The 72,089-nt window shown below is 37.2% G+C and overlaps 1 protein-coding gene across 32 annotated transcripts; it reads left to right on the forward strand.

The window, feature by feature from the left end:
- The first annotated feature begins 5,371 nt into the window (after positions 1-5,371).
- Positions 5,372-42,801, forward strand: ptprc (protein tyrosine phosphatase receptor type C). Of its 32 annotated transcripts, none has more exons than XM_060876452.1 (43): positions 5,372-5,528; positions 5,649-5,745; positions 15,612-15,647; positions 15,850-15,882; positions 17,204-17,284; positions 17,423-17,506; positions 17,638-17,721; positions 17,853-17,936; positions 22,482-22,514; positions 23,826-23,906; positions 25,564-25,647; positions 28,343-28,375; positions 29,687-29,767; positions 29,924-29,989; positions 30,883-30,954; positions 31,270-31,356; positions 31,604-31,615; positions 31,704-31,973; positions 32,122-32,304; positions 32,598-32,696; positions 32,817-32,933; positions 33,843-33,974; positions 34,069-34,206; positions 34,898-35,097; positions 35,206-35,269; positions 35,381-35,489; positions 35,630-35,667; positions 35,741-35,841; positions 37,222-37,312; positions 37,437-37,504; positions 37,604-37,640; positions 37,732-37,829; positions 38,039-38,164; positions 38,331-38,488; positions 38,574-38,709; positions 38,995-39,141; positions 39,294-39,381; positions 39,989-40,122; positions 40,212-40,346; positions 40,434-40,556; positions 40,700-40,860; positions 41,072-41,207; positions 41,467-42,801. In XM_060876452.1, exons 2-43 carry the CDS (start codon positions 5,688-5,690, stop codon positions 41,752-41,754), a joined length of 4,386 nt encoding a protein of 1,461 aa, XP_060732435.1. In that variant the 5' UTR covers positions 5,372-5,528; positions 5,649-5,687; the 3' UTR covers positions 41,755-42,801. The 32 variants fall into 32 exon arrangements, with proteins under 32 accessions (XP_060732435.1, XP_060732443.1, XP_060732454.1 ...); XM_060876460.1 differs by having other exon boundaries at positions 35,633-35,667; XM_060876471.1 differs by lacking the exon at positions 29,924-29,989.
- Positions 42,802-72,089: the final 29,288 nt, after the last annotated feature.

A 72,089-nucleotide genomic window follows, 5' to 3' on the forward strand; every position in this document is an offset into this window, starting at 1 on the left:
AGTGTGCTTGCAGTTTGTTTGCAGATCTCTTTTAGCATGCTAATGATGTACATGAACAAAAAAAAATCTCGATTTTGGTTTCATCAGCCCACAAAGCACGATGCCATTTATAGTTTTAATGACACAGTTCATGTTGCATTGTGTGAAGCGCTCAGGAAGGGTGTATTACTTTCTGCACAAGCAACATGTTCTTACATTTACAAGATTTTTTCTTTGTACTTCTTCCCTGTGTGGGTAAAAACATGCACACACAAGTCAAATACAGTACCTAGCAAGTGTTTTTATAATAGTTTATATTATAAATTTGTTCATACATTCTGCATAAGTGTCATGCAATGTCTAAGAAAGTGTTCTTTCTTCTCCACTGTTCAGATTAATCTGATGGTTATGACAAAGATTTATTAATGTGATATTTTATCTAGTACATTTAGAAGGAGGGTGGTATGAAATGATTGTATAGCTGATATACAGTACAGGCTAACAGGAAGCAACTGGTTGCACTATTATAGTAAACATACAAAATATGCACTCTGTTGTTCATTAATAATAAAAAATATGTTATCTGATGGCTCAGGACATGCAGTTATTGGGAAATAATCAATGTTGGCCACATCATGGTTATTTTCCTGTAATGGTGCGACCTGCTGTGTTTTATTCTCACTAAGTTCCTTCTTCTGCAGATGTCCACTCATGCTATTTTTAGCTCATATTTCTAACAGCAAATTTTATTTTAAAAAAAAGTTCATATTAATCTCAGCAGATGTTCATCACTGTTATATCTTGCGTGAGAGATTTTAGGTAATAAAAGAACAGGAAATGTTTCACAACCTGGAGCCTGTTTAAAACCATGAGCTCATATGTCACCTTGTTCTACACGTAACTGCTAAATCTGAGACATCTGTAACTTGTTAAAAAACTAAAATAAAACCTACTAATCAGTGTAGTTTATGGAAGTGTAAGAGACCGATTTTCAAAAGTTGCATCTCGAAGCTAAGATGTTGTAGTAGTGAGTTCTCATATGAATCTGCTTCATTTTGTGACTTCCTCAAACAAGGCGGGAAACCAGAAAGAGAGGAGAGAAAAAAAATGAGTGAGGAAGTGGTAGCTTGCAGCAAGCTCTACAAGGGACAAGATAATGAGTTGTGTTCATGGGACTTGTGTAGAGTCCATCAACCAGGACCGAAATCCTGCTGTAGTGATACCAGAAGAAGTGACTGAGATGTTTGGTTCACTGAGAAAAAGATGAATAATCTAAATTGTACAGAGTGTAGTATATATATATATATATATATATATATATATATATATATATAGAGAGAGAGAGAGAGAGAGAGAGAGAGAGAGAGATTTAAGTGATTGAAATAGATGACTGAACTAAATAGAAATTATTTAAACCTCACGTGCATCAGCATTGAATAATATACAGGGTTAGAGGTCACCAGACTGGAGTCATCTCACGTTCCTCTGCATAAAACCCAACACAATCCTCCATTATTATGTCTGTTCATTATGACCTGATCACTCATTTTTTGTTTTTATTCGCTTATATCTAGGCTGTTCCTCTCAATATCAGGTCATTCTCTGTTTGTTGATGTAAATAAAATCACTGTAATAAATTTGCATATTTCACTACAGTTCCCCTGTTAAGTGAACGGTGGGTCAGAGCTAATCCAGGTATAACCAAAAACATTTTAATTTACAATAATAAAGTTTCTAAAGTTATAATAAGTTATAAACGCATTACACTAAACCAAGTCCTGTTGATGTTTATATACTGTATATACTGTATTATATATGTATATAGTTAAATAAATAAATGAAAACCTCGTTTCTCTGAAGGTCCTGATGAGGATCGTCTACAGTTCATTGATGATGACAAATCCCCGCAGTGTTAGTATGCCAGGTTTGGTGGATGTTGTTCCTTCATAACTCTATTCACACACAGTCCTCACAAGCAGCCTCTGAGTCATTCTACGAAACGGGTGCCATTTGGGTCCGCAACATTTGATGAGATGCATAAGGCACAAAAATGTCCAAATATGTGCTTACAAAGCTTAAAGTTATTTATTGAAGTGTTCTTGTTAACATGATATATAATAAAAACACTATTCTTAAAGAATAACATACTATTTTTAATAATTTTGCATTAGTACATAGCCATTTTCACATGTTCATGTTGACCAACATGACATTTGCATCTAAAATATCACCAAATAAGTTATGTATTTTTAAAAAAAGATATTATTTTCAGAATTATATTTGTGTCCCTTTTCACATAAGATATATTTTATTCAAAATAAACCTTATTTTTTTGTAAATATTTTATGATTTGTGTGCGTCCTTCAATTTGATTTACCACCCCATCACACTAACTTGTTTTATCAATAAATAATGTACTGTTGCTTCAAATGACATCACAAAGCGGAAGTGACATCATTGGAGCCTTGTTGCCGCCAAGAACAAAAACAGGCAAGTACTGACATTCCTCTACATTCTTTATTTGTTGATTTTTCATGTTAGGCAGCTTCCGTCAAGCTCAAACCAACCACCCCGTCACGCAAGATAGAGAGGGAAAACTAATTTATATAGATTTTTTAACATTATTAATGCAAATAAAATTATATTTCAGATAGAATGCATGTATGCTAGGTGAGGAACTTGACCACATGGGAGACATGCGGCCATTTTGGGATGATATTTACCACCCCGTCACATACCACCCCGTCACGTTTTATTGTGACGAGGTGGTTCTGCTTCCCATTTGAATGTGAAGATGTGTGAAATCAAGGATTCTGATATAGGTTAATATTTTTTATCTGTTAACTTAACCCTGTTTTGTTTATTCATTCACTCACTATGTCACACAATCACTATGTCACTCAATCACTCTCTCTTTCACTCACTCTCTCTTTCACTCACTCTCTCTTTCACTCACTATGTCACTCACTCACTATGTCACTCACTCACTATGTCACCCATAAAGAGCCCATCTGTTTTAGCACAGTGTCACCCTCCAAACACAAAAGCCCCCCAGCTATATGGGAACACATGAAACCGGTGCTGAATTATCTGCAAGCCACATACCCAGATGTATCTGTTCTACACTTTCTGAGTGATGGACCTTGTACCCAATACAGACAGAAAGGAAATTTCTTCCTTTTCAGCACAGAGCTTGCAAGACGAGGTCTAAAAGGTGGAACGTGGAACTTTTTTGAGGCAAGCCATGGCAAGGGGGCCCCTGACGGTGTTGGGGGAACCTTGAAAAGAACAGCAGACAAGCTGGTGACCAACGGCCGCGACATACCCGATGCCCATGAGCTATATAAGGCCCTAACTGAAACATCTACAACTGTTAAGTTGTTTTATGTATCATCTGAAGCTGTTGAGCAGGCAATGGAAAAGATGCCAGGCAAGATTCCACCAGTGCCATCCACAATGAAAACCCACCAAGTGGTCACATCCACTCCAGGAGAAATCCTTTACCGGGAAATAAGTTGCATGTGCTCCACGCAAAAGCAGCTGAGATGTCAATGCTTCACAACACATCATTTTACTTTTAACATGACAGCCCAAAATGTGCCAACAGAAGCAATTGCTTGGGAAAGTGGAGATCTCATTGGGAAGTGGTGCATGCTTAAATATGACAATGATCTTTATCCTGGGATCATCATGGAGACAGATGAAACGCATGCCCTGGTAAAATGTATGCACCGTGTAGGTGTCAACAGGTTCTTCTAAGATGGCTTGCTGTGGTATCTCATCGATGATGTGCTCGAAATCATTCAAGCACCACAGCCTGTGACATCCCGCCACATGGAAATCCAAAGGGATGTGTGGATGCGACTCTCCCAGTCACTGTAATGATGCTCTTTTTTTTAGTTTTTCAGAGCATGACCAAAGTTTTCCATTAAATTTCCAATGTTAATGTTTCCCCTCCCCAGTTTTATAAAGTTTAAAATAAGCCAGTTACCACCCCGTCACGGGGTCATTTTGTTAAAAATGTATGTAAAAGAAAATAAATTTTACATAAATTAATGTTGAATGATGTTCTTGTTGTGTGGACTAATCAAATAAATGTAAATTTATTTGTATTTTTTAAGTGTATTAGTTTTTTAAGTACAAACAATGAGGCCATTGAAATGTCAAATTCATATTTCAAGATTAAAAAAACTAAGAATAATTATTTAAATTAAATTACAGACTTTCTATTGATGGTTTCCAAAAAAGGGACATTTTACTATTAGGAAAACATTAGATTTTAAAAATAGATTTCTTGTTTTACTACTCTTATTGCATACATATTGTCCGTGATGGGGTGGTAAAAGAAAATACTCCCTTGCCAAAATAAAGTTGATAATATTATTAAGGATTTTGTGCCTGAGGTGGGAAATTATGTTTTTTTTTGGAGGATTAACATAATATTTAAAGTTGTAAGTAAAAAAAAAAGTTTGTTCTTAATGAAAATGTGGACAATTGCAAAGTGGAAATGGCACCCGTTTCGTAGAATGACTCCTCTAATGTCCTGACTCAAGGAATTATTTTAAAGTTTGCATCATGTTTGTCTTTTATATAAATCATCTTGTATGAAATACTGGGTGCTTGTTTAGCATGTTTGCGTTTTTGTTCCTTTAGTCTGACCGCTAAAAGTAACTAACCTTGCCTCAGTAATTAGTAAGCTACTGCTATATTTTGTGGTGCTGGACATACTTATTTGTATGCCAGTTAACATTACACAGCTAAAAAAGTGGTAATAGAAGGGTTTCTGAATCTCAAAGTTGCCAATTTTAATTAAATAACAGTGTTTGTGATTGTTTACAGTGTAGGCTTCTTGCTAGTGCTAATTGTTAGCTAGTAAAGATAAAATGTATATCAATATGACTAGTTCAGCAGCTAAGGTGAGTAATAAGTGATATCGCTAGCTCTCTGTGCTAGTATAAGCAGACAGAGAACAAGTAAACTGACTAACTAACCAGTTTATTAGAAAATAGAATAACTTTAGCTAGCTGATGGTGTTAGCTAAACTTAGCCATTCGGTCTCTCAACGGCTTGTGCTGTCATCTTATTCCAAGCATGAGCAGCTCTTGTAATTCATCACACACCCCAAATGCTTTAATAATCATATAAATTGTCGTTTTTTTCCCACTTTAACGGTAAAACTGCACCACTGACCTCTGAATACAAAGTTCTCATCATTTTCATTATATTCAAAATTTTGATGATAGTTTTCAGAATTTCTGTAGGATAATACAAGGCAGTTCACTGTGGATAAAGGACATGAAGATGTATAGAGTAGAAACATGATGTTCTTACAGCTTTGTTACTTAGCCTTTAACAAATGAGGGCAAAGTGAGAGAGATTGTGGCGTAGCTGAAAATGCAACTTCCTGTTAAGACGCCTTTAGTGCATAGCTGAAGGTGAGATTGTTCCTGTCATCGCTCTGTCTGTCAAGCCAAGCGCAAGCTTGAGGACGCCAGGGCAGAAAACACACAGGAAACTGTGACGACTGATTAGATAAAACAAAAGAAAGAGTAAGTAGAAGAATAATCATTAAAACAAAATTTTTTTGAAATTTTTTAGAACAAAAATATCCACGTTTTTAAACTCAAATCAGTTATTGGATGTTTTAACTGAATGTTTGTTTCCAACAGGACTTATGGTGTCTTAGAAGAGGCCTTTTACACTCTGTTATGGCAAACGTCCCTGGACTAATGTTCTTACTGCTGGTCCTGGCAGGATTAGTGTTATGTGAGTAGAAAAGTTTTCCATAGTAGCATGTTTTTATTCAGGAAGTTATTTTCAGGCTAGATTGTTACACGGTGATCTTTTACTACATAAATTTCACTTTATATTATGTACCTAAATATATTAGGTTTTGTTGAAGGTTGGTTACTGTATGACTTTAAAATAATGAATGGTTTCATCATCTTCTTCTTCTTCTTCTTCTTCTTGCGATCTGTCTGTCTGTAAAATGGATGGAAATGATTTCTTGAGAAGTGTAATTGAACAAGGTCTTTATTTTTCAAATACATGACACTCTTTGGACCGGATAAATGTCTGGATAAATCTGCGTAATTATAGTAAAAAATAATGAGTAGTGGAAAATGAAATGATATAGTATGGTGATAAATATGGGGATGATGGACGATGTTGGACTGAGACGCTCTTCCTTGATGTCTCGCTCGGTTTATATCGTTAGATCATAAAACATTTTATAGTAAGTGTCCTGATGAAGATTTGCCTTTGATGAATGAGTGTGTGTGATTGTGTATGAGTGTGTATGAGAGATCTGTGTATGTTACTGAGAACTGATGTGTGAATTTTTTTGGGTGTGTCCACCGAGGCTCTGGTTGAAACAATGTGATTGATGCTTAATGGCTTCTTGATTGGTGTGTAAGTGTGTGTGGATTCAGCGTCTCGGCCTGATCTTACATGCTCCCTCTGAATAACAGCCTTTTCTGATTTAAAGCTCCTTTGAGTACCGATATGTTTTTGGTCTTGAACATGTCCTAGTCTAGGTTTGAGCACAGCTATGCTTCCTTTTTGGTGTATTTTTCACAATACGGTCTGCTTCTGTAATGTGGCGTCTCTTTGCAGGCCCGAGGCCACTTCCTCATTCTCACTCAGTGTCTCGTCTTATGAATCTCAAGCTCAGTAGTTTAAATAAAAAATTCAGTGAAACAAAAAAGCAATTTGTAACCCTTTAAACCATTCGCCTGTAAGTTGTGCAGCAAATATATGTAGCAGTGAACCTGTTGTCTGTGATGTATGTGTAGTGTTTAGGAAGTGGAGACTTAAAGCCACATGCCGGAATGATCATTAGAGCTGAACAGTGCATCGTGTGTACAAACCTGATAAGACTTATACAGCTAGAGCACATTTCACACACACCGAAATGTCTCTACTACTAATATGCTTTATTATATGATTCTATCAGCTTAATATGTAGTGTATGATGAATTAGAAACTCTGTTATTATTATTATTATTATTATTATTATTATTATTATTATTATTATTATTATTATTATTATTATTAATATTAATAAATGATTAATTTTTAATAGATAAAATTTAGTTACTTCCTCGACTCTGTATACATTAAACAGTCCAGGAAAGGAAAGGAGATATTTTGAAGTGTTTTGATGACACAAGAATTTATCAGATTTATTTTTCAGATATTAAATGTTAAATGTAGAACACAATTCTTCCCAAGCAGCAGTTAATTATCCACACTTTAACCAGCTCTAATCGTACCCAGTATTAGACGCCTGTAATTGTGTTTATAAACAGCTCTCCTACTGAACACAAGTGTGTGTTAAAATAAGTGTTATATTAAATATCAGATATTGCTCTTTATACAGAAAGATAAAAATAGACAATGTACACTATAACCACAGTGATATCACCATATAATAATAATAATAATAATAATAATATAATAATAATAATAATAATAATAATAATATATTTATTTTACATAAATAAAATAATAATAATAATCATAACAATAATAATAATAATAATAATAATAATAATAATAATAAAGCTGAAAATATTATTGATTTATTTATTCATTTCTTTATTTATTGTAATGTTATTTACTGTATTTACTGCAGCCAGGAAAAGTCCTTAATAGCTGTAACGTGAACTGCAGTGTTGTGGTGTAACACGCATTTTCTTTCTTTCTTTCTTTCTTTCTTTCTTTCTTTCTTTCTTTCTTTCTTTCTTTCTTTCTTTTCTTCTTTAAATAATACGATAATTGCGATCATCAGCTAATAATTAATCAGCTAACCAGTTAAACCAGTTTTACAATAATAAACCCCAATCGAGTAACTGAGCCCTATGTGGACACACTGAATAATGTTTGTGCAATGTTGTTATGTGCAATAATGTTATTTCAGAATATTCTGATCGTTAGTCTAATATGATGGGATTTTAAGAATTTAATCCTTTACCACTTAAAGAACGCATTCAGTATTTTATTTATTTATTTCTATTTATTTGATTAGTGACATTAAAGCAGATTGTGTTTAATCGTTTTGCCCATGTTTCCTATCAAACACATCAATAAGCTCTGTTCATGTGATTTTTCTCTGTATAATTATGAAATGATTTATTTATGCGGTTCTTAAAGTTAAGTAAATAAATCTGTAAGCCACAAGCTTGTGAGTGACCTTTTTCAACATGGCTGAACTTTTTTAAAATGGCTGAAACTCCTTCCTTTAAGCAAATCTTTGATAAACAATATTACTATCAGATTAAAAAAGCCCAAAACATTATTGCTATTATTATATTATTATAATATTGTTATGAGGACATTATTGTGGATGTCACTTTTACTGCAGACTCTTCCATGATTTGTTATTGTTCTGTGGTTGAGAAAGGAATATTTCTATAATATATGGCAGCATTTATTTACTTATTTATGATCCTAAAGCAAGATGAAGTGTGTGAGTTGAAGTAAGAACATAATAATGTTCCATTGAGTAGGTGGAACATTAGAAAAATGTGTTGGCAGTGTCTGTGTGCAGTTTAAGCTGTGAAGTGAGTTGAGCAAAGCCACATCCGGAAAAGAGAAAGACTGTCAAAAGGCGTTCTTGCAAATCTTAGTTCTGCTTTATTATTTCTGTGCACTATACTACTCTATACTCTATACTCTATACTCTAGACTCTAGACTCTATACTCTGTACTCTGTACTCTACACTCTGTACTCTACACACTATACTCTGTACGCTATACTCTGTACTCTACACTCTGTACTCTACACTCTGTACTCTACACTCTGTACTCTACACACTATACTCTGTACGCTATACTCTATACTCTACACTCTGTACTCTATACTCTACACACTGTACTCTGTACGCTATACTCTACACTCTGTACTCTATACTCTACACACTGTACTCTGTACGCTATACTCTACACTCTGTACTCTATACTCTACACACTGTACTCTGTACGCTATACTCTACACTCTGTACTCTATACTCTACACACTGTACTCTGTACGCTATACTCTACACTCTGTACTCTATACTCTACACACTGTACTCTGTACGCTATACTCTACACTCTGTACTCTATACTCTACACACTGTACTCTACACACTATACTCTGTACGCTATACTCTATACTCTACACTCTGTACTCTATACTCTACACACTGTACTCTGTACGCTATACTCTACACTCTGTACTCTATACTCTACACACTGTACTCTGTACGCTATACTCTACACTCTGTACTCTATACTCTACACACTGTACTCTGTACGCTATACTCTACACTCTGTACTCTATACTCTACACACTGTACTCTGTACGCTATACTCTACACTCTGTACTCTATACTCTACACACTGTACTCTGTACGCTATACTCTACACTCTGTACTCTATACTCTACACACTGTACTCTGTACGCTATACTCTACACTCTGTACTCTATAATCTACACTTTATACTCTATACTCTATACTCTACACTCTGTACTCTATACTCTACACACTGTACTCTGTACGCTATACTCTACACTCTGTACTCTATACTCTACACTTTATACTCTATACTCTACACTCTGTACTCTATACTCTACACACTGTACTCTGTACGCTATACTCTACACTCTGTACTCTATACTCTACACACTGTACTCTGTACGCTATATTCTACACTCTGTACTCTATACTCTACACTTTATACTCTACACTCTATACTCTACACTCTGTACTTTACACTATATACTCTATACTTTACACTCTGTACTCTATACTCTACACTCTGTACTTTATACTCTGTACTCTACACTATATACTCTATACTTTACACTCTGTACTCTACACTCTGTAATCTACACTCTATACTCTACACACTGTACTCTATACTCTGTAAGCTATACTCTATACTCTGTACTCTACACTCTGTACTCTATACTCTACACACTGTACTCTGTAAGCTATACTCTATACTCTACACTCTGTACTCTATACTCTACACTCTGTACTCTACACTCTGTACTCTATACTCTACACTCTGTACTCTATACTCTACACTCTATACTCTACACTCTACACTCTGTACTCTATACTCTACACTCTATACTTTACACTCTGTACTCTACACTCTGTACTCTATACTCTACACTCTGTACTTTATACTCTGTACTCTACACTATATACTCTATACTTTACACTCTGTACTCTACACTCTGTACTCTATACTCTGTACTCTATACTCTGTACGCTACACTCTGTACTCTACACTATACACTCTGTACTCTATACTCTGTGCTTTACCACTCTGTACTCTATACTCTGTACTCTATACTCTGTAATCTATACTCTGTACTCTGTACGCTATACTGTATACTCTACACTCTGTACTCTATAATCTATACTCTGTACTCTATAATCTACACTCTGTACTCTATACTTTGTACTTTATACTCTGTACTCTATACTCTGTACTCTATACTCTACAAACTGTACTCTGTACTCTATACTCTGTACTTTATACTCTGTACTCTACACTATATACTCTGTACTCTATACTCTGTACGCTACACTCTGTACTCTACACTATACACTCTGTACTCTATACTCTGTGCTTTACCACTCTGTACTCTATACTCTGTACGCTATACTCTATACTCTGTACTCTATACTCTGTAATCTATACTCTGTACTCTGTACGCTATACTGTATACTCTACACTCTGTACTCTATAATCTATACTCTGTACTCTATAATCTATACTCTGTACTCTATAATCTACACTCTGTACTCTATACTTTGTACTTTATACTCTGTACTCTATACTCTGTACTCTATACTCTACAAACTGTACTCTGTACTCTATACTCTGTACTTTATACTCTGTACTCTACACTATATACTCTATACTTTACACTCTGTACTCTACACTCTGTACTCTATACTCTGTACTCTATACTCTGTACGCTACACTCTGTACTCTACACTATACACTCTGTACTCTATACTCTGTGCTTTACCACTCTGTACTCTATACTCTGTACGCTATACTCTATACTCTGTACTCTATACTCTGTAATCTATACTCTGTACTCTGTACGCTATACTGTATACTCTACACTCTGTACTCTATAATCTATACTCTGTACTCTATAATCTACACTCTGTACTCTATACTTTGTACTTTATACTCTGTACTCTATACTCTGTACTCTATACTCTACAAACTGTACTCTGTACTCTATACTCTGTACTCTATACTCTACACTCTGTACTCTATAATCTACACTCTGTACTCTATACTTTGTACTTTATACTCTGTACTCTGTACTCTATACTTTACATTCTGTATTCTATACTATACACTCTGTACTTTATACTCTGTACTATATACTCTATACCCTGTACTCTGTACTCTATACTCTGTACTCTACACTCTGTACACTGTACTCTATACTCTGTACTCTATACTTTGTACCCTATACTCTGTTATATATACTCTGTACTCTATACACTATACTCTGTTCTCTATACTCTATACTCTCCACTCTGTACTCTCCACTCTGTACTCTATACTCTCCACTTTGTACCATATACTCTACAATCTGTACTCTATACTCTGTACTTTATATCTTTAATCTGTACTCTACACTCTATAATCTGTACTCTCTACTCTATACTTTATAACCTGTACTTTGTACTCTGTACTCATACTCTATACATTATAACCTGTACTCTGTACTCTATACTTCATACTCTGTACTGTATACTCTGTACTCTACACTCTATACCCTGTACTCTGTACTCTGCACTCTACACTCTGTACTCTATACTTTATACTCTGTACTCTATACTTTATACTCTGTACTCTATACTGTGTACTCTATACTTTATACTCTGTACTCTGCACTCTATACTCTATACTGTGTACTCTATACTTTATACTCTGTACTCTATACTTCACCAGTTACTTTATAAACACATTGTGGATTTGATCCGAGACAGTGACAATAGATTTTGTATATCCAGAACACAACATTTGTGTTTTTCCTGAGTATTACTTGAACCACTAAAACTATTATTAATAAAGATACTAATTTCTGAAAACATATTACACACATTCTAAACTTCATGAAGCAGATGAAGCAGAAGAAAATAGAAGAAAGCAAAATGTTCTTGTCTGGGGAAAGAGGGGTAAGGTTTTACAGCTCACAGGAAGCTGTGGTTAAAAAACTGAAATAGCTTTTGTGCACTCTGCGTTGCTATAGCAACCCGGCCGTGCTATTCAAAAGCTACTGTCAATGATGGGCCTCCATTTGATAACTTTTGATAAAGAACTGGACAGGAATATTCTTAGAAGATGTATACATCAGATATAACACACACTTACACATACATGTACACTTACACATACATACATACATACATACATACATACATACATACACCTTTACACATACATACACACACACACATATGTGCATACAGAGGCACACAGACACCTTTAGGCTAATACACACATGTGCAAACACACACAGAGACACACACACACACACACACATGCACACACACACAATCACACAATGCACATAAACACACATACAAACACACCCGCACACCCACACACACACATAGGCACAGGCTCATGCACACACACGTGCACACACAGGCACACAATTACTTTTTTCCCTGACATCATTTTTCTTCTATATTACATCCTATGACTGAAAATGTCAAAACTTTGAATATAAAATGCTATGATATGTAACTGTGTGAAATATTTTTGTTCACAGATTTTTAAAATAGTGCTGAAATGTTTCTGAGATGTGAACTTGTCTCTTTCAGCATTGCTTTGTGTTGTAACTGTAAAGAGAAACACAATTCTCCTGCTTATGTGGGTAATGAAATGATTTTGTCATACTCTGTCCCTAATCCCACTCAACCTTCAGTCGCACCTCAGGAAACTAAAACAAATCAGACTTCAGGTAACAAAGGGTCCTCTCATCATCGTCATCATCATCCTCATCATCATCATTATCGTCATCATCAGCACACACACACTCTGATCAGTCCTGCACTCAACAAAAGCTCTCACAAACTCACAAACTCTCACTTTCAGCCAATATCCCACCTGCACCTTTAATCTCAATGACCCAGACTCTGGTGACTGGGTTATTACCAGTTTCTCCTAAATTTTATCACCTGCCTGTTCCGGAGTGACACATGTTTCCTCTAAGAAACCGCACCTTTTTTGAACTGCTGCTAATGCTCTTCATTTGTAGTAAAGTGCTATCCACCATCTTCCGCATACATCAGCTCACAGACACACACGATTGGCCAGTGTCTCTGTGATTGACAGGACAATGATAAGCCATCACTCCTTTCCTTACCAAGTGCATGGTCAATTTTGGCTCTTGGCTGTGTTGCATGTCTGAGGCAGGATTCCAACTTATGATGATCATAGTTAGCGGCAGCAGCTACCATAATGAATCCTGAAGGATGACGCAGAATAGAAACGATACATTGCTTATTCCTTGTGTGTGGATTTCAGCTATTCACTCTTCCACTTCTCTCTTATTACAGCTACAAATCTGTCAGAATATGAATTTGGATTCTGATTAAATACCAAATGGAATACAAATTAAAAATATAGCTGCAAGCAGCGATGACGGGCCTTCACACGATTTTTTATCGCTATACGGTGCCTTCCAGAAAACAATGCACGGTGGGCAAGTGCCTCAAGTGGGTAAATATCAGTGGACTATTTTATGTTGTTACTGACCCATTTGGGGACTGTAGGTAAATGAAACCCCACATTTTAGACAAATGGGGGCGCTAGTGAGCCACTTAAGAGACACACCTTTGTCTGACCTTTTTGTCCACACTTAACAGCCGACAAATGTGATGTATGTGTCAAATTTCAAGTTAATCTAAGCATGCCAAAAGCCTTAAATATGCCTGAAATAAAAGTAAACTTTGACACGATGCCATGGCAACAGTGTTTGAGATATAAAAAATCTGCAATATCTCTGCGTCATGGTGGCCAAGTCTGGTCTCAATTGCATGAATCCCCTAGGAGGAGTATTTAAAAGTTTACCGCATGCAGCTGACAAAAAATCCACCTTTGTGACTGACACACTTCCTGGGGCCTGTTGGTGGCGCTATACCCGGGACTCACAATAAGCAGATCGATGCGATCGGAATCCTTGGCCGAACATACACACCACGTGTCATCACAAAAAGACATTTTTTGCTTTAGATATTAGACACTTTCTTTTTCTCTGAATTCACCATAACTTTGTCGCCTCGCCATGGCAGCACCGTTCGAGATATCAAAAATCCCTTCGCAATTTAGCAAGTGCAATGTCTCGGCATCATGTTCACCACGTTTGATGTCAATCGCATGAATTCCCTAGGAGGAGTATTTAAAAGTTCACCACATGCAACTGTTGTGACTGACACACTTCCTGGCGCCTGTTGGTGGCGCTATGTCCAAGATTCACAATAGGCACATCGATGCGATCGGAATCCTTGGCCGAACATACACACCGCGTGTCATCACAATAAGACATTTTTTGCTTTAGATATTAGACACTTCCTGTTTCTCTGAATTCGCCATAACTTTGTCGCCTCGCCATGGCAGCAGCGTTCGAGATATCAAAAATCCCTTCGCAATTTAGCAAGTGCAATGTCTCGGCATCATGTTCACCACGTTTGATGTCAATCGCATGAATTCCCTAGGAGGAGTATTTAAAAGTTCACCGTATGCACTTATAAAACAATCCAAAATGGCCGACTTCCTGTTGGGCGGAGCTCATAGTTTAGACGCGAAAGTTGTTCGGGTCGATGAGATCTATATGCGTACCAACTCTCGTACATGTCCCGATCTGTGCACCAATGTTTGTTTTTGCATTACAGGGGGCGCTACAGAGCCCCCCTGCCATGCCCGTATTCCAACTTTTGTCCAATCCTAGTGTCGCGCGACTCTGACATGTGTTCAAAAAGAGTTTTCGAGCATGTTAAGAGACCCCAATTGGCCAATGTGTGGGAAAAAAAATAAATAAATTAATAAATAAAATAAAATAAAATAAAATAAAATAAAAAAATAAATAATACTCCCGAGGAAAAACAATAGGGCTTCGCACCATTCGGTGCTCAGGCCCTAATAAACTGTTTTTTTAATTAATATTATTCTTTTTTTAAGAAAATAATTATTTCATTTATAAAATTCAGTTATTTTTGTCAGTAGTATATTTTCATTAAAAAACAGCCTTAAATTGACTTCATGAATGTGAACACTATGCTTGAAAGGGTAGTGTTATTTTTTAATGATGTTTATTAAATAAGTAAAATTAGTTTGAGTTTCTGCCTTAACATCTCATGTCAGAATCTTCTGCACTTCCACATGACCAGCTGATCTCACTTGATTCAGATCCACAGGCATATTATAGGGCTTAGTGTAAATCTCCTGGAACAGAACTAACACCTATTCACATTGTATTCACATTGTTATTGCACTGTTCACATTCCAAATGATCTATAAAACTTCAACAATGTGCCAAGTCTCATAGCTTTAATGTATCTTATATTTTTTATCTCCAATGTTTTTTTTTCCAGGTGATGAAGTACCTGAAAGTCCAGACCAAAATAAAGGTAACATTCTCTCTCTCTCTCTCTCTCTCTCTCTCTCTCTCTCTCTCTCTCTCTCTCTCTCTCAATTTCACAGTTATATTTGTCAGTAGTATATTTTCATTAAAAAAACAGCCTTAAATTGACTTCATGAATGTGAACACTATGCTTGAAAGTCTCATAGCTTTAATGTATCTTATATCTTTCATCTCCAATGTTTTTCTAGGTGGTCCAGGAGCTGGAAATTCAAGCAAAAACGGTAACACCCTCTCTCTCTCTCTCTCTCTCTCTCTCTCTCTTGCTCTCTCTCTGTGTATTGCTTCACATGCACATTAACCATTAAAAATGTGAAATATGCAAATTTTTTGAAAATTCTCTCAATTCTCATGTTTGGTTGCTCTGAAACCCAGTTAATTGGGATTAAATCTGATCAAATGTAACAGAACATAATAATACACAACATGCTAGTTAGCTAGTGAAATGTATTAATATTGACTAAAGGAAATGAACAAATTCATGAATATTGTCATCCTCGGTTTTAGAATTATAATGTAGCACATCACGCTAGTGCCAAAAAATGAGCAAGTTAAATGATTGGTCATGAGACATGGAGTTCTGTCCTTATATCATACATCAGATATATTACTCATGTCCGTCTAGAGTCTTTATTATTTCCATTATGTTTAAAACCACCAACTAAATGCATGTTGTGCTGAATTTGTCCAGTTTCATTAATGTTTCTTTTAATGTGACCATGATTCAACCCGTGGTGAAGCATGCTGGTGGCAGCATCATGCTTCACTTCTATTTTGCTTCAGCTCAGACTAAGACTAAGCTCAATGTGGAGGGAATCTTAAATCCCAGTCTAAGTACCAGTTGATTTTGGCACAAACCAATAAGAAGCAGACATCTGTTAGGAAGCTGAAGATGAATAGAAATGTCACATATAAAATAAACAAAGAAAAAGCTTCACCAATTCCAATTGAAAGATCTGGACGTGATCTGAAGGGGGCTGTGCAGAAACATACTGGGGAGTCAGGATGTGCAATATAAAACCAAAAGGTGCTTCAACAAGGTATTAGTGTCACAACCTGGATGGAAGGAGACAGACCCGTACGCAGGATAGCTTCAAATGAAGGGGGTTTAATAAATGAGGAAGACATAGCCAGAAATGACGATAACTAAAACAATACAAATGACGGCACTTAAAAAAGACTAGCCATGACGAGGGGTAAACGTAATTAATGATTCCATGCTGCATTCAGCAACGCGGCTCACTTAAATACAATTAAGACAATGACAACATTAGGAACAGGTGATGAAACAGGGAGGAGCAGACGAAGGCGGGGCAGACACGTGACAACAACAATAGCACATGGCCAAAAGTCCGGGCTGAATCATGACAATTAGTTTAGGGTTTCTAAAATGAAGAGCTTGTGACTTCAGACTGAAGACACCACATGATTTATTTTGGCTTCATTTTGTTTTACATCACACAAATCTGCCACTTTAAAAGGGGTGTGTCGACGTTTTAAATCTATTGTACATGTTGATATACTCATGTATTTTGCTTATTCTAGTTACAGTCCCAAGCACATCAGGCTCACCCACAAGCACCCCCACAACTCAACACCAAACAAGCACAGCCATAAAGCCAGAAGGTAATATCTTCCTATTATAGGGAAGAATAGGAATGAAGTGATGAGTGTTAAGGGTGTGATTATAGATATATACAAATGTATGGTATGTGCTGTAATACATCCATGTAAATATATACTCAAGTGTTCTGCTTATTCTAGGTGCAGAAATACCCAAAGAGTCAGGCTTACCCACACTCACCCACCCAACTAAACCCCAAATAAACACAACCAGAAAGACAGAAGGTAATATCTTCCTATTATAGGGAAGAATAGGAATGAAGTGATGAGTGTTAATGGTGTTATTATAGATATATACAAATGTATGGTATTACATCCATATGTAAATATATACTCAAGTGTTCTGCTTATTCTAGGTGCAGAAATACCCAAAGAGTCAGGCTTACCCACACTCACCCACCCAACTAAACCCCAAATAAACACAACCAGAAAGACAGAAGGTAATATCTTCCTATTATAGGGAAGAATAGGAATGAAGTGATGAGTGTTAATGGTGTTATTATAGATATATACAAATGTATGGTATTACATCCATATGTAAATATATACTCAAGTGTTCTGCTTATTCTAGGTGCAGAAATACCCAAAGAGTCAGGCTTACCCACAAGCACCACCTCAACTGAACCCCACATAAACACAACCATAAAGACAGAAGGTAATATCTTCCTATTATAGGGAAGAAAAGGAATGAAGTGATGAGTGTTAATGGTGTGATTATAGATATATACAAATATACTGTATGGTGCTGAATATTGTATTAAAAAAGACAGAATTAAGAAGATGCAAAATACTAAAACATTTTCAACAATATAAAATTATAAAAAAAATATATAACACTTTAAAACAAAACTTTTAGTTAGTGACTCGTGAAATAAGTTTTTATGTTTCATAAAACATTCAAGTTTATTTGTATAGCGCTTTTTACAATGGACATTGTATCAAAGCAGCTTTACAGAACATAAACATAGAACAGAAGATAAACATAAGGAGAAATATAAAGAAATAATATAATAAAAATTCAAGATATATATAGTTCACAGTGTGTATGTATGTATGTATGTATGTATATGTATTTATCCCCAATGAGCAAGTCTGAGGTGACTCCGGCAGCAGTGGCAAGGAAAAACTCCCTTAAATTGGTAAGGAAGAAACCTTGAGAGGAACCAAACTCAAAGGGGAACCCATCCTCATATGGGTGACACTAGAGGGTGTGATTATAAATATACAGTCAAACAAATGCTGTATTGGTGTAAGGATCACATGGAGTTCAGATCTCCTCTTTAGTATCACAAAGTCCAACTGGAGTCTGTAGATGTTTCAGGATTCTCACAGAGTAGGCCTCATCTCAGTGGAGGTCCAAGATCTTCATCGCACGGAAGACGATCGGAGCTGCTACAATTTCTGGATGCCTCGGGATGGGTAGAAAGAGAGAAGCAGTGTAGAGGGATTAACATATCTGCTGTTCATAAAAAATGTGCAAGTCTAATGTAATAGTGCGCAAGATTATGGGATGTATTATGTGTACGCCTGACTAAAGAGATGAGTTTTTAATCTGCTTTTGAACTGGGAAAGTGTGTCTGAGCCCCGAACACTATCAGGAAGACTATTCCAGAGTTTGGGAGCTAAATAAGAAAACGCTCTACCACCTTTAGTGGACTTAGATATTCTGGGAACTACCAGAAGTCCTGAGTTTTGTGATCTCAGAGAGCGTGAAGGATTGTAACGTGTTTGGAGACTAGTTAGATACTGTACGTAGGAGCTAAACCTTTAAGAGCCTTGTACGTAAGTAGCAGCAGTTTGTAATAAATTCTAAACTTAACAGGTAGCCAGTGTAAAGTTGATAAAATTGGGGTTATATGATCATACTTTCTTGTCCTAGTGAGAACTCTGGCAGCTGCATTTTGGACTAACTGTAGCCTATTTATTAAAGATGCAGGACAACCACCTAGTAACGCATTAGAATAGTCCAGTCTAGAGGTCATGAAAGCATGAACTAGCTTCTCAGCATCAGAGACAGACAGGATGTTTCTCAGCTTGGCAATATTTCTAAGGTGAAAGAAGGCTGTTTTTGTAGTATGGGCGCTATGATTTTCAAAAGACAAGTTGCTGTCTAATAGAACACCAAGGTCTTTCACTGTCAGGCTACTAGTAACAGAACATCCCTCTAAATGGAAGTTAAATTGTGAGAGTTTCTGTGAACTGGTTTTTGGACCTATAAGTAGTATTTCTGTCTTATCAGAGTTTAACAACAGAAAATTGCAGCTCATCCAGTCTTTTATCTCTCTAAGGCATTGAGTTAATTTGGACACTTTAGCTATTTCATCTGGTTTTGATGAGATATATAACTGTGTGTCGTCAGCATAGCAGTGGAAACTAATCCCATGTCTTCTAATAATGTTCCCTAATGGAAGCATGTATATCGAGAAAAGCAGAGGTCCTAGAACTGATCATTGAGGGACCCCATGATTAAGTGGTAATAAACTGGAGGATACACCATTTAATTCTACAAAATGGTATTGATCAGATAGGTAGGATCTAAGGACCAACTTAAAGCCTGTCCATGAATACCTGTGTAATTTTGTATGCGATCTAGGAGAATGTTGTGATCTATAGTGTTGAATGCAGCACTAAGGTCAAGTAGAACTAATAGTGACATACAGTTTTTGTCCGAAGCTAAGAACAGGTCATTTGTGACTTTCACGAGTGCAGTTTCTGTGCTATGGTGGGGCCTGAAACCTGACTGAAACTCTTCGAGGATATTGTTCTCCTGTAAGAAGGAACTCAGTTGAACAGACACAACCTTTTCAAGTATTTTAGACATAAACGGAAGGTGTGAAATAGGTCTGTAATTTGATAGTTCATTTGGAGCTAAATTAGGTTTTTTGATGAGTGGACTAATAACTGCCAACTTGAAGGATTTAGGGAAGTAATCTAAAGATAACGAGGAGTTAATAATATAAAGAAGGGGCTCACCAGCTTTATGTAACACTTCTTTCAGTAATTTAGTTGGAATGGGGTCTAGTGAGCAAGTTGTTGATTTAACTGTTGTAATAAGTTTATCTAACTCTTCCTGTCCTGTGCTTGTGAAGCACTGTAGTTGTGTGTCTAGAGCCTTAGGTGAGGCTGGGTCACTAGTTGCTTTCATATGTTTGATTAATAAAATAGGTGATGCTCAACTGTGTTAAATAAAAACCTAGGATTGTTCTGGTTATTTTCTATGAGTTTGCTCAGGTGCTCAGCCCTGGCAGCTTTTAGAGCCTGTCAATAGTTGGACATACTTTCCTTATACGCAATTCTAAAAACCTCTAATTTAGTTTTCCTCCACTTTCGCTCGAGGTTACGGGTTTCTCTCTTGAGGGTGTGAGTATGACTATTATACCAAGGTGCAAGTGTTTTATCTCTAACCTTCTGTAATCTGATTGGGGTAACAGTGTCTAATGTGCTAGTGAATATAGCGCCTATGCTGTTAGTCATTACATCTAGATCGTTTGTGTCTAAGGGTACAGTAAGATGTCCAGCCAGATCAGGCAGGTTATTTGTGAATCTGTCTTTAGTGGTCAGAATAATAGTTCTACCGAGTCAATAACGTGGTGAGACACAGTTAGTCTGTTCTACAGGTAGTGTGTACGTTATGAGGTAATGGTCTGTGATGTCATCACTTTGAGGTATGATATCTATGTCAGTGACGTCTATTTTGTGTGATATTATTAAATCTAGTGTATGATTACGACGGTGAGTTGCTCTAGTGACGTTTTGTTTAACCCCAAATGAGTTTAGTAGGTCCATAAATGTGAGTCCTAACGCATCGTTTGTGTCGTCAACATGGATATTAAAATCTCCTGCAATTAACGCTTTATCAAACTTAACCAATAGGCAACAGGTCTGAAATAAAATCTGTGAATTCTCTAAGAAAATCGGTGTAGGGCCCTGGTGGTCTGTACACGGTCGCTAGAGCAAGAGACATCAGGGATTTTTTTGTGTGCATGTGCGATAGTGTAACATTAAGGACAAGCACTTCAAAAGAATTAAATCTATACTGTGTTCTCTGGGTAACAGTAAGGTAATCACTAAAGATAGTGGCAACACGACCTCCACGACCAGTCTGACAAGGCTCATGCTTATAGGTACAGTATATCCTGATGGTGTAGACTCATTTAGACCGATGTAGTCATTTGGCTTAATCCAAGTTTCGGTAAGGCAGAGTGCGGTAAGGCTATTTGAAATATGCTATTTGAAGAATATGAAGCTGTATGTTAAACTTTATGTTAATATTTAAATCCAGGCCTAATATTTTATACTATTTGGAAGTCCTTCACCTCTAAGATGTGGTTTCAGTGCAAATAAGTGAAAAAATAGACTGATTTGAATAAATCCAAAATCAATTTTCATTGCTAATGCAAGCAAGTAGATAAAATAATGAATGATCTGACATAATACATGATCTTAACGCCAGCTGCTAAGTCTAGCCATCGAGCCTAAAATCAATGTGACTGGAATGAGTTTTCAAACATTTCTAAACTGCATTAGCCTTTAATGCAAATCAAACATACAGTTCCTATTTTATCTCTCTTTTGGTTTTGAGCTTAATAAAGTGCTGTTTGAGCAAAACTATACAGAGAAACTATCATAGCAGAGAGGGTGAAGCCTAACACATGCTTCCTCTGAGAAACCGCACCTTTTTGAACTGCTGCTCATGCTCTTCATTTGTAGTAAAGTGCTATCCGCCATCTTCCGCATACATCAGCTCACAGACACACACGATTGGCCAGTGTCTCTGTGATTGACAGGACAATGATAAGCCATCGCTCCTTTCCTTACCAAGTGCATGGTCAATTTTGGCTCTTGGCCATGTTGCATGTCTGAGACAGGATTCCAAATTATGATGATCATAGTTAGCGGCAGCAGATACCATAATGAATCCTGAAGGATGGCGCAGAATAGAAACGATACATTGCTTATTCCTTGTGTGTGGATTTCAGCTATTCATTAAACCACTTAGTTTTTTTTTTTTTTTTATGAATATTATTCTTTTTTTTTAAGAAAATAATTATTTCATTTATAAAATTCACAGTTATATTTGTCAGTAGTATATTTTCATTAAAAAAACAGCCTTAAATTGACTTCATGAATGTGAACACTATGCTTGAAAGTCTCATAGCTTTAATGTATCTTATATCTTTTATCTCCAATGTTTTTCTAGGTGGTCCAGGAGCTGGAAATTCAAGCAAAAACGGTAACACCCCCCCCCCCCCCCCATTTATAATTTGAGAGGTTATGACTCATTTTATTGCTTCTCATGCACATTAACCATTAAAAATATGCACATTTTTTGAAAATTCTCTCAATTCTCATATTTGGTTGCTCTGAAACCCAGTTAATTGGGATTAAATCTGATCAAATGTAACAGAACATAATAATACACAACATGCTAGTTAGCTAGTGAAATGTATTAATATTGACTAAAGGAAATGAACAAATTCATGAATATTGTCATCCTCGGTTTTAGAATTATAATGTAGCACATCACGCTAGTGCCAAAAAATGAGCAAGTTAAATGATTGGTCATGAGACATGGAGTTCTGTCCTTACATCATACATCAGATATATTACTCATGTCCGTCTAGAGTCTTTATTATTTCCATTATGTTTAAAACCACCAACTAAATGCATGTTGTGCTGAATTTGTCCAGTTTCATTAATGTTTCTTTTAATGTGACCATGATTCAACCCGTGGTGAAGCATGCTGGTGGCAGCATCATGCTTCACTTCTATTTTGCTTCAGCTCAGACTAAGACTAAGCTCAATGTGGAGGGAATCTTAAATCCCAGTCTAAGTACCAGTTGATTTTGGCACAAACCAATAAGAAGCAGACATCTGTTAGGAAGCTGAAGATGAATAGAAATGTCACATATAAAATAAACAAAGAAAAAGCTTCACCAATTCCAATTGAAAAATCTGGACGTGATCTGAAGGGGGCTGTGCAGAAACATACTGGGGAGTCAGGATGTGCAATATAAAACCAAAAGGTGCTTCAACAAGGTATTAGTGTCACAACCTGGATGGAAGGAGACAGACCCGTACGCAGGATAGCTTCAAATGAAGGGGGTTTAATAAATGAGGAAGACATAGCCAGAAATGACGATAACTAAAACAATACAAATGACGGCACTTAAAAAAGACTAGCCATGACGAGGGGTAAACGTAATTAATGATTCCATGCTGCATTCAGCAACGCGGCTCACTTAAATACAATTAAGACAATGACAACATTAGGAACAGGTGATGAAACAGGGAGGAGCAGACGAAGGCGGGGCAGACACGTGACAACAACAATAGCACATGGCCAAAAGTCCGGGCTGAATCATGACAATTAGTTTAGGGTTTCTAAAATGAAGAGCTTGTGACTTCAGACTGAAGACACCACATGATTTATTTTGGCTTCATTTTGTTTTACATCACACAAATCTGCCATTTTAAAAGGGGTGTGTCGACGTTTTAAATCTATTGTACATGTTGATATACTCATGTATTTTGCTTATTCTAGTTACAGTCCCAAGCACATCAGGCTCACCCACAAGCACCCCCACAACTCAACACCAAACAAGCACAGCCATAAAGCCAGAAGGTAATATCTTCCTATTATAGGGAAGAATAGGAATGAAGTGATGAGTGTTAAGGGTGTGATTATAGATATATACAAATGTATGGTATGTGCTGTAATACATCCATGTAAATATATACTCAAGTGTTCTGCTTATTCTAGGTGCAGAAATACCCAAAGAGTCAGGCTTACCCACACTCACCCACCCAACTAAACCCCAAATAAACACAACCAGAAAGACAGAAGGTAATATCTTCCTATTATAGGGAAGAATAGGAATGAAGTGATGAGTGTTAATGGTGTTATTATAGATATATACAAATGTATGGTATTACATCCATATGTAAATATATACTCAAGTGTTCTGCTTATTCTAGGTGCAGAAATACCCAAAGAGTCAGGCTTACCCACACTCACCCACCCAACTAAACCCCAAATAAACACAACCAGAAAGACAGAAGGTAATATCTTCCTATTATAGGGAAGAATAGGAATGAAGTGATGAGTGTTAAGGGTGTGATTATAGATATATACAAATGTATGGTATGTGCTGTAATACATCCATGTAAATATATACTCAAGTGTTCTGCTTATTCTAGGTGCAGAAATACCCAAAGAGTCAGGCTTACCCACACTCACCCACCCAACTAAACCCCAAATAAACACAACCAGAAAGACAGAAGGTAATATCTTCCTATTATAGGGAAGAATAGGAATGAAGTGATGAGTGTTAATGGTGTTATTATAGATATATACAAATGTATGGTATTACATCCATATGTAAATATATACTCAAGTGTTCTGCTTATTCTAGGTGCAGAAATACCCAAAGAGTCAGGCTTACCCACACTCACCCACCCAACTAAACCCCAAATAAACACAACCAGAAAGACAGAAGGTAATATCTTCCTATTATAGGGAAGAATAGGAATGAAGTGATGAGTGTTAATGGTGTTATTATAGATATATACAAATGTATGGTATTACATCCATATGTAAATATATACTCAAGTGTTCTGCTTATTCTAGGTGCAGAAATACCCAAAGAGTCAGGCTTACCCACACTCACCCACCCAACTAAACACCAAATAAACACAACCAGAAAGACAGAAGGTAATATCTTCCTATTATAGGGAAGAATAGGAATGAAGTGATGAGTGTTAAGGGTGTGATTATAGATATATACAAATGTATGGTATGTGCTGTAATACATCCATGTAAATATATACTCAAGTGTTCTGCTTATTCTAGGTGCAGAAATACCCAAAGAGTCAGGCTTACCCACACTCACCCACCCAACTAAACCCCAAATAAACACAACCAGAAAGACAGAAGGTAATATCTTCCTATTATAGGGAAGAATAGGAATGAAGTGATGAGTGTTAATGGTGTTATTATAGATATATACAAATGTATGGTATTACATCCATATGTAAATATATACTCAAGTGTTCTGCTTATTCTAGGTGCAGAAATACCCAAAGAGTCAGGCTTACCCACACTCACCCACCCAACTAAACCCCAAATAAACACAACCAGAAAGACAGAAGGTAATATCTTCCTATTATAGGGAAGAATAGGAATGAAGTGATGAGTGTTAATGGTGTTATTATAGATATATACAAATGTATGGTATTACATCCATATGTAAATATATACTCAAGTGTTCTGCTTATTCTAGGTGCAGAAATACCCAAAGAGTCAGGCTTACCCACAAGCACCACCTCAACTGAACCCCAAATAAACACAACCATAAAGACAGAAGGTAATATCTTCCTATTATAGGGAAGAAAAGGAATGAAGTGATGAGTGTTAATGGTGTGATTATAGATATATACAAATATACTGTATGGTGCTGAATATTGTATTAAAAAAGACAGAATTAAGAAGATGCAAAATACTAAAACATTTTCAACAATATAAAATTATAAAAAAAATATATAACACTTTAAAACAAAACTTTTAGTTAGTGACTCGTGAAATAAGTTTTTATGTTTCATAAAACATTCAAGTTTATTTGTATAGCGCTTTTTACAATGGACATTGTATCAAAGCAGCTTTACAGAACATAAACATAGAACAGAAGATAAACATAAGGAGAAATATAAAGAAATAATATAATAAAAATTCAAGATATATATAGTTCACAGTGTGTATGTATGTATGTATGTATATGTATTTATCCCCAATGAGCAAGTCTGAGGTGACTCCGGCAGCAGTGGCAAGGAAAAACTCCCTTAAATTGGTAAGGAAGAAACCTTGAGAGGAACCAAACTCAAAGGGGAACCCATCCTCATATGGGTGACACTAGAGGGTGTGATTATAAATATACAGTCAAACAAATGCTGTATTGGTGTAAGGATCACATGGAGTTCAGATCTCCTCTTTAGTATCACAAAGTCCAACTGGAGTCTGTAGATGGTTCAGGATTCTCACAGAGTAGGCCTCATCTCAGTGGAGGTCCAAGATCTTCATCGCACGGAAGACGATCGGAGCTGCTACAATTTCTGGATGCCTCGGGATGGGTAGAAAGAGAGAAGCAGTGTAGAGGGATTAACATATCTGCTGTTCATAAAAAATGTGCAAGTCTAATGTAATAGTGCGCAAGATTATGGGATGTATTATGTGTACGCCTGACTAAAGAGATGAGTTTTTAATCTGCTTTTGAACTGGGAAAGTGTGTCTGAGCCCCGAACACTATCAGGAAGACTATTCCAGAGTTTGGGAGCTAAATAAGAAAACGCTCTACCACCTTTAGTGGACTTAGATATTCTGGGAACTACCAGAAGTCCTGAGTTTTGTGATCTCAGAGAGCGTGAAGGATTGTAACGTGTTTGGAGACTAGTTAGATACTGTACGTGGGAGCTAAACCTTTAAGAGCCTTGTACGTAAGTAGCAGCAGTTTGTAATAAATTCTAAACTTAACAGGTAGCCAGTGTAAAGTTGATAAAATTGGGGTTATATGATCATACTTTCTTGTCCTAGTGAGAACTCTGGCAGCTGCATTTTGGACTAACTGTAGCCTATTTATTAAAGATGCAGGACAACCACCTAGTAACGCATTAGAATAGTCCAGTCTAGAGGTCATGAAAGCATGAACTAGCTTCTCAGCATCAGAGACAGACAGGATGTTTCTCAGCTTGGCAATATTTCTAAGGTGAAAGAAGGCTGTTTTTGTAGTATGGGCGCTATGATTTTCAAAAGACAAGTTGCTGTCTAATAGAACACCAAGGTCTTTCACTGTCGGGCTACTAGTAACAGTACATCCCTCTAAATGGAAGTTAAATTGTGAGAGTTTCTGTGAACTGGTTTTTGGACCTATAAGTAGTATTTCTGTCTTATCAGAGTTTAACAACAGAAAATTGCAGCTCATCCAGTCTTTTATCTCTCTAAGGCATTGAGTTAATTTGGACACTTTAGCTATTTCATCTGGTTTTGATGAGATATATAACTGTGTGTCATCAGCATAGCAGTGGAAACTAATCCCATGTCTTCTAATAATGTTCCCTAATGGAAGCATGTATATCGAGAAAAGCAGAGGTCCTAGAACTGATCCTTGAGGGACCCCATGATTAAGTGGTAATAAACTGGAGGATACACCATTTAATTCTACAAAATGGTATTGATCAGATAGGTAGGATCTAAGGACCAACTTAAAGCCTGTCCATGAATACCTGTGTAATTTTGTATGCGATCTAGGAGAATGTTGTGATCTATAGTGTTGAATGCAGCACTAAGGTCAAGTAGGACTAATAGTGACATACAGTTTTTGTCCGAAGCTAAGAACAGGTCATTTGTGACTTTCACGATGTGCAGTTTCTGTGCTATGGTGGGGACTGAAACCTGACTGAAACTCTTCAAGGATATTGTTCTCCTGTAAGAAGGAACTCAGTTGAGCAGACACAACCTTTTCAAGTATTTTAGACATAAACGGAAGGTGTGAAATAGGTCTGTAATTTGATAATTCATTTGGAGCTAAATTAGGTTTTTTGATGAGTGGACTAATAAGACACACACGATTGGCCAGTGTCTCTGTGATTGACAGGACAATGATAAGCCATCGCTCCTTTCCTTACCAAGTGCATGGTCAATTTTGGCTCTTGGCCATGTTGCATGTCTGAGACAGGATTCCAAATTATGATGATCATAGTTAGCGGCAGCAGATACCATAATGAATCCTGAAGCATGGCGCAGAATAGAAACGATACATTGCTTATTCCTTGTGTGTGGATTTCAGCTATTCATTAAACCACTTAGTTTTTTTTTTTTTTTTTATGAATATTATTCTTTTTTTTTTAAGAAAATAATTATTTCATTTATAAAATTCACAGTTATATTTGTCAGTAGTATATTTTCATTAAAAAAACAGCCTTAAATTGACTTCATGAATGTGAACACTATGCTTGAAAGTCTCATAGCTTTAATGTATCTTATATCTTTTATCTCCAATGTTTTTCTAGGTGGTCCAGGAGCTGGAAATTCAAGCAAAAACGGTAAACCCCCCCCCCCCCCCAAATTTATAATTTGAGAGGTTATGACTCATTGTATTGCTTCACATGCACATTAACCATTAAAAATATGCAAATTTTTTGAAAATTCTCTCAATTCTCATGTTTGGTTGCTCTGAAACCCAGTTAATTGGGATTAAATCTGATCAAATGTAACAGAACATAATAATATTCAACATGCTAGTTAGCTAGTGAAATGTATTAATATTGACTAAAGGAAATGAACAAATTCATGAATATTGTCATCCTCGGTTTTAGAATTATAATGTAGCACATCACGCTAGTGCCAAAAAATGAGCAAGTTAAATGATTGGTCATGAGACATGGAGTTCTGTCCTTACATCATACATCAGATATATTACTCATGTCCGTCTAGAGTCTTTATTATTTCCATTATGTTTAAAACCACCAACTAAATGCATGTTGTGCTGAATTTGTCCAGTTTCATTAATGTTTCTTTTAATGTGACCATGATTCAACCCGTGGTGAAGCATGCTGGTGGCAGCATCATGCTTCACTTCTATTTTGCTTCAGCTCAGACTAAGACTAAGCTCAATGTGGAGGGAATCTTAAATCCCAGTCTAAGTACCAGTTGATTTTGGCACAAACCAATAAGAAGCAGACATCTGTTAGGAAGCTGAAGATGAATAGAAATGTCACATATAATATAAACAAAGAAAAAGCTTCACCAATTCCAATTGAAAAATCTGGACGTGATCTGAAGGGGGCTGTGCAGAAACATACTGGGGAGTCAGGATGTGCAATATAAAACCAAAAGGTGCTTCAACAAGGTATTAGTGTCACAACCTGGATGGAAGGAGACAGACCCGTACGCAGGATAGCTTCAAATGAAGGGGGTTTAATAAATGAGGAAGACATAGCCAGAAATGACGATAACTAAAACAATACAAATGACGGCACTTAAAAAAGACTAGCCATGACGAGGGGTAAACGTAATTAATGATTCCATGCTGCATTCAGCAACGCGGCTCACTTAAATACAATTAAGACAATGACAACATTAGGAACAAGTGATGAAACAGGGAGGAGCAGACGAAGGCGGGGCAGACACGTGACAACAACAATAGCACATGGCCAAAAGTCCGGGCTGAATCATGACAATTAGTTTAGGGTTTCTAAAATGAAGAGCTTGTGACTTCAGACTGAAGACACCACATGATTTATTTTGGCTTCATTTTGTTTTACATCACACAAATCTGCCATTTTAAAAGGGGTGTGTCGACGTTTTAAATCTATTGTACATTTTGATATACTCATGTATTTTGCTTATTCTAGTTACAGTCCCAAGCACATCAGGCTCACCCACAAGCACCCCCACAACTCAACACCAAACAAGCACAGCCATAAAGCCAGAAGGTAATATCTTCCTATTATAGGGAAGAATAGGAATGAAGTGATGAGTGTTAATGGTGTTATTATAGATATATACAAATGTATGGTATGTGCTGTATTACATCCATATGTAAATATATACTCAAGTGTTCTGCTTATTCTACTTCGTCCTTACCACAGAGCCAGGCTCACCCGCACTCATCCCCTCAACTCAAAACCAAACTAACCCAATTTTGCAAAGCCCAGGTATTATTTTCCTATTGTCAGGAATGATGATCATGAAGCTATGTGATACGTGTTTATAGATACTCTATGTGGCCAAAAGTATGTGGACAACCTTCCTAGTTACTGAGATCAGTAGGTTTTAGCTGCTCCCAATGATAAAAGGTCAATAAGATCAAGCCATCATAATACCACTTTTTCTCTTCCGATCCGATTCCGATACCAGCATTTCCCTGTATCGGCCGATACAGATACCGATCCGATATCTGAGTTCTTTTCTACCTTTAAAACTAAAGAATGTATACAACTCGCTTAGTTAAGATTTATTTGTTTCTGGCATGAAAAATGAAAACACAAGAAAGTATTAATGCAGTAGCAAACAGTACTTGTAACAGTTAGTGGTATAACAATCTAAACCATATATACTGTAATTATTAAATTAAATTATTTTCTGAAGAAAAGGCAATATTTTAAAGTGAATCTTAAATTAGAACTCTTGAAACACAATGCAAAATGTATTAAACAGTAAACCGTGCACCCAAATGAGCAACATGTTTAACACACTGAGGTAAATGGAAAGGGTGCCTGCTAAACTTGCCTGTCTGTCGCAGGCGGTTGTGCAACATATTTCCCATAAAATTTATGATATTTATTTTCATATATCGGATCGGCGCATCCCTAGTCCTGCACAGAACCCAGACCTTTGGGAGGAACTGGACCATTGATGGACACAATCTCACATGAATACACTTCAGTAGCATGAAGGTTGCCTGAGCTACAAATGGGGCCAAATCCTTATTTTGTGTGGTTGTCAGGTGTCCACATATTTCTGACCATATAGTGTGCATACACATGTTCGGTATTTTCTTGTGTTACATACATGTTGCTGTACTCATGCATTACACTTGTTCTAGCAGACAATAACACATCAAACTTGCACTCAAGCACGCATCAACAACCAATTTCAAGCACAGCCATGACTACAGCAGGTACAGTAATAACCACTTTTGTGAAGAATAAATGTTGTGAAGTTAAAAACACTGCCATTACAGCTCATGTCCCAACAGGTCCAACCAGTCAGAAATGTTTATTAATAAAATATGCCATTCTGGATCAAATACTTACTTGAGACTTTGTTATAAAGTGTTGGATTTAAAAACAATTCTAAACACCGACTCGTGTGTAACTTGGCTTTAAGAGCATCAAGTTAAGCATTAAGTTATTTGTATTATTTGGCTCATGGAGATTGTGGAATATTAGCAGCTTGTTATTCACAGCATACTGACAATGTTGACAATTTGCAGATAACCAAACCCAAAACAGCTCTGACTCACTCACATCCTCACCCACGGACACAATCTCACCCACACTCACGACCAGCGCAACAACAGGTAAAACAATGCTGGATCACACAGATGCTTAGTCTACACACACACACGCACACACACACACATGCACGCACACACACACACACACACACACACACACACGCACACACACACACACACACACACACACACACACACACACACACACACACACACACACCTGCCCTTCTTATTATTTACTTTATACATGTATACTATATTTCATTTCAATATAAATACTATAATTCTTCTCATTCTTTTTTCTTTACAGTGAAACCCTTGTGTAAGTATCCATCAATTGCAAAGCAAAATTTCTTTCAGTTGTGATCAGAATATTTCTTCACGGGTTACGTTAAAACCTTTCTTTCCAGGCAACTACAGCTACAGCTACAGCTTTGACGTGTCAGATGGATTACTGAAAGTGGATTTTAACATAAATAGTCTTGAAGGCAATTACACAATTATGCTGAACAACACAAGCTCTATCAAAACAATCCGAGTGCGACCTGAAGAGCAGAAATACCAAATATCATTTGCTACTTCATCACTAAAGCCTTGCCAAAAATATGCTGTCAGTTTTAGTCCTTCCTGTACTCCCATTGATGCTAAAAATTACAGTAATCTGGAAACGAGAACATTAGGTAAGTTAAGAGTTATATGTTCCAAGGTTTTAATCTAAATAAAATTAATTTTCAGAATGTGTACACTGCTTTACTCAAATAATAACAGAGTGTCTATTATGCATCATTAAATCATTTTAATAGCTGTATTTATTCATTTTTTATGCAGTTGACTCAGATGTAAATTTCACACTGAAGAATGATCAAGAATGGTGTTTCAAGACCATGTGGAATTTGAGTTTTAAAGAAGAATGTATAACCATCACTGAAAATAACTCCTGCAGCAATATTCACCTGAACTTTACAGAAGACTTCTGTAATAATGCCACTGTAACTTTCCAACTTCCCCCAGGTATATATTCCACTAAACTAAGGACATGATTAACAAAATGCACACACACACACACACACACACACACACACACACACACACACACACACACACACACACACACACACACACACACTGCAATGCATATACTGTCTACTAAATGACATAACATAAACAGTACAGTTAAGAAGATTTACAGATCCTAATTAATAAATCTGATTAATGAGACTTTTGGATCTATAGTGTTAAGAACACATACACAAAATGTGGAGGAATATTTTTATGAAATTTAATCCTATATGTGTCTTTTACAGTAAAGCCTGTTTTTAATTTTACAAACAAGTTCCCCACTAAATTTGAATGGACCAATCAGCCTACAAAATGCAAAAACAACCTCACATTCACCTGCAATGGTAAGTACTGAAGATGCTGTAAATACTTACACTGCCTTCATCTGCCTTTTCATGATGAAACACATGGGAATGAATTTGATGTTTTAATTATTTAATCTTTGTTCTTTGTGGCGGAGACAGGCACGAACGTAGACTATTCAAAGTTGGAACCTTTTTTGGATCATATGTGCACTGGGACATATAATTTCGGAAAGAGGTCAATCACTAGCGACCCCACGAAAGTTAAGATTGAATGCAGTAAGTCTATATGAATATCACACCTTGCAACTGCTCCTCATAGATGTTGTGCCATTTCCTGTCCCCGGGCTCTTTAGACTACACATCACACTGACACTTCACTCTAATGACACTTAGTCAATAGACACAACCAGGGTGTGTGCAGGTGACTAATAATAATCATCTCTTTTACTGAGTTTAGGTGAGAAATGACAGTAAAATTAAAAGGACAATTATAAAATTTGCAGTGTTTAAATCTTAAGACAGAATTAAGAAGACAAACAAAACATTTTCAACAATATAAAAATATCCAAATATTCCAAATAATATAACACTTTAAAACAAGACTTTTAGTTAGTGACTCATGTGAAATAAGTTTTTACGTTTCAGTGTAAATCTTGAATATGAAGCTGTGTGTTAAACTTTATGTTAATATTTAAATCCAAGTCTAATATTTTATACTATTTGGAAGTCCTGTGGAAGATGTGGTTTCAGTGCAAATAAGTGAAAAATAGACTGATTTGTTTAAATCCAAAATTAGTTTTCATTGCTAATTCAAGCAAGTAGATAAAATAATGAATTATCTGACATAATACATGATCATCAATGTGACTAGAATGAGTTTTCACACATTTCTAGCCTTGCATTAGCCTTTAATGCATATCAAACATACTGTACAGTTCCTATTTTTTTGCTCTTTTGGCAAACAGAAACAGGGACTCAAATCTATAAAAGACAAATCTATAGGCAGTTTTTATCCAAGCATGTCTAGCAGTTTGTAAATAAAACATTTATCTTTGCACAAAAGGATTAATAAACAGAATAAGGAGTTGTCATTGCTCAAGGACAATCACCAATATATAACCCAGAAAGGAAGTTAAAACAATGCACTTCTGTTTATGTACTAATCAAACACTCTTTCTCTTATAGATATTGGTAATGTCGCTATTGTCAATAAAACGGGAAAAAGCATCAGTGCAAGATGGGATTTAAACAGCAGAAACTGCCCAGACATTCAAAAGAATTTCACTTTGACAGTGAGCAGCAATAAGACCACACCAAGTAGGAAATCATCTTTTATAGAATAAATAGAAAAAATGTTTTTGAATCATAGAATTTTTCATGACTTATCAGTTATTCATAATGATTTTTCTAGTTTTAGTGAACTGTGTCAGGGACCACTGTAAAATTGAGGATTTGGAAGCCTTTACTACATATAAGTGCACTTTTAATGCAAATTACAAGAAGATCGTTTTCCGCAGTGTTTCCTTAATTGAAACGACCTCATCTACAAGTGAGTATAACACAGGATTTCTTACATCTGGTGTAGTTAGTTACGCATAATAACTAAGACAATATGCAACACCACAACATCAACAACATCGTTATCCTTCAGGATCTTTAGCTGTTATTTATAACATAAATAAAGTTACATATAATGAATAGCATCTTAAACAAACCACAACGTATTCAAGCTGAACTGATGACTATATGAGGACAAATTCAACACCAGGAAATTCACAACATATACTTATTCGTATAATAATAGAAATATAAACAAGCTATTATATTATCAGTACCCTTTATTATTGTGTCACATGTATGTTACAGTCAAGACACAGAGAAAAACAAATAAAGCTTATCTATGGAAACAAAGACAGAAAGGAAGATTCCTCGTCATGCTGCTATCAGTTCAGCTTGAATTTAATATAAACGAACGTATGCTCCATGGCTACGACTCATTTCTATAGATTCTGCTGATTAAATGCTCCTCATCTATCTGTATTATATGCTTCAGTTTTTCAGTATGTATGATTCACTTTATGAGCAAACAGCACAAGGACATGTTCATACAGTATATTACACCCAAGTCATGACTGTAGGACCTAAATGTTCAACATGTTCTAAGTGAATAAGTCTGAAGCTTAAACAATGTTATAGTATTTAAATACTGTATTTCTAATCCTTCTATTCTTTCTTTATAGATCCCGATTTAACTAAAAAGTTGAAACTCATTCCTACTTCTCATAATTCGTTCAAAATTGATTGTGAACTTAAAAGTTGGCACGGGCCCCAGGGAAAATTTGAAGCAGTGCTCTACAAAGATAAAGATGAAGTCAAAACGAATGAAATATGTTCATTTGAATTCAGCAACCTCTACTACTTAACACACTATAAAGTGAAGGTATTTATTCTGACATTTAATCACAACTTCTAAAGTAATTATTCAGTAATAACATTGTTGGCCGTGACATTATTCTAACAGTGGGCTTTATTATTTATGTTTATTCAGGTCATTGCCACAAATGGTAACGGGAATAAAACTGAGAGCGACAGTGTGGATTTTGATACTAAATGTAAGATCTTTAACCTTATTAATATGAATCTATTTGATGTTTCTCTAATATCCATATTAGAATATATTAAATCTGAAATCTAGACTAAATCTAATATCTGATGTGTTTTAGACAATGACAAAGCTGTTCTTGGATTCCTGAGCTTTCTCATTATTGTCACGTCTATCGCGCTCCTGTTTGTCCTGTACAAGATTTACCTTTTAAAGAGGGAAAAGTCAAGGTCTGTGTCACACATCCATGTTGAGATGGTCTCCTGATCCTTCTCATGTGTGGATTATTTATGTATTTATTATTATAGATGTTTAAAATGTGATGATTTTTAGACATCAGTTTCATAAACACTGCTTTGATTTGGCACAGCAGGAATGAACAGGAAATGGATGACCTTCTTCCATCAAGTAAGTAATAACTCTCTATCTCACCTTTGTCCATACTGGTAAAGTTCTTTTCTTGATGTTGTTCTTTTCGCAGATGCACTGCTTAGAGTGGAACCCATAAGTGCTGAAGAGCTGCTCGATGCGTACAAGAAGAAGAGGGCTGATGAAGGACGTCTGTTCATGGAAGAATTTCAGGTGACTCTCGGCTAATTTCATTTGATTTCATGAATATTTAGACTTAGTATCTCAGCTGCCTCAGTAACAGTACACAGCAGAACCCGAGGAAGTTGAGATAGCGCCATGCCTAGATGGTACGGGTTCGCCTGAGTCATGGGGGATCTTTATAGTTCTGTGGATATAAACTGGACTAAAGGAACATTTTTAAATATTTACCCTCACATCAGTGGCCTTTTACATCACACACTTCATTATAAACATAAAAACAGATTCTTTCCTATCACTGTGTGTAGAATGATGAAATACAATGTTAAGGTTATATTTTGCAGTATTTTCCATAATGTATGTAATTCAGGTATCTGGAGGATCCCTCAGGAATCAGATACCTTCTTGTTTGTGTTCACACACACGCTAAGATCTTCCAAATTAGTGAAACAGAACTTTTTTTGCATAAATACCAGTGTAACAGCCATTTTTCAGCGTAACCTGATCACAGAGCTCTCGCAGTATTGGCATTGATTCCAACTGATAAGGAACAGTGGCGGTTATCCGTGGTTCACCGCTGTCACATACGACCTCTATGTGTGCCACTGTGTCAAGACTGCTGCATGATGGGACCAAGGAAGAACATTTATACAAAATTACTGTTTAACGGAAAACTATACATTTTACTAAAGTAATTTCCAGCAATTTAATCATAGTAAATGCAATTGATATATACAATTTATTACTGACTGAGCAGCACCTGAATACAGCACCCAGGACAGATCTGATGTATTAACTCAAACACATCAGTGTCTGGGTTGTTGATTGGTAGATCAGGGTTCGAGCCCCAGCACTGCCAAGCTGCCACAGTTGGGCCCTTGATCAAGGTTCTTAACTCTCTGTGCTTCAGGGGACCATTATCATGGCTGACAAAATTCAAAAGTTATATATCCAAAGTTATATATCTAAAGATGGGATATGTGAAAGACTTTCAGTGTGCCGTAACGTATATGTGACAAAATAAAGGCTATTCCATTCCATTCTACACAGACTAAGATCCTCTAAGATCTACAGCCGTATTCGCAAATTCTCACTGTTATGAAGTTTCCCCAAAAAGAGAATCTGTAATATAAAACAATTTCTCTTTCCCAGTTAAGATGATTGTAAAGTTCCAAAGGGTTGGAGGACCACAGCCCTGGTGGAACAGTGGAGATGGAGTGGATTTGTTCAGATCGGAAATAAAAACATTGTGCATTTTAAGCCCATGAGGCATCTGAATTTTCACTAGTTGTCTTAAGTATAGTCAAACAACAAGGAAAAAAATTACATGAAATTCAGACCACGATGATTTTAATGATTGTGTTCTAATTGAAAAATTCACTGATTGTATTTTTGCTTGTTTGTTTTCCATAGAGCGTTCCACGTATTTTCTCCAATTTCTCAGTCAGAGAGGCCAAAAAATCAGAAAACCATACAAAGAATCGCTACGTTGACATTCTTCCCTGTAAGTTTACCACAAAGCAAATACGAACCAAACTGTGAGCTGTCATTTAATCAGATATCATGTTCCCCATTTAAAAAAAAAAATTATATTTTAACTAAACATCTGGCTGCATGTCTGCTTTTAGATGACTATAATCGCGTCTCTCTCTCTCACGGAGGAACAGATGACTACATCAACGCCAGTTTCATTGAGGTAGAAGAACTGTAGTGAATCTGAAACTTAAAGTCAGCTGGTCATTATTCCTTTTTCTATGAATGAAAATGTTCATAACCTTCATTTCTTTTTATTTAGGGTTACAAGGAAACCAATAAATACATTGCAGCCCAAGGTACACGCTGCTTTTGTCAACCAAAACACCAACAGAAATCATTTTCCCAATTGTTCAAGATGCAGACTTTTTGTTTTGTTTTGTTTTGAAGGACCCAAGGAAGAGACAATAGGAGATTTCTGGACGATGATCTGGGAGCAAAAGACTTCCATTATTGTCATGGTAACCCGTTGTGAAGAAGGAAACAAGGTATAATTCATCATGTTGTGTTAATATATTAAATCTGCCTTCAAAACATCTCTCGCAGTCTCTCGGGTTTAGTACTGAACCTAGGCTCATGGAGCTGTAATGTGTCAGCGCTAGTCACTAGTCACTGCACCACCGTGACACTTAGATTAGAAAAACCTTGTGTTTTATTTCTTTCTCAAAAGTTTCATTGATCCTCTTTTGCTTCACAGAACAAATGTGCTCAGTATTGGCCATCAATGGAGAGAGAAACAGAGATTTTTGATGATTTGGTTGTGAAAATCAAGGGAGAGGAAAAATGCCCGGATTACATAATCCGCCACCTGACCCTGATGAACGTAAGCAAATTCCCACTTGTTTTAATTTACAGTCACTTCTTATATGAATCATGAGATTAATCACCTAATATAATGCTTCACTTTGGTTTTAAATAAAGATAGAGTTTTTATAAATTGTCTTTTTGATTCAGACATACTCAAGTTGGTGATTTGTCCTGCTTTTCAGCGTAAAGAGAAGTCAGCAGAACGTGAAGTGACTCACATCCAGTTCACGAGCTGGCCTGACCATGGCGTCCCATCTGATCCCGGCCTGCTCCTTAAACTTCGCCGCAGAGTCAACTCCTTCAAAAACTTCTTCAGTGGACCAATTGTCATTCACTGCAGGTACGATAGGAGCCGATCATATTTTGACACACTATTAGATGCAGTCTGTGATTTTCATTTTAAAGCTGAACTTTATTCCGTGCAGTGCCGGAGTTGGTCGCACAGGGACCTACATCTGTATCGATGCCATGATTGAGAGTCTGGAGGCAGAAGGACGTGTGGACATTTATGGATATGTGGTCAAACTTCGCCGTCAAAGATGCCTCATGGTCCAAGTGGAGGTGAGACACATAGCGTGCTGCAACATTCTTCCTTCATTTTCCATCTTTTACTTTAAAGCAGCATGTTATGGTACAGGGACATTAACAGGCATTAATACAGTCATACAAAGCACTTAACTAATACATCTACTAATCATTAAAGAACTGATACTTCATTAACTAAATGATGAAATCATAACTAAAGATTTTCTTTCTATTTTAGATGTTTTTTATACATTTTATAAATACTCATTTATTAACACAGTAATTAGCACATGGTCTCAGCTGAAGTGACTTGTATCCCAGGCCCAGTATGTGCTCATCCACACGGCGCTGATCGAATACAGTCAGTTTGGCGAGACGGAAATGGCGCTCTCAAGTTTCCACTCGGAGGTCAGCACACTCAGACAGAAGGAGGGAAGTGAACCGTCTTTAATGGAGTTGGAGTTTCAGGTGAGTGCTTCCTCTTTTATTAGAAAGTGTAAAACATTCACTGCTCTATCTGTGTAGTCTGTACACTATATATTAATTATGGAGTTAACGGTGGGATTTAGTTACTCAGCGCAAACACATTAAAATGTTTTCTTGTTATGGGTTTTATGCAGAAACTTCCAAAATTCAAAACCTACAGGTCGGCCAACACGGCACGCACCGAGGAGAACAAGAAGAAAAACCGCTCGTCTATCATTCCATGTGAGCTTTTCTTTACTCACTTTTATTGACATATGAGAGGTTTTTTTTGCTTTAAAATGAAATTCAGGTGTATTTTTTCCTCATATTTGACCTGTACACAATGTATATGAACAGGTGATTCTTATAGTGTCCCATCCTCTATAATCAGTGATGTGCCCCACCCCCTATATTCAGTGATGTGCCCCACCCCCTATATTCAGTGATGTGCCCCACCCCCTATATTCAGTGATGTGCCCCACCCCCTATATTCAGTGATGTGCCCCACTCCCTATATTCAGTGATGTGCCCCACCCCCTATATTCAGTGATGTGCCTCACCCCTATATTCAGTGATGTGCCCCACTCCCTATATTCAGTGATGTGCCCCACCCCCTATATTCAGTGATGTGCCCCACTCCCTATATTCAGTGATGTGCCCCACCCCCTATATTCAGTGATGTGCCCCACCCCCTATATTCAGTAAAATGCCCCACCCCCTATATTCAGTAAAATGCCCCACCCCCTATATTCAGTAAAATGCCCAACCCTCTATAGCTCCATCACTGTAGCCCATAACCCTACTGTCCGAATGTTTTTGGTCATTACCATTTCTCTTTTTTCTTTTACAGATGACTTTAACAGAGTCCCAATTAAACTGGACGATGAAGTCAGCCATGACAGTGATGCTGATGATGAGCAGGATTATTCCTCAGATGAAGAAGATGAAGTCCCAACCAAATACATCAACGCCTCCTATTTGGATGTAAACGCCTTCCAATGTGCAAAGCTTAAAAATCTACAGTTGTTTTCCTGTATGTTCATGTATGATGTGTAATGTCTGTCTTCTTCTAGGGATACTGGATGCCGAGTAGCTTCATTGTGGCACAGGGACCTATGGAGGACACGGTTGCTGACTTTCTGCACATGCTGTACCAGAAGCAGGTTCAAACTGTCTTCATGCTCTCGAATTGCACTGAGAATGACAAGGTGAGTCTCACTGAATCTAAGTACTTTCTCTGAGGAGGTCTCAAAATGAACCTAGGTCTTTCTCATGACCACTGTGTTATCTAACAGGAGTTCTGCACCCAGTATTGGGATGATGAGAAGAAAACATTTGAGGAGATGGTGGTGGAGGTTAAAGAGACTGAAAACACCCCTACATACATCAGACGGTGCCTAGAAATACAGCACACCAAGGTGCGTAGCTTTACTGTTGTTTATGTTCACATTGATTATTAGGACTCTTCATTCTGATGCTCATATGAGAGTGCAAATGTCTACAGTTTGTATAAGATATAGTCATGCAGTCATGCACTCAGAATTGCTCATCACTCGTGCAGAGGAAAGACAGCCACACACTGCAGCAGTACCAGTTCCTGAAATGGGTGGGTCAGGAGCTTCCAGACAACCCTCTCGATTTGGTTGACATGATGAGAAGTGTCAGACAGAGCGGTGACAACTACAACAAAAACAAGAATTTCCCCATTCTAGCACACTGCAAGTGAGTGTTAAACTCTTTGACACACTGGTTTGATACATAACGCTCTGTTTGATGCTGATTTCCTGCGTCCACACGTCCTTACACGTACCACTCTGCTGCTTCCATATTGCACAAACATGGTCTTCGGGAGCTTGCACATCATCGCATGAGCATGTACAGAACTGATTACTCAGTACAGAGTGTTTATATGTTGCACATGTTTCCTCCACAGTGATGGCTCCTCACGTTCTGGAATATTCTGCGCCTTGTGGAAGCTTCTGGACAGTGCGGACACAGAGAAACTGGTGGACATCTTCCAGGTGGCCAAGGACATGCGCAAGGCTCGCATGGGCATGCTCACCACCTTTGTGAGTAACTTTATTTAAATAAATATGTGTGCAATTACATGTCTATCATAACATAATTAAAAGAATCTCATTAAAGTATTAAACTATGAACTTGTTTATTTCTGTAATCTATCACATTAAAATATTAAAAAAAATCTTTGTCATAAATATTCTGAAATCATTTAGTTTCACAAAGTGAGATGACATTCAGCAGGAACATCAACTGACTAGCACAAACAACCGTTACATGTTTGTAACACTTCGTCCTTCTTTAAAACAGGAGCAGTACAATTTCCTGTATGCTGCCCTGGAGGTTGCGTATCCGGTGCAGAACGGTGAGGTGAAGAAGCCCAGCGAAGCCCCTGCTGACACTGTGCAGGTTATTAACGAATCCACAGCACTGATCAGTCCCAGCACAGGCACTGCCACCGAAGAGAGTACCAAGGAAGGTACCGGCTCAGTACCGCCTGAAGAGGGAGCCACTGAGGCCAGCACAGAGCCAGAGAAAAGCCTTAGTGAGAGCACCCCTAACGGTCCTACTGCTACAGCAGAGGCGGAAACTGTTTAACTATAAATGCTCATAGTGCCATTTATAGTGCAGCTTGCTTTTTATTCCTCAAAAAATACATAAATAAAAAAATAAAATAAATAAATAATAATAAAAAAATGACTATATAAGACTGCTTATCTGGGTCCCTGTAAAAAGATCCTAATGGAACTTTACATTTCAGAGATTTGTTGTTTTTCCAGTATAATTCAGTATAATTTAATTAATGAAGATTTCTTTAGGATACTGATTCCCAGTTGTGAGAAACAACAACCCCCTTTTTTATTTTACATTGCAGTGGTGTATTTTAGCATAACATTTAGGCTGTATTAACATTAAATCTGTATTTAAATCAAATATACTGTTTTGTTATGAATCTGTTTCTCAGAATTTGTTTTAATTGTGCCTTTTTTTGACTTTAAACTGCATTCATGAATGTAATGTAAATGGAAAGTTTGCTAATGTTCATTGTATATCTATATATAATCTAGAGATATTTTGTTAACAAGTCTAAGTTATAAAGTGGCGAATGTAGAGTTACAGTATGTCATGCAAAGATTTCTTTGCACTACAATAGTGTCTTCAAACTATCCGATTGGTATGATTTTCATTCGTATATTAATGTTATATTGCATTCATATATCAATGTTATATACATACGGTCTTGTTTCTTTTTTTATTTGGGAATAAATTGAATAAAGGAGTTCAATATGTCGCTATGTAACAATCTTGCATTTAAAAATACCACTTTAAACCAGCTCAGGACCGTTAGCATGTAAGTACTGCTTATGTGGGTTTGTAGGACACTCCAGATGCAGAACCTCACAATTTTGTTTCTCTTCAAAGAAAAGAAAAAACCCCCATTCAATTTGGGCTGTGACAACATCCTGTGCAGATGTGATCAAACACACAAAGTGTATAGTGAAGATTTTACTGTAGCAATTTGATGTTGTCAGTGTTTCGTCTTATTTCAATAACAAACTCATTGTTAGTTCGTCTGTATTAATAGTACATTCATAAATAAAGTGTCTACCTGTCATGCAGTGGCACAGGAGACTTTTACCGAAATATATGCACATCTGTGTGTTCTGTTTTATCTCTTATTTTCTGTTGGTTTCCTGCATTACTTCTCAGTGTCTCCTCATAAGTAAGAACATCAAAGACTTTTGCAAAATCAGGTCAGCAACATGAATCGTGTTTAAAACTAAAACTAGTTATATTTTACTGAAGAACGTAGTGAATTTTGAGTATGTGTATAAGTCTGATACAAACACAAATAATATAATTAACCCTCCTGTTGTCCTCCTATACAAATTAGGAGCGCTGAGTCAACTTGACCTTGTCTGTTTTGACTGCTTATAAAAAATGAAGTATATATGATAGCCATTTTTTTTCACCTTTTTAGTTTAACTGTTTCCAACATATTAACATACATTTTACTGTACAAAAAAAAAATTATATTTGGTATAATAAACCTTATTTATATACAAAAATGCCTAATGTTTTAGTAAAAAAAAAAAAAACAGAAATTTTGAATTATTTTCACTATAGAGGCACAAAAGTTAATGCACAATTACAGGCTGGAATATTTCAAGGGCAGGAGATTGTTTTGAAACCATTTTGACCATTTTTAATGTCAGCAAATAATAAAACCTGTTTTTTTCCAGGCCAAATTGACTTGAATGCTTATAAATCAAAAATTCTACAATTATCACCATTCTGTGTGTAATATCTATTTTACACTTGTAATTTCTATTTTGCCTACCTGATGTCATCTGATCAACCAACAACAGGCTACACACACACACACACACACACACTCAAAAACATGCCATAATTTCATGTGAATAAAACTTCGTTTACCTCCCTATGTTTTTTATTATACTTAATTTATGAAGGATAAACCTTATGAAATTATGCCATGTTTTGAGTAAATAAGCAGAAATTATTAAATATTATTTTGGATAACCACTGACTGATAAATGTCAAACATTACTCAGCATATCTCCAGGCCAAAGCTGACTGATGCAACTAAATTCATAAATAAGAGAAAGGAAACAAACATGATTTGAATATGAAAACACAACGTTTGTACGTGTGTGTGTGTGTGTGTGTGTGTGTGTGTGTGTGTTTGTGTAAAGAAGATGTTGGTAGAAGAAGAATAGAAGAGAAGATATTGTCCCCAGCTGGACAAATGCATATAACAGGTGTGAAATATTTACAAATGATTGTTTTTGTTTTTTTGGAGGCCCAATGAATTGCAATGCCCAATGCTTGTGTGTGTGTGTGTGTGTGTGTGTGTGTGTGTGTGTGTGTGTGTGTGTGTGTGTGTAGCATCATTTCGGTAGATCATATTTTGCCCTCTGCTATGCAGAGGTATATCAAAGGTGTGAAATATTTACAAATGTTTGGCTTTTTTTTCTTTTCTGGAGGCCTAATGAAATGCAATGCCCAATTTGTGTGTGTTTGTGTGTGTGTGTGCATGTGTGTGTGTGTAGGGTGTGAGTGTGTGTTTTGGGTGCGTGTGTAAGTGGACATTTTATGTGTGCATTTCTGTGTCTGTATGTATGTTCATTGCGCTGAAAAGGGCAAAAGCGTGACCTATTGCCCCACTAAATGTGGCAGGGTCAAAATGACCCAAGCTGTTCCAAAACGCAAAGTATTTATTTTACGAACACATAGTTCAAAGAAAATAGACAAAATTAATTTTGCTTGCAAAGTTCATAATTTGGAACAATCCTGCTAAATTTGAAGCAAATATGTGGAAGAAAACCCAAGTTATGACACATTAAAATCTTCCATCCGGGTCAAAAAGACCCAGGGAAAATAGGAAGGTTAATATAATTAATAAATTTTAGATGTCCAAATTATTTACAATATTTTAAAATAGTAACCATAAGTGTATTAATTCTGGATTAGACTATTGACCACTATTGTATCAGTGTATATGACTCGTTTCAGCTGTCTGTCATGTTCATTATCTTTTCAGTGATTGTCAGTTGGTTACATAACTTTAACCCCCTGGAGAACTCTCATGATCATCACATGGACATCTGCTTAACTGTCCAATAAACACTGAGCTATTGTGAAGCACTCACAACAACCAGTGATGCCGTGCAGCCACTCGTACTAAAGGCCTATAGTCCAGTGAGCATGAATCTTTTCTCCCAAAAAGGATCCCTTTCAATTCAGTTCAAGAAATTTACATTGTCTCAAAGCAGCTTTACATAAGAATGGAAAAAGAATAAAATAAAAATATGATAGTTAAAGCTTAAAATTAAGTTACTATTTATCTTTAACATCTATATTTAATGATCAAGTCTGAGGTGATCTCTCTGAAAAACTCTCTGAGATGATATGATGAAGAAACCTTTAGCGGAACCAGACTCAGACGTGAACCATGTCCTCATTTGGGTGACACTGGACAGGATATAATGTCAATGAAAATAATGTCCTTTTTACAACAGTTTATAGTCGAGTAGAATAAAAGCAACCGAAAGCTCCTGAGGAACTAACAGGTCAGAGTCATTTCCAAGTTCACCACAAACTCAACACTAATTCCTTCCTGCCGAAGTCTGATGATTGCTGATGAAAACTGACTGATGCAACAGTAGCTCAAAGACGGTGTGGCAGTCTGCAACCAGAAAAGCTGTGTTTCAGTAGCAGTCTTTCAACTGTGTGTCTACTGGATTTGAAAAGATTCCAGTGGAAAAACTGGCTTTAAATAAACAGACAGTACGTGATATCAGATATATCAATAAGAGTTACGAATAAGATAGATACAGTAAACGTAAACATTCCATTGCCATGTTGGAACGGTAGTTTAGAGAAGTTAATTTTCATAAGTGTTTTTTTCTGTTTTTAACCCAAACATTAGTTTCTACCCATAAATGTTTATATCCATGCCTGCTCTCTGAGATGCCCCAAGCTCATAAGCATCTAAAATTTGAAGGTGTTACAGTATCTTTCGTCACATAAAATTCTGTGTAATTTTGAGTAAAAAAACTCTGAGAGAAACTTCTCACACTGAAAGCCAACAAACAAACCGTTGTAGAAATGACATTATTTACATTGACATTGTTTCCTGTCCAGTGTCACCCAAATGAGGATGAGGTTCACTTCTGAGTCTGGTTCCTCTCAAGGTTTCTTCCTCATATCATCTCATGGAGCAGGTCCTCACCACCTCACAACATTAGGCAAAATTGTTCGAGATAAATAGAAACTTAATTTCAAACTTCAAAATTTTAATTCTTTTATTTTGTTTCTATAATGTAAAGCTGCTTTTAGATAGTGTGAATTGTTATATCAGACTCATGGTGATAAAATCATTCATTTCTTTATACAGTTCAAAATGTTCAATAAGTCCATTTCCATTCTGCTGGAAGAATGGAATACCAGTGTACCTGTACAAAGAGTTTAAAAGTGCTGATTTTGCATTGAATAATCTAAATAACTAATAACATGCAAGAGATTAACTGAGTCATTGGCTATCTTCAAACGATGGGTGACCTTCCTCTTCCTGAAACACTTGAACTAGCACTTTTCCCTGTGAACCAGTTCACCTAGTGAACCAGTGTTAATGTTTTTATCAATGGAGACCGAAAAGCACTGTTGCACGCCGCTCTGGATAAGAGCATCTGCCAAATGCCATAAATGTAAATGTAAATGTCTATAAAGCTCTATTGTCACCTCACAGTTTTTAAACTAGAACCAATGTACAGTATTTAGCCTTAACTATAAACCCTTATTGGTCAACCCACACCCCTACAATTTAAATGCAAGGGATTGTTGAATGTTGAGGAGGATATTCACTTTAATTTATGTTATTAGGCCATTACAAGACCAGGAATAGAAATAACAAATACTAAGGTTAATTTAGGGGGGCACGGTGGCTTAGTGGTTAGCACGTTCGCCTCACACCTCCAGGGTTGGGGGTTCGATTCCCGCCTCCGCCTTGTGTGTGTGGAGTTTGCATGTTCTCCCCGTGCCTCGGGGGTTTCCTCCGGGTACTCCGGTTTCCTCCGCCAGTCCAAAGACATGCATGGTAGGTTGATTGGCATCTCTGGAAAATTGTCCGTAGTGTGTGATTGCGTGAGTGAATGAGAGTGTGTGTGCCCTGCGATGGGTTGGCACTCCGTCCAGGGTGTATCCTGCCTTGATGCCCGATGACGCCTGAGATAGGCACAGGCTCCCCGTGACCCGAGGTAGTTCGGAAAAGCGGTAGAAAATGAATGAATGAAAGGTTAATTTATTACAGAAAGAGATAAGTGTAATACAAACAACACACACTGGGTGGCTCCTGAGGACAAGAAAGAGAGAACAGATCCTCTTGTGTGTTGGTAAAATGGCTGTCACTTATATTACTGAATGTTTGGTTCTGTAAGATTTTATGCTTATATAATAATTTAAATAATTTTCATTGACCACAAGTCCATGTGTCATTCTAACGTATCTCAGAATATCAGGTTTTTTTGTATGTATATATAGAATTCTCTTCTGTTTTTTGAGGGTAAAGTTCTTACCCTCTGCTCTTTTCTGATACTACTCGACTCCAGGGAAGTATTAAGACCTTGCATTTGAAGGTGCTGATTTTCAATACGTACCCTTTTTGGAGGCTGACATCAACCCACTGTTCCACGGTCTGGGTGGAACCCATTTTGTTTCTATTGAAACTGAGCTTCCTCTTTAGTACTCCTTTTCCCAGGAGTTTGAGAGCTATGTTTCTGTTATTGGAGCACACCCTTTGGTCTCCTTTATTTAAAAATAGGGAATTGTACAAGTCTAAAAGCATTGCTCTAGATCTTCAAAAAAAGTTAACCACACAACCCCAAACTTGACCAGTGCCTCTCTGGACAATTCACATCCACCCCTGCATCCTTGCCACAGAGACTCCAAAGGACTAGAGATTTCTGGCACTGCTTCCAGAAGAGATGGCATTTCTACAAGACTAAGCAGCTTCCCAAAAAAATGAACTTGTTCAGCAACTTGGTGAGTTGAACATGGTCTATTTAGAAGTCCATTTTGGAAGTGGGGAGTTAAATATACGCTACATATTTTTGTTTAGAAGCTCCAGAACAACCAGGAAGCTCTATTAGGTTTACCAAGTAGACCTAGTCAGCACGGTTGTAAGAGGAATTTACAGTTTATAACTTGGCCCTTTTCCTAACCTGTGTTCAAATCATATGGTTTATCCACAATCACAAAAGGTAATCTAGTCAATCTAGTGACTTGCAACACCTTCTCAAAAAGACTGAATAACCTGATCTACCTTTTGGTGCATGTTTTCCTTCCTGGAGATTTTCCCTTTACCCTCAGCTGTGGGAACTGTGAAAAAGGAGATTGACCAACCTTAAGTAAAAAGTTCTAGTATCAGGGGATCTAGTCCATACCATTCCATCATACACATTAACTGAAATTCTTTCCAGCCAGTGAAATGGTAAACCACACTTCCCTTGCAAGGGTTCAGTCCATCTAAGGCTGTACAGTGTATATACTGATTATATATAATAATACATTCTCTAAGGTACACTGTTGAGCAGTTTTTTGCTGACTTGCTGACTTGCTTGTGTCTGAGCAGGTCTTCGGCAGTACCTGTGATGGGTTTAAACTGAAACGTGGTCTCTTACTTCATATGTTATTAAAATTGGCTTTTTTGTCTAAGACTGGACTATTAAAGAGAACAATAAAAGTTAAATCTAGTAAACTAAGAACTAGTACTAAGCTGTAAAGCTACTTTAGCCACACACAAGCTCCACTTACACAAAAGACTTGTGAATGTTTTTGGACTATCTTAAATACTGTTCAAAGTAATGTATTACTTCTTCTTCTACTTTGGTCTTTTCCCGTTAGAGGTCACCACAGCAATTCATCTGTTTCCACCTAACTCTATCCTCAGCATCCTCTACTCTCGCACCAATTACCTTCATGTCCTCATTTAACACATCCATATACTGTATCTAATCTTTGGCCTTCCTCTTGACCTCTTACCTGGCAGCTCCATGTCCAACATCCTTCTACCGATATAACCATCTCCCTCCTCTGCACATGTCCAAACCATCTCAATCTGTCCTTTCTGACCTTGTCCCCAAAACAGCCAACCTGAGCTGTCCCTCTGATGTGCTCGTTCCTAATCCTGTCCATCCTCGTCACTCCTAAAGAGAACCTCAACAACCTCCATCTCTACCTCATGTCTTTTCCTCACTGCTACAGTCTCGAACCCATACAGCAGAGCTGCTCTCACTACTGTCTTCTATACCTTACCTTTGATTCTTCCTGACACTCTTCTGTCACACACGACACTCCTGACACTTTTCTCCACCCACTCCAACCCATCTCTTTTCCACACTCCCCGTCATGTATTACTAAAGATATCAAAACAAAAATGAAAACTTGTAAAATAACTGGAAACTTTTTATACATTTACACTTTTTTATACAAAGAGACATGTAAATTTTCCTTTTAAGCTTCTGTGGTTTCTGCATCTATGAATAAAGTATGCACTGTACATAAAACTACCAAAGATATGCAGGAAATTCCCTTTAATAAATCAAGTGTAATTCAGTGAAAAATCTGTGGCCTCAGAGACCACATTCAACTCCACCCAGGAATACAATTATCATATCATCTTTCTCTCCAGGCTTTGTGTGAGCGGTATGTGCAGTAGGTGTGGCCCGGTCACTCAGATACAGATAAACATACATCAGCAGTTATATACAACTAGTGACTGAAGTCTATAAATGTACTACCCTGTGTATATATACATATATGTATGTGGCATGAATTACCCACAGCAGGTTTATATAATTACAGCTCCAGCTTTGGGAGGGATTTAGTCATTACTGAGCAGTTTCATCTCAACTCTAACTTTAATAAGAGTAAATCTGTGCAGATGCAAATTTTTGTAGTATGTATTGTATCATTAGATTAGATCTGATTGTGAAAAATATATATAAATACATCAGATATTTGAAACACTTTGTGTAGTGTAAGTGTAAAATATTACTGTATTGAAATCGTGTTACTTCATATTACATACACGCAGAGACAGCATGTGATACAGTACATGGATCATACACTGCATGTGGGATGCTTTATGCAGTGTAAAAAAGAAAGATGCTAACAGGGTTACTAGGTTTTTCATAATAAGACACAGTTAAGCACACTGGGGTCCAGTGAAGTCCACTTTATGTATGATAATCACTGGGAGAATCATTGATACTACAAGGATTCATCAGGAACTTAGAGATTTTTCTACTTTCTTCATAACATTGTATTTCCATGCTGATCCTACATAAATACAGAACATTCATTAATATACATATAAATAAACATTTCCCTCCTAAAGAATTAAATTGGCAAGCACAATTCTTTTGTTGTTGGTTACACAGTGAAGACCTTTGGGTTTGAGATCAAAAGATAAGATGGTTGTTTTCCTGATTAAAGGTGGGGTCTCCAATGTTAGAAAGCCAATGTTGACATTTGAAATCACCAAAACAAACACGCCCCTAACCCAAATGGGTCCCACCACTGTATTGATACCTCCACCCACACAAACATACGTAACCCAGGCAACTAATGGAAAGAAATGTGTCTTTATCATAGCTGAAGGGAAGAACAATACGATTGCAGATAAACAAACAAGCAAAAATGACACACAAGCATAATCATGCAAAGGACGGCATATATTAATTCTGTGAAACAAAGCAAAACCAACGTTACTCACCTATCAAGAAAGAAAAAAGCAACCTCGGCGTCTTAAGTAAAGTTGGCCGCCAAGTCACAGATTGGAGTTTCCCGAGTCAATAACTCCTGAGCTAAATGCTGTTACTAGCAAAATGCGGTTGTAGCTGCCTCTCTACATTACTACGATAGAAAAGAGGTGTTATTTGTGTAGTAACAGCGTTTAGCTCAGGAGTTATTGACTCAGGAAACTCCAATCTGTGAATATGCGGCCAACTTCCTGCTCCTTCAGTTCTCTCCAGCGCTGGAAAGCTGATCCTATATTAACACGGGTCCTACTTCTTGCCTTATTGCCTACTTCGCTTTCTTTCTTTGCTTTTATCCTCCATGTCAATGTTAAAACCGCAATGTTAAGGGTAATGAACAGCTCTGAAGGTCTATTAGTGGTTTGAGCTCTGGGCTTCATGCTCTGGAAAACCGCATTTGTTGATAAAATGGAGAAAACACCATGAAGACCAGAGAGATGTCTATGGGGGAAAAGCAGACATTCTGAAGCTGAAAAAATGGAAGAGAGGGAGCCATTGCACACACATTGGGCGTAGCCAATAAAACAGGCTGTCAAAGGAATAGCACATCAGTTGATGGCAGGGAAGGGAGACTTTATTACCTTAAAGGTGGGGTGTACGATGTTTGAGAAATGCTTCAGAAAACTGAGTCAGGCCAACAAACAAAACAAACGTGTAGCCAATGAGCAGAAAGGGGTGTGTCTTGTCAATATGCGGCGGAGAGAGTGTTCAGTGCGCATATCTGACATTAGCAGAAAGCGACAGAAAGATTGACATGGCGGATACCTGCCGTTACCTCTGCCTCGGGTTCTAGGTGTTGAACGTCATCTTCCCCGTGAAACGGAGCTAAACCTTTCACGGTACAACACACTAAAAAAAAAAGATTTGTATTACCATAGTATTACTCGTTGAGTTCATTTATTGATATAATAGTTGCCTGCGTATGTATGTGTGTGTATGTATGGGGTGGAGCTATCAAAACAGGGGTGACACCTATTTGGGTTAGGGGCGTATTTGTTTTGGTGATTTCAAATGTCAACGTTGGCTTTCAAACATCGTGCACCCCACCTTTAAGATTATCCGCTTCTATACTTTTGCTGGGTGGTCTGTCACAAAAAGTGCAAAGTTATTTAAAACATCTAGATGTAAATAGCAGCAAATAAAAGCTTAAATTCTGATCTTTCATCTCAAATTCATCTTTTAAATCTCAATCACACGTATCTTCAGTTTATAGCAAAAACAAAAGAATTTATAGAATTAAGAATTTCCAGTATATGTGAGGGGACTGTATGTTGAATCAGGTGTAAAGAGAATATGCAAAAAGTACAGTGTTCTATAGCACACCATAAAAACATCACCATACATCAAATACTACATTTTTTTTTACAAACAAGTTCTGTATTCTGCTTGATCATTTTTACTCTATGATGATGAATCAGGATATCCATGGGCTATGCAGAAATAAATTATTTCTGCATGGGGAGGGTTGTTTGAATGATTATTAAAAAATGGATTCATACCATGGTTAGACTGTCTGAATTATTGCATGTACCCTCAGTATTACATCTGGGATCTGCAGGCCTTAGGGTAATAAATGTTGATGTTTTAGACACTACTCTCAGAAAAACACATAAAAATACAGCTTTTATGGAAAATGTGCAAGGAGGAAGCATAGATTCACATATTAAGAACCTGGGACAGTTTTCTGTCCACAGTGTATGTGCACCATTGTGAGGATACTTGGTTATAACTGTCACTCCTTGCTATGGACAATTCACTGCCATGCCACCAGAAGGCAGCCTTCTCTGAATTTTGAATTCTTCCTATTTGGTTTTGAGTAAGTTTTGTTCTGTATACTGTGTTTAAATTTGCTTTGCCCTTGAGGTTTTCCTGCCCTGGACTGTCCTTGTTCCTGTTATAAAGTTGACTATGTTCTTTGGATCTGTTTTTTTTTATTGTGTTTATATACTGTACCTTATTGTGTGTCTCACTGTTCATGCTATTTGGATTGTACACTTTGCTTTAACCTTTAATCCTCAACCCTAATCAAAGAACAAAGAAAAAAAATTCCTAGGGTCTGCAATACAGTACAGTATATAGTGTGAGTTCATCAGAGGTTTCAGCTCAGCACCAACCATCTAACATCATTCTTAAAAGAACAAACACAGAAATCTTAAGAAGTCAGGAGAAGCCATTTGAACTTTCCAGAACCTAGAAGAACATTTGACTAAATATCCCATGCAGACCCTTCTCGATAATTGATTGCATCTCTGGTGCTTCTGCCAAGACACCTAACTGCCATGTAAACCTCTGAAATTAGATTTAAGGCGATGTTTAGCTAATGTGGCCTCTGTGAGATCATTGTGTCAGGGGCTCACCTCACGAGTCTGGCATGCATTCTGTTCACGTCTCAATATTAATGTCATTTTTTTTTCAGAGCCACTCCTCTGGGTTCTCTTTGTTACCGTATTGCACAGGCATTTCACCACAAACATCTCATGCCCAATATCCAACATTGCGGACAACATTGAGGGGTGATTAATTGGGCATGTCTTTCTGCCACAGCTATTGGACAGCTTAAGGTCATTGTGTTGACGTGAAATATTTGTTAAACCAAAGAATTATAGAAGCAAAGTGACGCCATCTGTCCAGCAGCTAAAGCTTGGTCATAACTGGGTCAGGCAACAGGACAGTAATCCTAAACATACCAGCAAAAACACAACTCAATCAAAGCTTTGGACAAGTCAAAGTCCAGGCTATATGATCATTTTTGTTAGTTTTCCAGTGAGCTGTATTTCATTCCTGCATTAATGCAACACAATTATTTTTTATTGTAAAAGTATTTAGTCAGTGATATACCAAATACTTAACCTATGTTACCTCAGAAGAGCCGTGGCAGCATGTAAGCTCAGTTATTAAGTGTTTTTACTTTTCTACCAAACACTGATTTTAAAATGACTGTCCAGACCCTGCTGAAAGTATTGGAGACATTTGGGTTTGAGATACAAAATGTAACATCTAGATGTATTAAACAATGGTGGTCTTAAAGTAAATTTAAATAAATTCCACTTAATGCAAGCCTAAGCCATGACCGCTGTGTTCCACAGATGAGCTTGACATATCTTTCTTTCTCTACACTTCGATCACTCGGATAGAGGTTTATGTTGGTTCCAGAACATTTCCTGGCTCATCTCAAATTCTAATCTGGTCTTCTGTTTCTTGCTGCTGATGAATGATTTCTAAGTTATGACCCAGGGCCATTGCTAGAGTTGGAAGGGATGAGAGGTTTAGCCTCCTGAGACTATAACAAAAAAAAAATAACAACATAACAAAAGTGCATTAACATTTTTATGACGTAAACCTACATTTTATTGTTTAAAGTTATTACATTTCATCAAAACTACAAATTTTCTATTAGTCCCTCAACAACTCTTCCAATGAATGAATAAATGATTAATTAATGAATGCATGAACGATGACTGTCCAATGGCCGTATACTAACAACATTGCCACAAACTGACTGGAATAGATACAGTTATTTTCACAGCTTGACACGTAGGTTTTATAAAAACTATACAATATTTGATAAAAAATATTTATAAAAAAATAACATTTATGCTAACTGACAGACGGGTTTCTTGTACTGGTAAATCTTCTTCTTCTTCTTTCGGCTTTTCCCTTCAGGGGTCGCCACAGCGAATCATCTCTCTCCACCTAACCCTATCTTCTGCATCCTCAACACTTGCACCCACTAGCTTCAAATCCTCATTAATTACATCCATATACCTCCTCTTTGGCCTTCCTCTTTGCCTCCTGCCTGGCAGCTCCATGTCCAACATTCTCCTACCAATATACTCACTCTCCCTCCTCTGAACATGTCCAAACCATCTTAATCTCGCCTCCCTAACTTTGTCCCCCAAACGTCCAACATGGGCTGTCCCTCTGATGTACTCGTTCCTAATCCTGTCCAGTCTTGTCACACCCAAAGAGAACCTCAACATCTTCAGTTCGGCTACCTCAAGCTCTGACTCCTGTCTCTTCTTCAGTGACACTGTCTCTAAACCATACAGCACGGCTGGTCTCACCACTGTCCTGTACACCTTCCCCTTGATTCTTGCTGATATTTTCCTATCACACAGAACTCCTGACACCTTTCTCCACCCACTCCAACCTGCCTGCACTCGCTTCTTTACTTCTTTCCCACTCTCTCCATTACTCTGGACTGTTGACCCCAAGTACTTAAACTCCTGTACCTTCTTCACCTCTTCACCCTGTAACCTTACTGTTCCACTTCCCTCCCTTTCATTCACACACATGTACTCAGTCTTACTACGACTGACTTTCATTCCTCTTCTCTCCAGCGCAAACCTCCACCTCTCCAGGTTTTCCTCCACCTGCTCCCTGCTCTCACTACAGATCACAATGTCATCTGCAAACATCATCGTCCAAGGAGACTCCTGTCTGACCTCCTCTGACAACTGGTCCATCACTATAGCAAACAGGAAGGGGCTCAGAGCCGATCCCTGATGCAGTCCCACCTCCACTGTGAACTCCTCTGTCTGACCTACAGCACACCTCACCACTGTCCTGCTCCTCTCATACATGTCCTGCACCACTCTGACATACTTCTCTGCTACTCCTGACTTCCTCATACAGTACCACAGCTCTTCTCTTGGCACCCTGTCATACGCTTTCTCTAAGTCTACAAACACACAGTGCAACTCCCTCTGACCATCCCTATACTTCTCCATCAACATTCTCAGAGCAAAAATTGCATCTGTTGTGCTCTTTCTGGGCATGAAGCCATACTGCTGCTCACAAATTTCCACCACCTTCCTTAACCTAGCTTCCACTACTCTTTCCCACAACTTCATTGTATGGCTCATCAACTTTATCCCCCTATAGTTGCTGCAACACTGCACGTCACCCTTATTCTTAAAGATCGGCACTAACACACTCCTTCTCCATTCCTCAGGCATCCTCTCACTTTCTAATACCCTGTTGAACAAACTAGTTAAAAATTCCACTGCTGCCTCTCCTAGACACTTCCAGACCTCTACCGGGATGTCGTCAGGACCAACTGCCTTTCCACTTTTCATCCTCTTCAAAGCCTTCCTGACTTCATCCTTTCTAATCTTATCTACTTCCTGTTCCACAAAGTTCACCCCTTCTACTCTTTTTTCCCTCTGATTTTCCTCATTCATCAGCTCCTCAAAGTATTCCTTCCATCTCCTCTGTACACTCTCCTCACTTGTGAGCACCCTTCCATCTCTATCCTTAATAATTCTAACTTGCTGCACATCCTTCCCATCTCGATCCCTCTGTCTAGCTAACCTGTACAAGTCCTTCTCTCCTTCTCTAGTGTCTAACCTAGTGTACAACTCTTCATATGCCTTCTGCTTGGCCTTAGACACCTCCCTCTTCACTCTGCGCTGTAACTCCTTGTATTCCTGCCTATTCTCTTCAGTCCTGTCCATATCCCACTTCTTCTTGGCTAATCTCTTCCTCTGGATACTATCCTGAACTTCCTCATTCCACCACCAAGTCTCCTTATCTTCTTTCCTCCTTCCAGATGACACACCCAGCACCTTTCTCCCTGTCTCCCTGATCACTTCTGCTGTAGTTTCCCAGTCATCCGGCAGCACTACCTGACCACCCAGAGCCTGTCTCAACTTCTGTCTAAATTCCTCACAACATTCCTCCTTTTTCAGCTTCCACCACTTAGTTTTCTTCTCTATCTTTGACCCCTTCCTCTTACAGACCATCAGAGTCATCCTACACACCACCATCCTATGCTGTCTGGCTACACTCTCTCCCACTACCACTTTACAGTCACTAATCTCTTTCAGATTGCCTCTTCTACAAAGGATGTAGTCTACCTGTGTTCTCCTACCTCCACTCTTGTAAGTCACTCTATGTTCCTCCCTCTTCTGAAAATAAGTGTTAACCACAGCCATGTCCATCCTCTTAGCAAAGTCTACTACCATCTGTCCTTCAAGGTTCCTTTCCTTAACTCCAAACTTGCCCATCACCTCCTCATCACCTGTGTTCCCCTCACCAACATGTCCATTAAAATCCGCTCCTATCACCACTCTCTCACCCGTGGGAATACTCTCAATCACCTCATCGAATTCACACCAGAATCTCTCTTTCTCCTCTAACTCACAACCTACCTGTGGGGCATAACCACTAACAACATTCAACATCACCCCTTCAATCTCTAACTTCAGACTCATCACCCTGTCTGACACTCTCTTCACCTCCAGAACATTCCTCACAAACTCCTCCTTCAGGACCACACCTACCCCATTTCTCTTACTATCCACACCATAATAAAACAGCTTGAATCCTGCTCCTATACTACGAGCCTTGCTACCCTTCCACTTGGTCTCCTGTACACACAGTATATCCACCTTCCTTCTCTCGATCATATCAGCCAGCTCTCTACCTTTCCCTGTCATAGTACCAACATTCAGAGTCCCTATTCTCAGTCCTACACTCTTACCTTTCCTCTTCTCTCTCTGTCTGTGCACTCTCCTCCCTCCTCTACTCCTTCGACCAACAGTAGCCCAATTTCCACCGGCGCCCTGTAGGTCAACGGCGCCGATGGCGGTCGTTGTTAACCCGGGCCTCGACCGATCCGGTATGAAATTCTTACTGACAACTCGCATGGTTAGATTTGGCAATGTTTTATGCCGGATGCCCTTCCTGACGCAACCCTCTCTATTTATCCGGGCTTGGGACCGGCACAGACCCCCATGTGACCCCCATGGCTAGATTCTTGTACTGGTAAATCTTGTACTTTATTTGTGGTGTAAAATGTTTTCAGTCTTCAAAAGACCAGGGGCTTTTGACAGTACACGAGAGGTACAGTATGACGCCTGGTATGACCTCAGTATTTCTTTTTTACTCTTTTTCAGGACATTTCAAATAGCCCAAAACATGAACAATGGTACTGATTGATTTTTCTTTTTAACAGCTTTAAAATAATTAGGTTTTCTCCCTTGGGCAGCTCCGTGGTCTATATGTTGGTTTATCCTTTTAAATCCAAAACGCAATCTTTACATGTGAAACTCAAGGTTTAAACCATAATTAGTTCTTCAGACTTATTAACTGTTTAAACAAGCAATTGAACAGGAACCAAGAAACACCTGTCAGTCACATGTTCATATATTTTGATCACTTGATTAAAGGTTTAAACAGCAATCGCCATGTTCTAAGATGCTTAGAACATCTAGCTTTAAATAAGAAAAATAAAAACAGAACTTCTGATCCATCATCCCATCTTTATTTTTTGATCTCAAATGAAATGACTTCAGTGTGTAGCAAAAACAAATGAATTGGCCTTCTGCTCCAATATTTTGTGTTATCAATAGCATTATATTCACAGTTGAATATCTCAGATTAAGTATAATTTCTATTCTACAGACAGTGTTGATTCTTAAACACTAAACACTATCTCACTTGTATATGAAAGCTATATGTTCTGACAGTCGAGTGAAATAAAAGCCTGGTTATTCTCAGTTTTTCTTTTTATCTAGGCTTTAACTGACTGCTGAATTCCACAATACGTGACTGATACTCCGTCGTTCATACACAGACCGTATGTGTGGGTCTGCTATCTATGAGAGAAAGTCTTCATGTGACTCCTGAGATGCTTCAGTCATAGTATTATCATGCAAAAAGTGTTTTTTCTTTTCCCACCAAACACAAAGAGGCTACATATCTAATACAAAACATGTCTTTAACTTGGACAGAGCCCACACAGTGCAGACCCAGACTTCATGCCTCTATACAGTCAAGTATTGTCTGTCCTGGTTCTCACAGATGCGTTTCTCTCTTTTTCTCTCACTCCCTCCCTCTCTTTTTCACTTCCCTTTTTCATAACCATTCACACACATATCTAATACATGGCTCACTCAAAAACTTTCACATCCCTGACCTAAAGCCTTCTGTTCTGCTTGTTCTGTGTTACATTTCTCTGTTTTGCTTTATATTTTTTACAATTTAAATAGTGGTTATAGTTTTATGACAGATCCTGTCACAACAACTAATATTTAACATTTAACTAGCAAATCTTTGTCACACAGGCACAGTCTTTTAAAATAAAATATCACACGTGTCACTTGGAAATCATACCAGACTCCTATTGCCCCAAATGGTCGTTTCAGCTTGGCATTGTTATTTGCCAGAATTAAATAAATAAAGAAATGAATCTGAAGAATGATTTATTCTAAAGCGCCATTCTTGTGTACAATGACTTTCTGATTCAGCTGCACTGAATGGTACATGGTACTGGTCTAATTCATGCTCGTGTGTATGGTGAATAGATGTGCCTGGCAGGACGACTGTCCTAAATAAGTTTGAAGATTTGATCACACACCCCTCATTATGTGTGTGATCAGCCAGTGCAGAGACAACTGCTGCCTCCGCTCACAAAAACACCAATCAGGTTCCACCTAGAAAGAATATAATTCCCCGTGTAGGCACCATTTATGAGGCTTTATGGGAGCACTTTTAAATCTCATTAGATGCTACAGCTGCACTTTGGTACTGCATGCTGATTTTAGTGTTTTATTAATTCTGCTTTAACGCAGATCCTCTCACTGGCATGAGACAAGCATCATTTTGGTGCTTTTAATGGAACTAATTCTAAACTGAGCCAAAGGCACAGATTGGGATTGTATAATACAGTCGACAAAAGAAAAAAGACAAACAAAGATACACAACATTGTTTTGTAAGATACTGTAAAACATATAAGTATAATGTTTTTTGTTTTGTTTTTAGTCAAAGCTCATACTGAAGTTATACTGAAGTCATTTCATAATTTTGTGACTTAAAATGTAATAAAAAATGTAATAAAATTTAAAATATATATCCGTTGATGATGTATTGTATGTCAAGCTCTAGTTTTGTCTACACTATCTTGTTGTGTTAAAACATCCAGGGCCATGTATACATTGTGTTATAAAATATGCTGTATAAATAACTAAGTACTGTATATTCAAGAGGAAATAATTAAAGCTAGTAAAAAAAAAAACTTGTTAATACTCTACACATCCTTACAGTTGTCACAAGCGCGGGGATAAAAGACCCAAATGCAGGATAGCTTAAAAGAAAAACAGGTTTTAATAACTTAAAAAACATGAAACATAGACACCGACTCGAGACACGACACCAAGACAAGACAAAACAAAGGATTCCTCGCTGCACAAGGCAACGCGGCTTAATTAAATACTAATACTAATTAATCAGACACATGAGGGACAGGTGTGCAGAGGCAGGGAGGAAGAGACAAGGGCGGGGCAGACACGTGAACACAGAACACAAACAAATGCAAATGCAAAAGTCCGGGCTGAGTCCTGACAGTACCCCCCCTCGAGGCGCGGGCTGGTGACATGGCCCGCAAACAGGAAGTGAGGCGGCGACTAGAGATGTCACTGACACATATTTAATATTTTTGCATCAGTGACATCTCTAGTAACCTGTAATAGTTAATTAATACATCCACTAATCCTTAATGCATTGTATGTGGCATTAACAGCCACCTGAGTCACATACAGAATATGCATTTATAAATAACAGTAATAATGAAGTATTAACATATTGCAGTTTTATTCTGTTAATTAGTGCAATGACTAAAATTATGTTAATAAATATTAACATTCTGTGATCATTTTGGATGTTTATTTACCAGCACCCCAAATTTTAAACTAAACCCTAACACAGGATTTATAGAAATAAAAAGAAAACATAGAGACTTTTAAAATCTTTGCCTGTGGTATGAAACATACAGTTTATAATACTGTATTTTAAATGATGTCTATACAACTCTGCATAAATCCTTAACAATGGAGTCTGTGTGTTTGAACGGATCTCATTGCATATCACATTTAAAATCGTACCCATTTTTATTTGGAGCTCAATCTCAATGCAGCATGTTAGTAGTGTTGGCTCTACAAATTGTCCCATGTTACTTAAATAGCAACAACTTACAAAGGAGACTGTGATTGATCTTTATTAATACTGCACAAGTCTGTAAATGAACAGAATGAGTTAACAAGATGTAAATATTTAATTATTAGCATGATTAATGCTATATATATTTATGCTATTCTATATGTATATGCTGCATTGTTTTCTGATGCACTAAGGATTGTTACTGTTTAAATATTGCTTCAGATTTATTTTATACCATACATTTTGTTCTAACACGTTATAGGGTGGAATTATAATGAAACTCATCTGACTTGACTTGACTTGGCTGTACTGTAGGGTTCTTTTTACCCACACGCTCTATCCTCGATCCACAGTGCATGACGCCTGTAAATTTACCTAGCGTAATTAATGCTAATGTGTCAGAAAAAAAAAACACCGCTGTCAAACCATCCACTGAAGGGTGGGTGAACACACAGGGACACTTTGTTCACACCTTATATTTTTGGAATCCAACTTGTGACAGAAAAAGGAGGAGAGAAAAAAAGTCAGTGTTTATATGGAAACCTAGTTGTGGAAATTCTCCCGGTGACTGAACCCGTTGCAAATGAAGAACGTGGCGGTGTATATTTTTAAACCCCAGAAAACCTCAAGGCCTGTACTTAGAGGGGGTCATACAAGGCAAAATGGAGATCCACCATCAGAAAATCTCCATGTGCCTTCTGCAGTTCCTCTGCTTGATACAGAGACACATCCCAAACCTACTGCACCTGAGGAGCTGCCCTTCAGCAGTACTTCCCTCTTCATCATTTACTACTTCTCCGTTTATATTTGATATTTCTTTTATATTTATAATTAGCAATCTAATTTTATTCTCTCTATTCTATGTAGGTGACTTGAGTTGAAGTGTTATGACTCATTTAATGTCGCTTTCTTTAAAAATTATGTTTTATGTATTATGTCAGACTGTTAACATGCCATGAATTTTTCACACCATTTCACGTCTAGTGACAACACTTTTGTTGAAGACATGCCACAGCGCTCGGGTTTTAATGAGTTCGGATGCTAATGTCTGCAATAACAGCGAGTATCTGAGTGACGAGAGATCAGTTTTAGACTGAAATAGAAACTCACAGTCCACAGTACACTTGAGTTCACAGTCAAAAAGAAATCTAATGAAGAGATATGATTGGTAGAAAGAGAGTGTAGTGATGCCAACATCATCCCATTCAACTGCCCCAAAATTGTTCATGCAAACCGAACTGAGCTTCTGAAATAAGGTGCACTCTTTGTAGAGCAGAACTGTATATTGGGGGATTTTTTCCAAAAACAAGCTGTGAAATAAAGCATTAAGATTTGCATAGAAATAAAAGTTTCAACACATAGTAAATGTCTCAACTGGTCATAATGTAGTGGTCTATATTATCGTGGTAAATAAAAGTCTACAAACCCCTGTTAACATGGCAGGGTTTTGAAAAAAGAAATGTTCAAGATCTATTAATTTGTGAGGGGCTCTCACTTCTTACAGTAATTCTCTCTTCTTCCATTCGTTCCACAGGTTTTCGACAGGATTTAGATCTTGGCTCTGACTGGGCCATTGATCTTTTATTCTTTTGAAGGCACTCTTTTGTTGACTTGGATTTGCACTTTCGGTTGTAATAATTTCTTCAGCCATCTAACAAAGGGCCAAGTGGCTTTGTGCTAAAATAGAGTGCTATTCAGAGCTATCTGTGGTTCTCTCAGTCTTGACTCGAGCCCCAGTTCAAACTAAAGGGAAGCAGCATAGCAGGGATTGTAGGATGCTACCACCACCATGTTTCAACTTGGGTCAATCGCTATCATCTTCTTTAAAATTTTGCCTAACATTAAAGTGACGTGACATACAGTTAAGTACGGTGACCCATACTCAGAATTCGTTCTCTGCATTTAACCCATCCAAAGTGCACACACACAGCAGTGAACACACACATACCGTGAACACACACTCGGCGCAGTGGGCAGCCATTTATGCTGTGGCGCTCGGGGAGCAGTTGGTTGCGGGGGGGTGTCGGTGCCTTGCCCAAGGGCACCTCTGTCATGGTATTGCCAGCCCGAGACGCGAACCCACGACATTAGGGTTAGGAGTCAAACTCTCTAACCATTAGGCCATGACTTCCCAGACTTAACAAAGTCTGAACTCACCATAACATAACTTGCCAGATGGTTTCACCAGATTTGTATGTTGTTGTGTTTTTTTTCATGAGAATAACCCAAGACTTCCATAAAGTCACCCAGACATGTAAAGAATATGAGAGATCAAAGAAGCATCTGATCTTTTTGTCTGATTAATCAGAAAGACTTTACTGATGAGAAGTGTATGATAATAACTAATAAAATTGAGTTTGAATGTGATTGGTTAACATTTAGCACAGTCACATGCCCACATTATAACATATACACTTCAGCACCCAGTTTATTTTAGTTGACTTTTTTCTTTTCTTTTCACTGTGTGTTGGTTGTAACATTACATTACATTACATTAAAGGTGGGAAACAATATGACATGATTTATAATGGTTTCACATTTTTCATCACAAAACACTGCTATTTTAACACACAGGGGTGTGTGGACTTTTTATAGCCACGGTATTTTTACTGTCTATTGAAAGTGAATTTAGTTTAAAAAAAAAATGCAATGACCACAATGTCCGCAGATTATGTCACAACAATTTAATGTTCAGTGACCTATAAAGACAGCAACTGAACCACAGCATGACAGATGGCATCCTTTACCATATGTCATTTCTACCATTCTGCCTGAAAAATGAACGTTCACTGAGTTCAAATTGCCCTTTATGCTTAAAATTCATTGTCTGCTCAGTGACCTAAATTCTAGAGAAAATTAAGTTCGCATCCATAGATTTTGTAGGTTGTTCAATAAATATTTCTTCTTGTAAGAACAATGTGAGGAAGCTATGTAGCTTCAAGCACTTGTTTGATGGTATCTAGAGAGGGTTAACTTCATTTATCTGCTTGTGTGGAACTATTTTCAGTGGAAAGCCAGTAATGTGAGCATGGGGAAATATCAAAGAAAATTGTGAAATAACTCAAATGTTCTGTTTAAGCAATTCAGCCAAATGAAGTGCCATTGGAACATAATGAAAGAGGCACCGACATTAAATTAGTAGAACATTTAATAGCTGAAGAAAAGATACGTGTTTCAGGTAAATGTTTCCTTTAGTCTCATCATAGCATATAGTGTTGGTGAATCATCAAGTGTTCAGGCGTAACTTTGAAAGATATCCCTCGTGTCGTACATCTGTGAATCAAATTCTCTTCGATTTACTCTTTATTAAATCTGTGCATGTTTTGTGTGTATTTCTTGTGTGAGTGGTGTTACAGATTTTCGAGTGAAAGTGAATTATATGTATAGTCTGCCATAAAGGATGAGTAAAATCTGAATAATGGCCTTGAGTGACACCAAATGTGAGCAGCTTTGAGTGGAAATGGCAGACAGAACAGAATTAGCCACTGGATGATAACAGCTATCTTCACCAGGCAATCTAATACACTACTGATCACTGGCTTGAGCAAACACAGCTGTTTGATGTAATGCCCTGCCAGAAAATCTTTCCTTTTTTGAAACCATGAATCCACCTTTTCCTCTGGACTTTATCTCATTGTTACAGGGAAGCGGATCGAAGTAGTTGGGCCAAGCTATAAGATAAGTATAATAAAAAAATGTATGTATGTAAATCTGTACATGCAGTACAAGAGATGCATTGCAGCATGTCTCTGCAGTCCTTCTCATTAAAATAAGCAAGCAACAATTGCTTACCCTGATGCCATGACAGGTAATTACCGCTTTTGATAACCACAGATGAGGCTGAGCATGATAACGTAAATTATCCTCCTTAGCACATACAGATATAAGTGTGTAGTAGTGTAGTACTGCCAGTTCCTAAACGTACCAAAGATTTCTCTTCGCCTGAGTGAAAGGTTTGTCCTACTATATATTTAGAAAAACAGCTTGACACAATGATCTTTATTCGAGGTATAAGCATTAGCACACATTATAACTCCTTATACTCTGACTATATGGTACTCTGTATATTGTATGTGATCATTTCTAGTGATAAGGGATGATTTTTACTAAGGCGGAGCTACATCTGGACCGTTTGACAGGTCCTGAGAGTTTAATCAAATACACGTCTATCTCGAGCTTCAGTGAGCTGTAGTCAACATAGCGAATAAATAAGCGTGCATCTTGTCACAGACCTCCGTCTTGGGAATGTGAGCCCACCTGCTGCAGTCTGGAACGCTTGTGCGACAAGTTTTAACAAGCACACACAGGTTTATAAAGGGATGCTGTGTAGAAAATGTATTTTTGCTTCTCCTGAGAGGAAATGCAAGACACAGCAGGCCCTGTTAGAAAAAAAAACAACTTCAGAAACCTACAAATCCAAATATGAATGCCAAGAGGGTGCTGAGGTCACACATGTTAAGCTCTGCCCCAATTTTACACCTCTCATGCATAATGTTTACTCTTTTTTGAGTCCGTTTTAAACATAAATCCATTTACCATTTTCTCCCACATGAAACTGAAACTAAGAATTACACCAAATACCAATAAGGACAGAATGGAAAAAAATTGTGAAGCCAAAACCTTAATTTTATCTTAATGGAGACTGAACTGACAAAGCCACAAATGTGTATAAAATGTGCATATTAAGTTAAAACAGAATAAACTCTAACATGAGATTATTTTATTTTATTTTATTCACTGAGCAGAAATCTTTCCAAAAATATGTTATTTTTATGTATTCAATGCGATATTCTCATTAGCAATGTAACCAAATAAGGACACATTATGTATGTGATGTGTTATTAACAGACACAAACTCTGACACATACTTTTTCTTGTAAGACCTCATCACCATGAATGTACAGCGTCCTTAGTCAAGGTCGCAGTGGTTTAAATTTAGGTTTTTCATTTTTAAATTGTTTTTATTTTGGGAAACAGAACCAACCAAATGAATTGTCAAGTGTTGCACAATAAACTGACATGCATAACATTATTGAGTGACATATTGTAGGTTTTATATTTAATTTAAAATACTTATTGATTTGACATTCATATTTTCTTCCCCTTGACCATGCAGCTTTCCAAGTTCCAGGTAACTTCCATGTCAATATTGACCCAGTCTGGTTTAACTGTTTATAAAGCATGAATTTGAAAAGTATGACGGTGTAACCCGTTTTAATTTACTTTATTTAAACTTATTACCACTTATTGAACAATTCTTTTCAATAGACATAATTTACATGAAATTAAACCATATTTCTGATATAAAAACAGGTGAAATTCAAACACAGACTGCAGACACAAGTATAAATCCTGTGTTACACTAATTCACATTTATAGTGTTTATTTTTTTTTATTTAAAGCTTGGAATGACAAAAAGCGTTATCATGTTATACGTATATAAGTATAAATATAATTTCTTTATGCTAACCACTAAGCCACTGTGCCCCCCATAATTTCTTTATGTTTTAATATATTAATGTGTCACCCTATTTAATTTTTTTTCACTATACCAGTGTTCTATACACTACAGATAACTATCCACAAAATGACCTTAATATTCCTGAAGGTGAACATCAGGAATGGGCTTTTGGAGCTTTAAGGCTGTCAAATGAAACCAAACCAGAAACCAGGTGAGGTTTCATTTAAAGTAGGTTACAGGATCAGGATCAGGATAACATGGAGGTTTTCGGGATGCTGTCACTACGTCCTCTGCTATAGTCGGCACGTCAGGTGATAATGAGTAATTAACATTTACAATAAAAAAAGGTTAGATTTGAATATGTCTTGAAAATCCAGTGGATGTGCTGCAGGCAGCTCTGGAGATCGGTTCAGTGTTATTTATGATTCAGAGGATTAATCACACTTGGCAAAAGCAGCAGGTTGGGGAGGGGTGGGGAGGGGTACAGGGACTTATTCAAGACTTATTTAAATCTTTCTCATAGATTAGAGAGCGGTTTGACAAGCTTTTCACCTCTTGTGATATCAGAGGGCTTTTCATGCTATAGAGAAGGAGGTAATCCATTTGGAATTTACCAGTGATTCAAAGCAGTGCTACAGACGCGCAGGAGAATATTTCCATATTACCATATGATTTTTTGAACTGAATTTTAAACGAGGCCTGTTTGTGTGGACAATTGGCAATTTTTGTCTTTGTTGAAGAGGAATCGATTAAGTTTGTTCTGCTTAAAACTTTCTGGAGTAAATATTGAACGGATCGGCAATTATCACTGACTCATTATGTAAATAAATTATTATAATAAATACAATATAGGCTCGAAAGGTCAGACATTTATGGACTCCATCTCACCCTTATGTGAACATATGTTTATATCGTATTCCAGACTGTTTCTCTCTTTCCTCTTTTAATAGCCTCCAGTCTGTGTACACACAGGCACCACATGCATTATACAGTATATACCGGAAACTGTAGATGTAATGTACCTTTAAAGTGATTAAACATGGTACAATCACAGCAACAAGAAAAGGAAACAGTTTAACATCACACAATGTCTTTGGTCACATGTAGGGCATTGTGCAGACGTCCGTATTCAGACTTAGGTTTCTCTCCTTTATACAGCAGAGCAGCTAAAGGTTAAGGGTCTTTACTAGACTAACATTTTAACCCCTGAGACACCACAGCTATATATGAATCTATTTATCCATTCAACTGAAGCAACAGAGGAAGTTTTATTTTTATAAAATCTAACAAAAAAAATCTCTTCTTCCTCCTTATTGTACTTATACATAGTCATAATTAAAAAATGTAGTCAGGGATGATATTTTATATTTTTCCTTACTGGTTTCACCATGAGGGGTTTAAGCTACACACTGTTGATCTGTGGCATTTATAAATACTTAAATAACATCATCAAATATTGCCATCAAAACAAAGCCTGAAAATTGTCTCTAAATGTTATTGATGTAAGTGAAATATTCCTAAATCTAATCAACACACTGATATTTGTATATCAATATTCTATTATATTGTATACAATAGATTCTATTTATATTCTATTAGGAATAAAACCTGTTTCACAATGAACTCAACCCTGAACTTTAAGGCATGTTGAAAACACACCGTCAGTGTGATTGATCTTTATTTCTGTTATCTGTTACCATCTGTGGGTTTGTGCAGCGACTCTGTGGAAAGTTAGCATTCCTGCAACAGTTCAGTCTCGTACTAGAGCTTACACGCATTTCACTGGGTCTCAAAGCACATTTCTTTCTGTTCCATTGCTGAAAACCTGACAACCTGTAGCGTGTGTATAACTGTATAACTGTCAGCTCTGTGAGGTAGCATTCAGTCTCAGTGACTGTATATCTAAATGTTGTGGAATGGAAGAGAGTAATGGAAGTGAATAATACTTTCACATATAAAGTTCACAAGTTGTATTTTAATGTGTTCTGAGTGTGTGTAAGTGTGTGTGTGTAGTGTGTATGCGTGTGAGTGTGTGTGTGTAGAGTGTGTGTGTACAGTATGTGTATGTGAGTGTGTGTGCATGCTTGTGTGTGTAGTGTGTATGCGTGTGAGTGTGTGTAGAGTGTGTGTGTGTATGTGTATGTGAGTGCGTGTATGTGTGCGTGCATGTGTGTAGGTGTATGTGTGTATGTACAGTATGTGTGTGTGTATATGTGTGTGTGTGTGTGTGTGTGTGTGTGTGTAAGCAGACCTCATACAGACTGTGCAAATGTGCTCCAACCCTCCAGAGCTCTGTTCTGGCCTTTTCCTCTGTTTGCTGTTTCCTCCTTCTCCTTCTTTCCATTTCTGACCCCTACAGATATGTGTTATCATTCCTATGTGAAGGTCTGACTGCATGCCTGAGTCCATGTGGCCTTAAATGTGGACCTTACATAATGGCCAAACTGTCTCTGATCATTAAGGGCAGCCTTTAAAAACTACATGCTCCTGACGACAGCTGTGTGCTCCTGACTTTGCCTGCCTTTCAGATTGGATTTACTTTAGTGATTCTGATCGGTTATATTTAACACACGCTGCATGCAGCATCTCTCAGAGATCAGACAGTCTTTTCTCAGAAAATACAACAATTAGTGAGTTAAAAGATTGTATCCTTTTGTTTGTCGGTCTATATGCATTTAGATTCAAGCAGGAAAGAGTATACAAGTTTCAGTAGAAATTATTATGTAAAAAAATATACAAAAGAATCTACAATAAATAATATTAATGTTCTGCACAAAAAAAAATCTACTGCTATATAAATCCCATTCTGTTTTTCTACTGTTTACACTAATACATATTATTATCTTGAATATCTGACATACAGTAGGATTTAAAGGGTTTTTTCGATTTTTTTTTTCATTTACCTTTAAACTAATTTACTGAAAACGATAAAGTGGGAACATAAACATATGTTTTTAGTGCAAACATACAAACCTAAATCCTGAGCTGTGTAGTCTGTGAGTGATGAACACACACTTTGACAGCCATGTCGCATCCTGTAAGAATGGGGACAGCTTCAACACAGCTGCCCTGCAGATGTCCTCTCTCTCTCTTTCTCTCTCTCTCTCTCTCTCTCTCTCTCTCTCTCTCTCTCTCTCTCTCTCTCTCTCTCTCTCTCTCTCTCTCTCTCTCTCTCTCTCTCTCTCTCTCTCTCTCTCTATCTCTCTCTCTCTCTGTCTCTCTCTCCTTCTCTGTCTCTCTGTCTCTCTCTCTCTCTCGCTCTCTCTCTCGCTCTCTCTCTCTTTCTCTCTCTGTCTCTCTCTCTATCTCTCTCTCTTTCTCTCTCTCTCTGTCTCTCTCTCTCTCTCTCTCTCTCTCTCTCTCTCTCTCTCTCTCTCTCTCTCTGTCTCTCTCTCTCTGTCTCTCTCTCACGCACACACATTTGCACCCACGCACATCAGACACAAACAGACACACAACAGACACAAACAGGATGTAGAATTGACTGTTATTCCAAATTATTAAAACAGAAAGCAACATTTTCATTAATTATACATAATTATAAATTATAAATTAATTATAAATTATAAATGAATTATATATATATATATATATATATATATATATATATATATATATATATATATATATATATATATAAATTAATTTATAATTATATATTAATTATATATATAATTATATATATATATATATATATATATACACACACACACACACACACACACACACACACACAGTTATAGCAATTTTTGTATTTAGTAACAAGCCTTTGAGATGGAGATTGTCTTGTACTAATCTCTGAGCACAATAATCCTGTTCAGCGGTGATCTCTGTGTGCAGATATGAGCCGAGAGCAGGAGGAGAGGTCACACTAGAGGGGCCTCTCATTCCCAGGGTCAGATCATATCGTCAGACCCAGACAAAGGGAGGTGCTCTCCAGGTGGAGGCCTTCAAGCTCTCAGTGTCATCTCCATTCATCACCATGAGAATGTGGGGGAGGATCAGTGTGATATGGCTTCAGAGCCTGAAGAAGCCTCCTGCAGTATCGCCATCATTACTCACGTGGCTTTACATGTCTTCTTATTATGTATTTAATAATAATAATAATAATAATAATAATAATAATAATAATAATAATGCAACAAAATTGATACAATGCATTAAGCTTAAGATATATTTTACATTGCATGCACATATTAAGCAATAAATAATACAAGAAAAAAATGACACTTTATTTATTTATTTATTTATTTATTTATTTATTTATTTATTTATTTATTATTACTAAACTATTAGTAAATATGTATGTATGTTTTTGATCATATAAATATTTCTTTTTAAGACAGTATAGTTTTATGTACACACACGGACACAACACAATGTACAATTTATTATAAATAAATTAATATGTTTAAAGTTTCTCTATTTACAGTTTCTTGATCCATTGCTGTTGTGGTTTTCTTTCATCATGTATAAGATATTAAACATTCAGAAAATTCAACATTTACTTTAAAAGGAAACAGCAATGCAGCATTTTCCCCCAAACACCACAGCAGTGTTTTTTACATGTAAAATCTGCATCTATAACTAGAGCAAATATTTGTTGTTAAGCCCAGCTCTGACCTTACTAAACAGGATCCAGGCCTCCGGGCCGTCCTGCTCTGTTTTTACACCGTCCTACGGAAATGGCTGACTCTGACGACACAGCTTCCGATTCTCATGCAAAGAAGGCACATGAAAATGGTGTCTAATTACGGCCAGAGCATCTTAATGGCAGCATAATTAGAGAACAACTCCCTGGTGCAAAGTGCAGGCTTAGAGGGATTTTTATAGCGACTGGGTCGTACCACTGTTACCCCCGATGAGCAACAATGGAGCAGCCGAAAATGCAGGGCCTATTATTAAGCTTGTATGTTTGAGTAGGCCAGCTCTCTCTCCCTTTCCCTGTCTCTCTCTCTCTCTCTCTCTCTCTCTCTCTCTCTCTCTCTGCACTCTCAACGAGGTGAAGTGAGGCATGTAGCACTTACAAAAGGCTCTTGGCTGGGTGAAGATAAAGGACTTGGCTGCTTAATCACTGGCCTTAAACTACAGGAAGTTGCTTATTCTCTGAGCCCCCTCGGGCAGCAAAGCAAACCTTTAATCAATGCAGGGATGAACCCTGTCTGGGGCCAAGAGATGGGAGTTAAAAACACTCAGTTTTCAGTGAAGAAAAAAGAGAGAGAAAAAGTAAACAGCAATCTTCTGTTGGTACAATGTTCTGATGGTATCTAGATAAAGTATTACAATTATATCACAATATATTATATAGTTTTTTTATGCAGCTGATAGATAGATAGATAGATAGATAGATAGATAGATAGATAGATAGATAGATAGATAGATAGATAGATAGATAGATAACAGAAACCCATATTGCATTTTTAAAACATTTAAAATAATATGTGTGATATAAGTAAATTTTATGGGACACAATTAATAATAATAAATACCTTTGTTTAGAACAAAAAAACAATATAGACAGAAAGTCATAAAATTATAAATACATTTTTAAAACTGTACCTGTACAGTTACTATAAATAAAAATAAAACTAGAAATATCCTTAGTATTATTTTATATTATATATATAACTAATAATTATTAATAACCTAATATTATTAATGATAATGATAAAAACTATAAAAAAAAACTATGTAAAAACTATAGAAGTGGAAACTCAGTGTCTCTGAACCTGTAAACAGGATAATGTTTAGTCACAGACACGTCTGGTGTTTATTTCATGTCCTTTTATTCACCTAAACTCTTCTGTCTTGTTCATTCTTATTGTGATGATTCACTGTTCAGCTCCGCAACACCCGTAAAAATGCCCTTTAATCACTGGAGCAAGGCCGGGCTTTTTCACCAGCAGAAAATGAGAAAATTCAAAAATAAGCACCGAAAGGCAAAAATGATAGATAGAAATTTTGTGAGAAAAGAGAAGAGCGGTTACATTTCCTTTCAATTCTGTATTCATCTCTATGCGCTTCTGACACCGGGCAAGTATTCCTTGTGAAAGCACCTTTTCTAGTTTGCTGAGTAAAACAGATTCTTTCTCACTTTGAAAGATTACGAGCAGCCGGGTGCGTATAGCTTAAACCCTAAAGTTTTGCTATAAAGGCTATAAATACATTCCATATGTTCTTTGTGGCCAAC

This window comes from Tachysurus vachellii, chromosome 1 (assembly GCF_030014155.1).
Source record: "Tachysurus vachellii isolate PV-2020 chromosome 1, HZAU_Pvac_v1, whole genome shotgun sequence".
In the NCBI taxonomy this organism is placed as follows: domain Eukaryota; kingdom Metazoa; phylum Chordata; class Actinopteri; order Siluriformes; family Bagridae; genus Tachysurus; species Tachysurus vachellii.

Bases quoted from the DNA above. Each gene is read 5' to 3' on its own strand.
- ptprc (XM_060876452.1), top strand. From the start codon at position 5,688: ATGGCAAACGTCCCTGGACTAATGTTCTTACTGCTGGTCCTGGCAGGA. The intron at 17,507-17,637 runs GTAATATCTTCC...TGCTTATTCTAG, and splicing joins CACAACCAGAAAGACAGAAG to GTGCAGAAATACCCAAAGAG. The intron at 25,648-28,342 runs GTAATATCTTCC...ATGTTTTTCTAG, and splicing joins CACAACCATAAAGACAGAAG to GTGGTCCAGGAGCTGGAAAT.